This window comes from Camellia sinensis, chromosome 6 (genome assembly GCF_055761805.1).
Source record: "Camellia sinensis isolate YWXY chromosome 6, ASM5576180v1, whole genome shotgun sequence".
Classification (NCBI taxonomy): domain Eukaryota; kingdom Viridiplantae; phylum Streptophyta; class Magnoliopsida; order Ericales; family Theaceae; genus Camellia; species Camellia sinensis.
The window spans coordinates 157,158,176-157,230,264 of NC_138966.1; the positions used below are offsets into that span (position 1 = coordinate 157,158,176).

Sequence of the window (72,089 nt, forward strand, 5' to 3'; positions counted from 1 at the left end):
TCGGAAAAAAAAAAAGTTTTTTTATTTATTATAAAAAGACATATAAAAATAGAAAGGTAACGTGACTCAAATAAGTCAATAAGAGTATTTTTTTTGCACTTTCCAAAACAGACCTTAGAGGATAGCTTCTTTTTTTTTTCTTTTTGTTTTGAGCGGATTATACTAACGGTTCTTGTAGTTTGGGGTAGGGGTGCAACTCGGGCGGGCTCAACCCGAGCAACCCGAGCCCAGCCCGAGTTTTTTTAGGGCTTGGGCAACTATATCTTGCAATCTGGACGGGCTTGGGCAAAATTTTGATGCCCGAATTGCAATTCGGGCCGGGCTTGGGCAGAACCAATGGCCAACCCGAGCAACCCGAACCCGAATTGAATTTAATATATTATATAATATATATAAATTAAGTAAAAGAGTTAGTCTTAATTTTTATTTTTTATTTATTTTTTGTTAGTCTTCTACCATTAGATTAGCATCTTTTATGTCTACCCTTAGATCTACCTACAGGTTTCTGGACTCGGGCAATTCGGGCAATTCGGGCTAACCCGAGCTCAAAATACAAAGCTCGGGCCGGGCTTGGGCAGCAATGCTCGGGTTCATGGTCGGGCTTGGGCGGGCTTGGGCACTGCCAAATACAATTCGGGTCGGGCTTGGGCAGACCCCCAACCCGACCGAACCCGCCCGAGTTGCACCCCTAGTTTGGGGTTGGTGTCACCTTGGTCTCTCACCTTTCAGTTGTGATATATTTGATTCTAAATTTTGACTTTTGTTCCAAATAATGACAATTGAAGATACTATTGTTCCATTTCAAAAGCAAAGTCGTCAATTTGATAAAATATAAACTAGTTTGATAAAAATAAATATCAAAATTATTTTTGAATTTTTAAAAATTATTTCTATCCACCAAAGATAAAATTATATAAAAATGATAAATCTTTTACATTTTTATATTTTTATCAAATTAATTTTTAGTATGTATTTAGATGATGATTATGTAATGGGTAGTTATTTTTGTTGATGTTTTTCATGATTATCATGTAATAGATGGTTGTATTGTTATTAACATGTATTTTTTGATGATTATCATATAATAAATGGTTATTAAGTTTTTAATATGTAATTGATATGTTTAATATATGAAATAACTTTAGCTTTAGATTTTTTTGATTTAATAGATTGGTTTAATAATAACATCAAAGTTATAACCATGTTTGACTTTTGAAAAAATTAAAAATAATTTAACAAAAATAAATATCCAAAAAATATTTTAACTAAGAAAATTTCAACATTATTCATTAAAAATAGGCCATTACATTTCAAATAACATACAGGTTAACTAACACAAAATAAATTGTATGACAACTTTGCCCCTAAAATGGACTGTTTAACAAAAATAAAAAATAAAAAAAAATTTGATTGTCCTTATTTGGAATAAGATTCAAAATTCATGATTAAATATATTATAATTAAAAAGTCAAAGACCAAAATGGCACAGTCTCAAATCATAAGGACGGTTAGTGTAATTTTTTTTATTTTTTTTTAATGTTTGAAGGAAATATTGAAAATTTATAGAAATTTGAAAAGGAAAATTATAAATTGATAAAAAGAAAAGAGCATGTTGGAATTATGGTTTTTATAGATTTATTTTGGGTCAACTTTGAGCCCAAATTTGAGTGAGTCCCATACGTTTTTTGGGGTGGATCCAAAGAGATGATGTGTTCCTTATCGCATGGCAAGTCACACGGTGAAAACGGTTCGTCAAAATCATTTATAAGTGAATGAGAAGTTGACGTCGTTTTCGAGTTCGTGGAATGGATAATTAAAGAAGTAAAATGTAGGTTTCCTTAAAATGAATTGTCCTACATTGAAACTTGAAGAGAGCTTATGTGAGTATATAAGCTCTAGGTAGACAAACTTGGGTTGGGCCCTAGTAGGAATGACAACTGGGCGGAGCGGGGTCGGGGATCACCCTTCCCGTCCCCGATCCCCGACGGTGAAAATGTCCCCGGCCCCGGCCCCGATCCCGATCCCCGACGGGGAACTTATGACTGTCCTCATCCCCGGCCCCAACGCGGATCAGGTTTTCCCGACCCCGAAACTTCCCCGATCCAAATCTATTTCAATATTCAAAACACAAAACACACACAGATACACAAAACACATACAAATCTATAGTATTTTCTTATTTTCTACAATAGATAGAAATTATAAATGAAATTTACATGTATACAGATCTATAGAAATTATAAATGAAATCAGATCTATAGATAATTACCCAGATCTATAGTATAATCACAGATCTGAGATCTCTGTGTAACGGCGACAACGGTGACTCGACGGACAGGAAGAGAGAGGGCAGCGACGGAGGTAGAAGGGACGGCGGAGTCGATGAAGGTGGACAGCGACGCCGGCTTCGCGGGCAGTGGCGGTTGTGCTGCGGAGACGAAGAGAGAGTAGAGGGTAGAGAGAGAGTGAGAGAGAGGGGGGTTCGAGACCAGCGACGGTGGTGATGTCGCCGTCGATGAAAGAGAGGGGGGGTCGAGGCCAAAGAGAACAATGAGAGAGAGAGAGAGAGAGTTGAAACGAGAGAGTGAGAGAGTTGAAATGTGTAATACACAATTTGGTTTATTTTTATATATATATATATATAAGGGGTATAAAAGTAATTATACTTCGGGGAAATTCAGGGACGGGACCGGGGACGGGGACGGGGACGGGGCCGGGGATCGGGCCGGGCCGGGGCTTAAACACTGATCACCGTCCCCGGCCTGAAATAGATCGAGAATTGATTTTCAGATAACGTCTTCTCCCCATCAGGGGTATTTTTCGGGGAAAAACCGCTTAAATCAGGGTCGGGATCGGGGATCCCCGTCGGGCCGGTTTCAAATTGCCATCCCTAGGCCCTAGGGGCACCCTAAGTTTGTAGAAGGAAGGTGTTATAGACAAAGTGGGCTTTGGCTCAAACCACCACACGCACGCGCACGTCACCATCGGTTGGGCGCAATTGTGAGTCGGATCGATTCTACTATTAATTTTTTTTCCAAAAATTCTTGCGGGAAAATTATTTTTTCTGAACGAAATTAATTCAAATTTTGCGCCAAATTTGAATTTGATTTTCCTACCCAAACAGTGCCCCTTCTGAGTCCATTTTCCAACAGGTTTAAACAGTTCTTTCAACCTATTTAAACAGATTTGCACCAGACAATTTTATTTCTTCCCAGACACTATACATGTTCAGTTTGAATTTTGCACCTGTTCACTTTAATTTGTACCTGTTCGGCCCTTTCCTAAAGGTCGCCATTTAGGCTATAAGCAGTACAACTTTTCCAGCAGTTTGGGCATCCGAAATTTTCTTATTTTCTTCCATTTTGCTCTCTTGCATACATATATTCTTCATACTAGTTTTTTAGAGAAAATTATGAGAGTATAGAACACAGGTTCTAGTTCGCCATACAGATTGTTTAGAGTGCTACTACAATCTGTGTAGATCATTATATCTTGGGAAATAGACACTATTTATCCGTAAGCACCGGAGCGGGACGAATCTATCTTAAGGACAAAGTGTCACACATTCGACTTGATCAATTTTGTATTTATTTATTTTGGTAAATAAATTCTGTAAGTAATTTATTTTTTATTTGTTTGATTTGGTTTCATGTTATTTATTTTACACAAAAGATTGTTCCAACAAAGTCTTGGGTTATAAATTTAATTTTAATCAAGTACAATAGGGCTTACTCAGTTTTTAATTAAAAAAACAAGAAGGCCAAATATAAATTTGTTATCACATTTTCATGGTCAATAATTTTATGGGTAATTAAAAGATTTGCTTAAAATATGAATCGTTTATGTGGTTTTGAAATTACATTCCATCCCTTAATATTTTTAATTTCATAACAAATCGCTCATTTTATTAATAAATTATCAAGTCAATTAATAATTTTTGATGATGTTATAAATATTTTCAATTAATAATTCAGGTAATTTTATTATTGTATAGGAGAGCAGTTATAAATTTTATTTTTTTAATTAATTTTGTTAAATAAAAAATTCTGATAATGGAGTATTTATAATTTTTCAAATCACAAGAGACAATTTATATTTTAAGTAAATCTCAGAAAATGTATTTGTAATTTACTCTAATTTTATCCAAACTTACATGAGGAAGAGAAACATTTTTAATAGAGCTTAATAAATCATCAAGTCAATTAATAATTTTTAATGATATTAGAAAAAATTTTAATTAATAATTCAGATAATTTTATTATTGTATAAAAGAGTAGTTGTGATTTTTTTTTATTTAATTCTATTAAATAAAATTTTTTACAAGGGAATATTTGTAATTTTCCAAATTATAAGAGTAATTTGTATTTTAACGGAGCCTTGAAATTAATAAGCGGGCAAACCTGTCGTGGCCCTAAGGTTTGGGATGTAGATTGACGTTTGTGAGATTTGATTCTTGAATGATAAACTTTTTGGTTGTTTTCTCCTTCCACTAAGCTAAATCCATAAATTGCATATTTTATATTTTTTATTTTTGGTTGAACATTACAAATCAAGTATGATCATAACAGTATTAAACACTTTAACTTTTTTCACTTTATATTTTAATAAAAAAAAAAATTAAAAAAAAAACACTGATATTTCTCAAAGTAACCCTAAATGTATGAATTTGTAATGGTACAAGTGTAAACCAATTTTATACCCTCTTCCATTCCTTTCTATCCTCTTTTCTCTCTAACCAAACAATCATCCAATCTGGTTCCAAGACACACTTATCCTTCATGCTAAACATTGCGTAAACATGTGCACACTAGTTATGTATTCGAAGCAAAAATGTCTTTCAAATCAAACACATCAATGGACCTTAAAAAGAACCTCTCTTTTCTTTTTCTTTTTCGTGCTTTTACTTTTTACCTTTTTGTTTGTTTGTTTATTTGTTTTTTTGGCCAAAGGCTAAGTGACTTTGACAATAGGGCTACCCGCACCACAAACCAAATAGATTTTCTTTTATTCACCTTTATCATTTTCCTCCTCTTCTCTTGATCCATTTGTGAGCCTTTTTTATTTTTATTTTTCTTTTTACTTTTCAACATCAAAACGTTACATTTTAGGGATTATATTTATTGACAGAGATTTTTCTTAAGATATATTTTTACTTTTAAAAGGAAGAAAAGTGTATAAAAAACCTACAATTTTTTTTTAAGTAAAAAACATATTGGGAACCATTAGTGCAAAACAACATAATCTTATTTTTTATACACATTCATATACATCATGTGCAATTCCTTTAATTATGACGCAACATAATAATTTTATTATGACGTAACATTGTATCGTTATTTTGATATATAATTCATTCAATTATTGAAATCATAGCATAATATGATCATACTATGACTTTAAATACATCACATTGGAAGTTAAAATATTTCATGTCATATCCAAAGAGAGTGCACGCTACAAATTTTTCACAAATAGAAATAAGTATAAGGCCCCGTTTGGGGACTTATCTTTTTAGTCAAAAAGTCAAAAAGTTACTCTTTTAGCCAAAAAGCCAACAACTCATACCAAAAAGTCAAATATTCTCTTTTCTCTCTACTTTTTGCACATCTTTTCGTAATTAGCCAAAAAGTCATCCCAAACATATAAGTTTTTTTACCTACTTTTTTAACCAAATAGCCAAAAAGTTACTAAATTAACCTGTTCCCAAACGAGGCTATCTAAAAATTAATTATCATGTTTGTCACGACTCAAACCCGCCTCTATAGATTTAATATCATGACCGACCAGTAATCATGAGATTACCGAAAGTCTCTTAAACAGATGCATAATATTAGGGGCTAGCGGAAGCAAAATACAAACATGTATCGTCCATTGAGCTGTGCAGACTTATATGAGACAGAAAAAATTTAAACCTTTTATATACATATATTATCACATCATTCCTGCGTCATCATATATACAGATGAGACAAAAGGGATTTAGCCCAGAATAAACAAAAATTTAAACTTTAATCACTTAGCCTTGACCACTTGACATATTTGGAACCTCCATAAGAGGCGCATAGGTTGGTTGACAAAAACATATTCCAGGCAAACACCTCTAACCTTGATCACGCACTTGATCACCTACATAAATATACATATACAGTGAGCTAGAGCCCAGTGAATAACAACAGTGTAAAGGGGTGATAAATGATGTCCTTTCAGTAATTTAAAACAATCAATTTCATCAGTGAATCAATTTCTCAAATCAATATCTCATAACATGTCAAATCATATTGAAATCGTAACAGTCATATGTGATACATCCATCAGCAGAACAGTTCAGTAGGTCTTAGAAAACCGGAACAGTCATATATGATGGCCATCAATACAGTAAACAAAAGTTTCACAAAGTGGAACTAACAGAAATCTCTGTAACAGTAACAGTAACAGTAAACAGTAGCAGCAACAGATGCTATAGATACCACGAATATATTTCACAAATAGGACAATCATTCATTTAATTACAAAATAGCATTTTAAAAAACAGATCATATCATATCGTTCAAAAAATACTTAAAGTTAAACATAACTTTACAGAGTTGTTACTCACAGTTGGCTCTCTGAATCCCTTGGCTAGGGTGAGACATCTGACCTACAAAAACACATTCAAGCACATTCTCTTATTACACATGCAATTCAATCAGTTAGTCTTTAACCCTATTCGGTTCATTCACTACTTGTTCATTTGGTTAGTTCGATTCGTTCTCTAATGCCCTTTGTATTCATGAAATGCATACGCATGTGAAATACATGTGAAAATCATGCAAACGGAGGTCCGGAAGGTAGATAAACAAAAAGAAAACAAAATCGAAAACTGCTCTAAACACCGCATGTGCAGTGCGGAACCTCCACCGCACGTGCAATTAAAGTAGAAGCAAACTGAAACAGGGAAGGGTTTGGTCGCACATGCGGGACCTCCCACCGCACATGCGGTTTGGGTTGAGTTTCAATCCGAAAATCTGCTCTACATTTGGAACTCAAGTTTTCCAAAATTTAAGTTCAATTGCCTGTATTCCAAGGCCCAAAACCCTTTATAACACCTTGTTCTCCATATTCCCAACCCCAATCAAAGATTATAGTTTCATGTCAAACCCAATTCAAACTCATAAATTCTTTAACATGAATTAAACTTTCAAAATATGATTCCAAAACTTGGGTTCATACGTGGCTTATCTAAAAATATGCAAACTCTTAAATAATTAAGAAAACATGATCAATTTTAACTATTTATATCAAAACTCCTTTAATTGAAAAATTAAGCTCATTGCTCATAAACTAAAAATTAGTGGTAACCCATACTATGCACGGCATGTAAAAAAATTAATAATATATTTTTATACCAAATAATATAAATTATTAATTTTTATATGCAAGTTATGAAAACAAAGAAGATTGAAATTTACAATTTAAGTCCCATAATTTTTACAATAATTTTTATCACAATTCATTTATTGTTTTTTAATTTGTCACAAAATTTAATCATATAACTTTCAAAATTGTAAACTTAGGTGAACTCAATCCAAGCAACTTGAGTCAAGTTTAAATTTTTTTAAAGATTGAACAACATGATTTTTAATTAAGTCATGATCTATGTAGAAATTTAAAATTTCTAATTAAATTTGAGTGAACTTGGGCAGAAGCAACAAATAACATGAGCAACCAAAACAAAATTATATATATATATATATATATAAATATATAAATTATTTTCTAATTTATTTTTTAAAATAATAAATAAAATTAATTAAAAATATAATATTGATGAAAAAAAGAAAAAGTAATATACTTAAGATTTCTAATAGAATTTTTCTTGAAAATATTTTTAAAATACACCTTTTAGAAAGGGATCATCGAATAAAGGGTTGTTTGGAAAGTGCGATATTAGCTCCTTTTTTTTTAATATTTTTAATCTTTTTTAGGTCACATCATATGTCTACTTTTCCACACATCTTTTCGTAAAAAGTAAAAAAATATACTATTATCTTTTTTGAGACACATCACATCTCTATTTTTCTATACATATTTTCATAAAAAGTAAAAAAGTATGCTTATTTAGCACTTCCCAAATTACCACTAAGTTGATATTAAAAAAATTTACTTTTTATAATGGCATAAACAATTTAAATATAATTTTTTAGAAATTCTTTTTACTTTAAAAATTACAATAAAATATTACAAAAGAAAATATAAAATAAAATTTCTTACAAAATAAAAGTATTTGAATAAAAAAAGATAAGAAGAAAATTTAATATGGTATTTTCATTTAATATGAAAATAATTCTAGATTAACAATAAATTATCACCTATAACCCTATCTTTTTTTAAATAATTTTTTTTAACGAACTATCACTTTTAATAAAAAATAATTAACGTTTTTTTCTAATTTATTTTAACAAAAATAACTTTTTAACAATTTGAGCCAAAGATATCTTTATTCTTTATTTTAATTTCCTTAATTGACAATTGAGATAATAAAAAAATAAAAAAATAAAAAATTATTAAAAAAAAATCTAACAAAATCCACCATGTCTGATGAGTACTAAAAAAAAGTTATATTTTGTTCTTTTGTCAAGAAAAAAAATTATATTAAAAAATATTATTGTTCAAGTCCTTATAGTTTAGAAAGATATAATTATTTTTATAAAATTTAAAACAAAAAAAAAGAAAAAAAATTAATACCGATTAATAATTTGAACACATGCATTTAAAATAAATTATATTTAGACCAATAATATAATGGTACATTATTATGACACATGTGAATGTTGATCTCATTCTAATTATAATAATATAATTTAAGAAGAATTTAAATTTGAAATTTGAAATTTTATTTTATGATTTAATAAAGGATGCAAAATTTAAGGAATGCATATTGATCTCATTCCAATTATAGTAACATAATTTAAGTAAGAATCCAAATTTGAAATTTTATTTTAAGAATATAAAATTAATTTATAAACCAATTATATTATAACACGTATTAACAAAAAATTAAACAAAATTTAAAAAAAAAATGAGAAAAAAGAATTATAGCTTTCAACCTTACTGAAATGACAATATTTTACAATTATAATAGTATATAGATATATAGATAAATCATGAAATAGATCATTATTTAAAACTTATATATTACGGGATAAATCATTATAATTGTAAATTTAAATTAATGGAATGTTTTTCATATTTAGTGCCCCTCAAATTTGAATTTTGAAATAAATTAGTATACTTTATATTTTCTATTTTATATATTTGATATACTTTTTCATTTGAAAGTCATAAATCCAGAGATATTGATTATTTATTTATTTATTTTGCTTGAATGAGAGCTATAAAGGATTTTTTTAATTATTTAAAATCAAAAAATTAGAAATTTTAGTTTGAGATATTGAAACTCCCACAAAATTTGTAGTTAGAAATCCTTTATTACTTATATAATATATAGATATATAGATTTAATATGAATTTATATTTATTTTAAATATTTTTTTAATATACAAATTATTTTTTTAGGTTTTTTATAAAAATAATTTAACAATCACATTACTAACCATATTATTATATGAAAGAAGTTGAAAATGGTGTAGTAGTAGATATGGGGAAGTCAAAAATGCTTGTGGGTTAAGATAAGTCAATAAATGCTGAGGGTTTTTTTTTTTTTTTTAAATCAAAAAATTAAAAAATTAAGATTGAGATATTAAGGTAGCGTTTGGTAGAGTTTTGTAAATGTGATTTGAGAGTATGAGTTATATTTTGAGTTTGTGTGTTGTGGAATTATGATTTGAGTGTAGAAAATTTATTTGGTAAAGAGTTTTGAAAATAGTTTTGGAAAAGAGGTTTGATTTGAGTGGGGAATTATTGATGTGACATTTGATATGTGATACAAAAATTTACAACTCATAACTAAATATACAATTCAAAATTATTTTAAAGCACATAAAAAATTTAAAAATTTTCAGAAAATATTTGTCCCGATTATGTAAATCAATTGCAAAAAAAAAAAAAAAAAAAAAAAAAAAATCTGGAAATCAGCCGGACATCCGGGTGGACATCCGGGTGGTCTACCGGGTGGTCATCCGGTGGACAGAAAACACGCCTGTGTGCGCAGAGTTCTCTGCAGAGAGTGTAGAAAATTGATTTGAAAACGTAACCAAACATGATGCTCCAAAACACACGTAGAAAATTGATTTGGGAATACAAACAAACAGAGCCTAAAACTCCCACAAGACTTGTGGGTTAAAAATCCCCTTTTCCTTATATAATATATAGATAGATATAAATATAGATAGATTTCCCAAAATATGAAATTAAAGTTGTAAACTCCTTAAAAAGTTATTTGCATGTATCAAAGTCCAACCAATTCTTCATTATCAAGCTAAAATCATAATTTGACTTCTTGATTTATATCAAAACTTAATCCCAAACTCATAAACTTTAAAATATGAATTAAAATTCTTAAATTACATTACAGGCATGGTTTAAGGATTAACATCCAACCATTTCTTAGTTTTCAAAACAAATCAAAAACCCTATTTAACTTCAAAATTAATTCTAGATCCCCATGAACTTTAATGTTTATAAAATTTTTCATTTTTATCTTCAAAATATGAAATTGATTAACTCAAATTTTTCAAAATTCATTATGTATGTAAATATTAAAACCCAATTACATCAAGGTTTTCAAAATCAAACTCAATTTAATGAAATCTTAAAATTATTTTTCATGTTTATTAATCTAGTTCATACCCTTCAATTTAGTCTTAATTTCTTCCAATTACATGATGTTGATTTCAAATCCATCTTTAATTTCAAGTATAATGTGAAGATTCTACACAAATTAAACAAAAATTCCATACCTTAAGTTTTAATTGGTTGAAATTCTTAAGTTTCCTTTCCTTCCTTTGCTATTCTATCTTGAGTTCTTCAATTTTTTCTTCCCGTTTTTTCGTTGTCCAGCAGCCAGCTCTCTCTCTCTCTCTCGGTCCTCTCTTTCCTTCAGATTCCTTTTCTTCTTTTAATTCTTCTCCAGCACACATAAATACACATATGTACTTGTTGCCTCCAAGGTTCTAGAGGATTCCAACACTCCACTTGTATTATAATTTGATTAGGAATAACTTATATTAATTACATTTTAATTTAATCAAATATCATTTAATCTTACTTAATCTCTTGATTAGCACATAATTAAATTAATTATAACCAATCACAGATCGTACATAATTTGATTAGTCTAATTTGAATTTCATTAGAACCCAATCAATTCTATTTAAATTTATTAATCTGAATCAAATTTTTAATCCCACTTTCAAGAGGCTCCAAATATGAAATTAAACTTATTACCATTATTAATTTTAGTTTCCCAAATCTTGAAGGCCTTCAATTTCAAATCAAACTCAAAATCTTTATCAATAATTTACATATTTAAATTGAACAACTCATAGGTAAATTTAATTCATAATAGTTACAATTCATAACCTTCATAATCACATCAGCTTAATTAATTCCAATTTGGACCCAATTAAACTGAATTGAAACCGAATTGAATATTTAATTAAACTCTCATGTGGTCCAATTCTTGAAATTAAATTGATTCAACTCATCAATTTCGCATCCTTAAGCTATTTGAACGTTCAATTTCTAATTCCAAAATAAATCTTTAATAACATTTACGAATCAGACTCAATAATTTTCATAAATCTCAAATTAAATTAGAACAATAAACAATTCAAATTCAAACTTCCTTAATTAATCAAATATTAATTATTATATGTAGTTGCATCGTCACAATGTTATATTGAAAATGAGTGAACACTATTAAATTTGCACCCAGACATGAGTACATCAGAATCTAAAAATCATGTAGTGTCATTTTGCTTTTAAAAAAGGGGTGTCAGCCATAAAGTGTCTATGCCTCTCTATTTATTTAATTTAATTTGGACATTCAAAAATGCTTATCGTGCCTTTTCCTTTTCATTTATTTATCAAAATAAGCTCCCCCTTTTTTTAGATGGGTAAAATAGTATTATAAAAGCAAATTGGCATCAGCCATACAACCAAAGAAACCAAGGAGGGTGGAACATCCTCCATCAAAATAAGCCTTTAAAACAGACAAAAGTTGAACCTAATAATGATATACTGTTACAAAAATATGGAGGTGTTTTCAAAGCATTAACTTTGTTTCTTCTTCTTGCAATCCACATTCCATAAGCCATGTCATTTTCTTACCTATAACAAGTAAAACATGCAATGCAAATGCATAAATGAATTTGTAACCATCTCCATCTTCACCTCACCCTTCATAATTTTTATTTTTTTCCTTTTACATGTTTTTACAGAGAAAAGTAATACAAGAGGGAAAAAAATAAAGACAGAAGACAGCAAAAAAGCTAAAGCAGATTTGAGAAAGAAAGATACACAATAATTATTTGCGAGGAAAAACAGTAAACACAGTTTGTGTAAAAGTGAGTAGTAGTAGTACCAAAGCAGCCAGAATCGAAATAAATGCCCATGGGCTATTTAAATAGTTCCGGTTCAACATCGCCATCCACCGATTCCTACGTTTGCCGCAATGTATGTTCACCCGGTTGACAATATCAGCATACTGGAAATGGCTGGTAGGCCCTGTTACTGCGTCACTGAACTTGTTAAATATCGTGGAAACCACTTCATCGTCGCCTAACCAATTATCAATGATTCCACGGCGAGATAGTATTTCAACATCTTTTGGAGAGTCGATGAGGCAATCCATGAATCCCACATAATCGGTAATATAAGTGAGTTGATTATCTGGACAATATTGCTCGTACGCAGTGAGGTTTCTGAAGAATGACTCAGTCCTGTCTTCAATGGTTAAAGGTGGAATCTTCATTACCCCATATTCGAATTTGATATCAAATAAGCTAGCTCCTTCAATCTTCACTAGTTTGACTCCAGCTTCTTGAAGCTCTACGGTATTAGGAATGAAACGCCAATTTCCTTTTTTATTTGAGCCATCTCCGTTGGGAACAATCCCTGCAAATGAAGGAAGCCAATTATTGTGAATCAACCCAAGTAAATGCCTGATATTGAAGTGTGAGTTTCCATCAATACGTTCTCTATAACCGGGGCCAGGTAAAAGATCACGAAAAAAACACAAGGCAAGATAAATGAGCCTGTTATGTTGGTTTGGAACCTCGATCATGTCAAATAACTTGCGGAGTATAAAAAATGGTAACTGGTTTTCAAATAGCATTAAATCGCGCTGCAAGCTACTAACAATCCAATCCATTTGAAAAATAGAATCATTCTTGTCTCTCAAGTATGCCATCTCAAACTTCCGCATCAATTCAATGATAAAGCAACCGTCCAATAGCATCATTTCAATCATGTCATTTGCACTGAGGCTTATCGGTTCAGCATAACATCTACGTGCTTCTTGTTCTAGCGATGTAATAGCAGTGACGTATTTTTCTGCACTACTCTCATTTTTTCTTTTAAGAAGTAATTTCAAATAGCGCAACTTATGCTCCTCCATCATCTGTAGGCTATGTTTACCACGGTGGTAAGGACCTATTGCAACAGTCTCTGGATCATAGGCCTTCTCATTTACCCCACGTAGTTGTTTATGTACTCTAAATATACAACACTCCGATGGTGAAGGTGAGATTTGAGTGAGCTTTTCATCAATACCAATTGTAATAGAAACAGAATTTGCTTCAACACCAGGTTGCATGTTTACTTAAAAAGCAATAGCAATACCCTGTTCCAAACAAATCACAAAGAACTCGTTCAAATTGAATTCCAATGCCCAAAAATAAAATACAATTATATGATGCCTGCTTAAGGTGGTCAATGTCCCCACCAACTCTTAGATTCCTATGAATCAAGAATTAGATATTTGATGCATAACTGAACTTTAGCTCATCTAAAATTGAAATGGGCAAACACCTAAAGGACCATTTCATCAGCAACATTACTTTCATTAATGCTAAATGAGGCCTTAGGAAAATAGAAAAACTGAGAGAGAGAGAGAGAAGAAAAGAGACTTCTTTCTTATAAATGTCATACTTTTTAGGTAATAGTATTATGAATGTAAAACAAAACAAAAGAAACTTTTAGTCATTTGGTTCCATGATCTATCATGATTTCCATTAGTTGTGGAGAACTCTTTCAACTTTGGATAATAACATTTGGGAATGAAGATAATTGTCAATGAAGCTATTAATGTGATTATTCCAACTATATTGAGTATCAAACATGTAATGATCAATCAAATTCGCGGATGTTCCTATGAAGAAACATTTGAACTCATGCCTTATCAAGCATGTTATCCCATATTTAAACAATGCTAGTTACAATATGGGTTCCAATGAAACAAAAACTTTTCGATGGAATGTTCATATTATATATAATATCTTCACTCTCAATAGTTACATACAAAACATAGAAAAGCAAGAATGTTTCTTTTCATCATTCTTCTTAAAATGTAATGACTTTGGTAGAATAATCAAAGTTTGAGACTTTTTTACGTTCAACAATTTAAACTTTCCATTTAAAAAACCATGCTAATTTAATTACTCACCATTTCAGTATAGAACAATTAAAGTCCATATTCAAGTTACTTGTCGTACATTGTTCGTGAAATCTCACAATATTCTACAACATCTTCTTTCTATTAGAACAAGAGATATCTGAGTGAGTAAAATTATTGCCATTCTCAAGAATGTTTATGAGACAACCCATCATTCAATTCTCGATCCGTTAGCATTGAAGTGGGAAAGGTTGTTAAAATCGAGATCTTACGTTAGATCGTTGGAAGTGTTTATAGGATCGGATCGTAGAATCGGATCGAGGATCGTATGATTCTACTGAAGAAGGCAAATTATGTAATAATTTAATTTAAATAAACATTTCTTAAAAAGTATATACAAAACAAGAGTATATTCTACTAAAAAGAAGTGAAGATATTGTGAAAAATATAATTCTCCATGTAAAATGTAAATATAATATTATATAATAGAAAACTTGAAAGTAAAAGTTTTGCATTTGATTAAAAAAGAAGGTGAAGAAGAAGAATTATAAAACATAATACTTTGTAATCTACAATATTGCATAAAAAGTGAAAAAACAATATTTAACATAGTTGGATATGAAAATAGATTGAGAAGTCAAATCAGTGGCTTAACCGAATGATAAGGTTTGTCATTAACATTCCTAGTGGAGCGGGTTCAAGTCACGAAAATTGTCTCTCCAAAAATTGGGATAAAATTGCAATCATGTTATCCTTCTTATAGACCCCACTAAAGCTAAGTTTGCTTTTCTGACTACTTAGTTTTCTTAAATTGGTATTATATTAAATGTTTGTTTCCTAGTTTGTTTATTTGATTCAATACTATTTTTTTTATATGTTCATTTGGACCACAAAAATTGATATTTAGACAACAAACATAAAATTTACAATAAAATATATTATACAACACAAAACAAGGCTTACAAATTGGATCGGATTCAGATTGGGATTCCACGATCTTATAAGATCCCATTACCAAGATTGAATGGTCCTACCTATAGGGGATTTTTTACACGATTTGGATTGGGATTCTGATAAACATACTTAGAATCATAGGGTTATCCTTTTTTAGACTCTTCAAAATTGTTCAATGAAAACAATACTAGCTGAACCAAGTAATGGCTGCTCAAGCTTGATTAGAAAAATTGGTGAGATATAAAATGAAGATTGAGGTTTACTAGTTTATTGCATGAATGATCTCAAGCAAGATTCTACTCGAGCCCATAAAAAAACAAGCTCTAATAGCTTGATTTCTTGGTTAGTCTGATGCAATTATCGACCTCTCAAATCAAGTTTAAGCTGAGTTAAATAAAACAAGCATCAAAATGAAGATTGAGGTTTACAATTTCTCTCACACAATCAGATTTAAAGGACAATCTACCGTGGTTCACAAATTCAAGAATTGAAGTCAAGTTACTCCTCCATATATTTATTTCCCATCAAAGTTGAGAGACAGACTAGATAACACTTTCAGATACAAGACATGTGTAAATTCAGGAATTTTTCCAAAAGTTATCTACTACTTTCACCCTGAGTTGTTGCATTCACAAGAGAAAAAATTGATGAGAAAGACTCCTAGAATAAAAGGGATAACTAGAATTTTGAATATAAATCTTATGATAATTCCACATCTTCATAACTTTTTTTATACATACAGACATTTGATTCAAAACCAACCACTACTAATAATTTCCTCTCTTGCAGTTTATTACAATAGAATTCAACACTGTTAATTTATTACTTTAAAAAAGAAAAAGAAAAAAAGAGTGAGTTTACAAGTCAGCTTGAGTGAGAGAGGATGATAACTTACTAGATAGAATAGAAGGTCCTTAATTGCGTATCAGTAGGATCGCTCCAGGAAAAATTAAAAATAAAAAATCCAAACCCTGTCTTTGATCGGAGAAATGAGAAGTCATTGCAGGTCAAGAATAATGAATAGAAACATTCCTTGGATATGATATGAATGAGGAAAGAGCTGGGAAGTACATAGTCAAGTCAGGGAAAGCAGATGAAGAAAACGCTGTGAAATTGCGACCCATTTTCTAGGAACCCCCCTTTCTTTTCTTTTCTTTTCTTTTTTTTTTTTTTTCAATTGTCCCAATTAAGAAATATACTTATATATATATACATATATTTTAAGAGAACTTTTTTTAACAGCACTTATAAAATAAAGAATATATAATATTTTTAAAATAATTAAGATTACTTAACATTTTTATAGAGAAAATTCGACTTAGAAAAATTTTATCCGATTGAAAGAAATTTTGTCCCCAACACTTTCGAAATTTCTTTGGTACGATAACAGAGAAATTTTATCAAAGGACCTTACCTAATAAAAAAAATACGTCCAATCTCTCTTACTATTCAAAATTAGAGAGATATTTTACTATTTTTTTCTATATTTTAACTAGCAGAAAAATAAAGACTATGTTCAACTTGTTTTGTGCCAATTTTCTCAATTGAATTTTTTAAAAATTAGGTTTTTTTATTTTTTGTATTTTTTTCACTTTATTTTTTTAATATATATATATATATATATTTAGTTTTTAGATACACTTGCTATAAATACAATTAAGAAGTATAATATTTGTGAAAAAAATATTTTAAAAATTCACTAAATATAAAAAATATAAGTACATTTTTATATTCTTGTGTATTTATTAATTTTTTAAAATATTTTTTTATAAATATTTTACTTTTTAGGTACATCTAGATTAGATGCATCTAAAAAGTTAAAAATAAATAAATTAAAATATTAAATAAATTCACTAAAAAAAATACAAAAAATAAAAACTTAATTTTCAGAAGCATGGAAACTTTCATAAAGTATAATTTCATACTTTCTGAATTACAATTAAAAAAAAAAATTCATAACCAATACCACATGAGACATAACTCAAGACATCATGAGTCATAACTAAAAGAGAAAATGACATAACTAGCGAGGACGAATTTAGGATTATCACTTTAGAGGTGCAAAAATATGTTTGGAGTACAAATTCTTACAATTTTAAATTGTTTTAAATTTTTTAATATAATATTTGATATTTTTCAAATTTTTTGAAAGTGCGGTCGCCCCACCGACACCCCCATAGATCCATCATTGATAAATGGCGCATCCCTTGAATGGGGTGTGTATAATAGCATTTTCCTACATATTAGATATTTTTTGAAAAATATTATATAATTTTTTAATAAAGTTACATTAATTTGTAATTCAGAATAAAATTAATGTTAGATATTTTGTGATTCAAAAATATTTTAATAAAAAAATATGTAATATCATCACAAAAAAATAAAAAAAAAACATTTTCATATAATTTTATTTTTGAATCACAAATTATAGTTACTCTACTTCAAGATTAAAGTTTATTTTGAGAAATAGGTTAAAAGTTGATTTTTTCTAATTTTTTTTTTTAAATATGTAAAAAAAGATGGAGAAGTGATGTGACAAAAAAAATCAAAAAACCAAAAATTAGCTTTTAGCCGAATTTCCACAATGGACCTAAGTAACATTCTTGTAAACGTACTTATCGTTTTGAGTGTCTTGTTATAAATTGAGCAAGATCATTTTATATGAAAATTTTATATAAATTTGTTGTATATATATAATTTTCGGATTATTTTTTGTCATTTTCTTGTCATATGTGCGCAAATTCTACAATGTAAGAGAGTGGACTACCATGGTATTACTCCTTTTGTCTCAATAGTTCGCCTTTTTTTCAATATTCGTGTTCTTTAACTATATTAATAACTACTACATTTTTTATTAAAAGAATTCTTTTTTTTTTCTATAAATTAAAAAATCTGAACTAGTTTTTGTAGATAAAATTTCAAAATCGTTAAAAAATTAATTAAAGATATAGATAATTTTTTAGAATATCTGTAATAATGAAAATGCATAAACAATTTGGGACCAATTACAGTTTTTTTTTTTTTTTTTTTTATAAATAAAAAGGGTTTTAAATAATAATTAGGGTTTGAGATAGGAAAGGGGGTCACTGCTATGCTAAAAACATAGCAGTGACTATGGTGCCTCTATTTGAGATGTATTATGACCTTATTTTTATAATTCAAACCGTCATTTTGTAATGTTTGTTGAGTATTTCATGCCTACCAAAAATCATATTAATCAGATATTAAAAACTATATGATCGATGACTAAAAAAATAAATAATAAGTTTTTCTTTTGCGAAATAGCATAAACAATATGCAATTCGATCATATAGTTATTGATATCCGATTAATATGATTTTTGATAGGTATGAAGTACTCAACAAACCCTACAAAATGAATGGTTTGAATTATAAAAATAAGATCATAATACATCGTAAATGAAAGTACTACAATCACTGCTGTGCTAAAAGCAGTGACCCCTTATCCTAAGTGTAAGTATTTAATAAATATATATAGAGAAAATTTTATGGAAAATATCATTTAAGTGGACTATAGAAAAAATAATAGCATATTAATTAAAAAATTTAGAACATTAAAAAATAATTTTATAAGTTTATTCATGAAATTGTTTTTTTTTTTTTACAAGTTAGCCCTAACATGTTATTTTTCCAAAATTCTATGGTACACGGTTCTTTAGAGTGTGTATAATATGCATTTTTACAAACGATCTTTTTGACATTTAGTTATAACTCATTAGATTGTGTTTTTTTTTTTGGTGAATAACTATGATTGATTGTGATGTTGGCACCTATTAGAGAGTTAGTTATGACATTATTTTGTTATGATTCAAAAGTTCAAATACTTTATGATATTTGGTCATAACTCATTTTTTTAATTATAACTTTTACATGATTGAGTTATGATATTTGTAATGATCAATTTAAAAAATGACATAGCTTGTATCCGGTACACACCTTTTTTTAAGGTTTGCAAGACTGAGTGATTAAATTTTAATTAGGTAAATTATACTGGGATTTTGATAAAGGACAGTCAACCCCAGAATTTTAGCAATATTACACTTACATCCCTTCCAATAAACACTCACATCCCTTCCAACAATAGATATATTAACGGTATTAAGTTGATAATTCAATTATTATTTTACCCGTAGATTTTTATTTTTTAAAAGTGCGCTTTGTGTCAAAATCAATTAAATTGATTAAAAAATCTCTCAAAAACAGGTTTGGGGTAAACAAATTGGGAGAAATTGCAAATCAATGGAATAATAATAGAATATTTGCAATTTATGGTGATGCAAATATCTTGTGTGCTTGGTGTAAGTCCTTGTATTTGGTGTAATTATTTCTTGTGTGTCAGAGTTACACCCAAAGAAATTTCATCTATAGTACAATAATTTTCCCACTATCCCACTGATTTCAAATTTTCCCAACAAATTATTTTTATCTCATCCTTTGACTCGTTTTTTTAACTTCAAATTTGTTCAATATAATTAGTATAATGGCAAAATTGGAATTTTATAAAATAAAATAGTAGTTCTGTTAAAAATTGATAGTCTTCTAATAGAGTAGAATAAAGGAAAAATTAGTGAAACACTTCTCTAACTTTTGGTAATATAAGAGGTCTAATATATTTTTTCTTATTAGTTAAGGTCCCTCAATAATATAAAATTTCTTTTTGAAGAGTTAAAATTCCTCTGTGAAGACAAATTTTTCTGTGAAAATGTAAAAAGATCACAAGTACTATAAAAAATATTGCATGCCCTTTATCATATATCTTAATATCAAGACTTTAAACTAAAAATCTCTAGAATAAAATGTTATGTAATTTAAAATTTAAATGAAATTGATATAATTATATAAAAATTATAGGACATATTATAATTAATTGAGTAATGTTCTAGCGTGCAATTTACATCGTATGCAATCCTATCACAAAATTACGTAATTTTTCACGAACTTATAAAGAATTTCACAAAAATGTATAAATTGAATACAAATTCGATTAAGTTTATTTTTATAAATAAACTGGCACATATTTAACTTACACAATTTTGTGATGGTGTTATACGGAATTTTTTTTCTTCTAATTATATAATTATAATTTCTTCAACAACCCCGCTTGTTTTTCCTTCAGCATGATCTCCCTTCTATCTTTTTGTCTTTTCAGTTGGGCCAGTGATGTTAACATCCAATTATCATAAACTTTGGTGAAGTTTCTTTTTATTTTCCTTGGAAGGGAAAAAATTAAAAAAGAAAAATGTGTTATTTCTCACCTAATGTCTGTCTTTCATACCCACTATTAAATTTTTCAATAAAATATGACAATGATTATATTTCTATATCATAAAATGTTTAGTATCTCTTATGTCTTATGTCATTATAATTTGAGTTTTTAATTTGTATATTTTTTTGTTTTTAATAATTTTTTAAATATTTTAATTAATTTTTTAAAATTTTATATTTTTAAATATATTTAGATTAAATGGATTTAACAAATAAAAAAAATTAAAAAATTAATTAAAAAATACGAATTAAAACTCAAAAAATTGTTTTTAAAAATTCCCAATGAAATGATTTTTTTTTTTTTTTTTTTTTTTTTCAAGGGGCCAAGTTCTGTTAAAGTCCACTTAGGTCAAGATTTATACTAAGAGGAAATGCATATTAAAATTTTTTTCCCCACCCACAATTCTTTTGAGGAGCCAAAAGTGTTGTTAACCTCAATTCTTAGAATAGTTGTGATTGGAAGCTTTAAAAGACCTGTTCCAACAGCAACTGTGTGGATAAAAAAAAATAAAACAATAAAAAAAAAAGCATACATCACATCAACAGTAGGTGGAACCAGTGTCAACTCTTTAAAACTGACTTTAGAGTTCAAGAATTAAAGTTGTAAACAATTTTTTTTCTTAGAAACTTCAGTGAAATTTCTCACTACTTTCCTTCCAATGAAAAAGCACACTCTTCCTTACCTACAAATACCCTCTTTTTCATCCCACAATTATGGAAACCAGCTCCTCCTACCAAGTGGTTTCTCAAAGCCAGATTTTTTCCCATTGCCATTTTTGTTTTATTGATCTCTTTAGAATTTTAAAAGAAAAGAAGGGAAAGCATGGAAGACAACACTACAGTTATAGCAGTAAGTAAATGTTTTAGGAGAATTCTGTAATATACCCCTCTTATCACATTCATCTTTAATTATATTATTTTTTTCTTTAGTTATGGTCAGATTTTTTTTTTTTAATTTTGACATTATTTTAAGATGTTTGGTTATATTTCATTTAGTGATTGATGATGACTTTTTTTCAAATTTTCAGTTAAGATTCAAAAAAATATAAAATTATATTATTTTCTTACTTAATTATAAGATACCTATCAACTTTTCAAATATTTTAGGATTATTGATACATATACATACACAGAATTAAATTATAAAAAAAAAAGGAATTTACAAATTAGTGTGTATCAGAGAAATTATGTACAAAAAATATATATATATATATATATTATAAATAATTATAATCATAAATTTTTGGTTTCGCCCGTTGGGATTGCCTGAGGTGTAGACTCCTGCAGTACACAAGAGAAGCAAATCCGAACGGCAGAAACTCCGGCGGATGAAAATCTTCTCTCTCCCACTCATCCCGCCTTCCCAATCTCATTCAATATAGATAGAAAAAGAGATAAGGGGTCCATAGAAAACAAAACAAAAAAATTGATACAGACAGTCAACAGAGAGTGAGAATGAGGCATGTGGAAGAGGAGGTCCTGCAATGGATAGCCCAGAAACCAGATCACCACTTCAGTTTCCCATTTCGAGGTGATTTTGGTCCCCCCCCCCCCCCCCCCCCACAAGTCTGCATTTAAATTTTTTTTTTGCTATCTCAATCCAGTGGGTCTTGCTTTTTTTGCTTTGTTTGATATTGATTTCTGTTTGGTGAATCTGAAAGTTTTTGGTACAGGGTTTCATTCATTTTGGTGAAAAATTGTTGTATTTTGTTGATTAATTGCCCTCCTAAAGCCTGCAATTTTTTACTTTGCGAGAGCTCTGGTGACGGTGGCTTTCCCCTCCACTGACGTCGTCGTCGTCTTATCTCTTTCCCTTCGTCTTCATTTTCATGGAATACTCATCGTCGCTCTCTCTCTTTCTCTCTCGCCTTTTTTTTTCTTTTCGAAAACACTGTGGGACAGGGAAATAAAATTTATAATTTTAAGAACAATTTACCGATAATTTTACCTTGAGGAATGGTTATCCGTTTACTTTCACGAATTTATTTTATAGGACAATTAATCTCATTGTTTTAAAAAATATAAATTTAATATATTATTTAAAAATTAAATTTATGTTTATCTTTTTTTTCCTTTTCTTTTGGCTAGAAAGGTAATACATAATTTATGCGAATTAAATTTGAATCAATTTTAATGTGAGAATCTTTTTTTTATTTAGAATGATTTGAAATGTGAGATTTTTTAAAGATTTTAAAAGAAATACAAAAATAATTTAAAATATGAAATTTTTTAAATACTCCAAAAAAATGTGCGATTCTTCAAACATTTCAAAAGTACTAAAATTCCTTAATAAGCTTTTGACAAATGTATAATATCAAACTGTAACACCCTAATATAACATTCAAAGGTAATATTCTAAAAAAACTCTTTAATATACTTTTCCAAATGTAACACTCCAATGTAACACTTCAAAAAACTTTTTAGTGTACTTTCCTAAACGTAACACTTCAATATAACACTTTAAAAAAATTCTTTAGTGTAACACTATAATGTAACACATAAAAATTCTTTAATGTACTTTTTTCAAACGTAATATTAAAAAAAAGGGCAAATTACATATACCTCTCTCGAGGTTTAGCTAAATTATAGATACCCCTGAGGTTTCAGAAATTACATCCTGCCCCCTGAGGTTTGTATTTTCATAACAATTTGCCCCCTGAGGTTTATATTTCATAACAAATTACCCCATAATTTCTTATGCAAATATAGCATTCAGGGGAAAATTCGTAATTTTTCAAACCTCAGGGGGTATCTGTAATTTAGACAAACCTCGAGGAGGGTATATGTAATTTGCCCTAAAAAAAAAAAAGTTGTGAGATTTTTCAAACCATTCAAAAAAAAGTACAAAAATTATTTAATAAGTTTTGAACAAATATACAATTTCAAATTATGCATGTTACGTTTGGAAAAAATATACTAAGGAGCTTTTTAGTATTTCTATATGTTACATTAGAATATTACGTCTGAAATTACATTAATTGAAATGTTACATTTGAGAAAAGTACACTAAAAGATTTTTTGGAGTGTTACGCTGTTACATTTGAAAAAAGTATACTAAGTGCCATTTTGGGAGCAAAATAAAATGCCACGTTTTTTGACAAAATATGAAAAAACGCAAGTGCAAAAAACACAAGTGTAAAATTACAAATTAGAATCTATGAAAATAAATAAATAAATAAATTTCTTATGTTGGGTAAGGATATTTTGGTCATTTTAATTTGATTTGACACCATAAATAAATATTAAACTAAAAACCAAAAAGTCAATTTTTTACCAACTTCCCAAATCACTTTTCAAAAAGCTAAAAAGCTTGGTAAAAAGTCAAAAGCTAGCTTTTTACCAACTTCCCAAGACATCCCTAAATAGTTTTTTAGTATATTGCATTAGAGTGTTAAGTTTTTATTCGTAATGTGAGATTTGTTCTAGAAGAATGAAAAATCTAAAATCACTATAGTGTGAATTGTCTAAATGTATAATTTCACATTTGGAGAAACTTTTTATTCATCAAAAACTAAGTCTAAACATGTAATGATGTAAGTGACTACCTTTTATATAATTTATATTTTAATGAAATATTTGGATTTATAAAAAATAAATAGAGAATTAAACAGTTCATAAGATCACATTATAAAATTTATTAATGCCTTATCCTAATTTTAATTATAATATTTATATATTTATTTGCAATTAAAATCTGTGGTGTAGTTTTTTCCCTTCTTTTTTTTTTTTTTTTTTTTTGGGCCTGCATTTCACAAAACTTCGTCGTTTTGTGAGCTGCACAGATACTCCAGGTTTCTCACCGCAGAGAATCCGAACACATTTTTCCCACCCACGGCACCAAGGGGGAAATCCTATGAAGTCATCAAATGGTGAAAGTGTAATTTACTCATGAAATCAATAGTCAAAATGGTTAATTTTTTTTATTGACTATTTTATTATTAATTTTTGTCTAATTTCTTAATAGTGTTATGGAATATTTACAAAAAAATCCTATCTCACAAACTATTATATTAATCAGTTCCAACTTTATACTTTTGTTCCGATAAGTCTTATTGATGGGGAGATTTGTTGCTTTGTAATCCTATTTTTCATGTTTGGCATCACAGAGTGGACTATTATATCATTTTTTAATTGGAAACGTATTTTACGGGATTACGGTTGTGTGTACATACTGTGGAGATCACATTTGGTAATTTGAATGTTACACTTACATATGTTTTAGCCATTACATTTAGGGTTTTCTGTCATTTGATTGTGGGGTTCTGAGACGTCTGTGTCGCGGACTGAAAAAATTGCAATACCAACGGCGGAACACCTAGACGACACACAACAAACCAGAACAACATTACTGACTTTAACACTTACAACACCCACACCGAAAACAACTTTACTCACAACAAACAACTACCCTCGCCACATGTGCAACACAACCACAACACACCCTACATTCCAAAAAAAAAAAACTAGACAAAACCCCATTAACCCAACCCCACCACCCAAAACTGTCTTCCACTACTATGGCCCCAAAATTTATTTTGTCCCATATGCAACACATTTCTCACGAACATAGCACATACACAAGCAACCAAATTAACATTACAGATTACCATATTCATAACCCCCCCTCCCCCCCGCACACACAAACCACATGTGCTACCGGCACACACACACATACATCTCAATGCGAAAACAAAATCAACATATACAACCTCACAAAAGACACATTACACAACATCACACAACCACCTTCCAGCCACGAGACCCACACATTCAAACACAATGTCAAACAGTCACAACACACAACACATCAATTGACAAACAGAACGACTGCAACAGGGTTAACAAAAATGAAAACCCAAATAAGTATTAACTACGCTGTCACACACGCAACACAACAACACACTACGAAACACACCATTTTCGGCCATATTTTAACACCACCGACGACGATGACGGAAGAGGAAAACTAGGGTTTTGTCGTCTTCCATGATCTCCCCTGTCACAAATACGATCGGCCAACGTACCACAGCAACACCTAACATGTTGCAGACAATCTATATTATTGATCACCACCTCCCCCGAATCATGTAACAGGATTTATGGTAAAATCAAAATTTTCAAATTTTTGGGCAACCCAAAATTAGGGTTTCTTAACTTAGTCAATTTTCGCTTGCAATGACCGTAGGTAGATGGATGTTCACATCGGGTCTTCAACTAACGGGTATGGGTTTACAAGTTGTGTGTCACATGACAAACACAAACAACACAAGTACAACAAAAGCTCTTAGTGTGCTTTATTGATTTGTAACACCCAGTTACGTAACATGTGCCCCACCACATATGCCTCACTTGAATTTGCACACTGTGTGACAGATGCGCATACACCATCTTTCTCAAAACAGACAGCTGTACCGCTTATAATACACTACGAGTACGTTTGTTTTGAGGGATAAAGGTGTGAGATTGGACTATTAGTCCCACCGAACTAATAGTCCATTGTTTGTTTGTAAAATTTTGCTCCGGACTAATAGTCCCCCCGGACTATTAGTCCCACAAATATGGGACTATTCTATCCCATGGGGGGTGTGGGATAGAAACCATGAGATTGGCATCCCATGGGATTATTTGGTGAAATGTCCATTTTACCCTCCATGCTATTACTTAGTAAACAATTAGAAAGGGTAAAATAGTCTTTTGAACATTTATAAATTATTTTTTTAGTGTTGTTAATTTAAAATTATATATTAAATAAAAAAATTAAATTATAAATTATAAATTAAATTTAATTAAAAATAATAAATTAAAAATTATGGCCTTATAAATTAATTTTTTTTAGTGTTGTTAAAAAATTAAATTTACATATTTCTCTAAAATTATTTTTTTAGTGTTGTTAATTTAAAATTATATATTAAATAAAAATTATAAATTATAAATTAAATTTATTTAAAAATAATAAATAATAAATTATGGCCTTATAAATTAAAATTTTTTAGTGTTGTTGAAAATTTAATTTATATATTAAATAAAATTATTTTTTTATTGTCGTTAATTTAAAATTATATATTAAATAAAAAATATAAATTATAAATTTAATTTAATTTAATTGAAAATAATAAATTAAAAATTATGGCCTTATAAATTAAATTTTTTTAGTGTTGTTAAATTATAAATTATAGATTACAAATTTAAAATTATATATTAAATAAAAATTATAAATTACAATGATAAAATAGTCTTTTGAACATTTATCCTTATCCAGTCCGTCTAACCAAACATTGGATTCATTAAAAATAGTCCAATCCAGACATCTAATCCCATGACTAAACAAACATAGGATACAAATTTAGTCCAACCAAATAATCCAGGGAAAATGTATCCCGGGACTAACAGTCCGATGGATTACACTCCCCCTTTATCCAGTCCGTCCAAACAAACGCACCCTACGTTGATAGCATTTCCATCCTTTCACAACGTTACGGTCTAAATGGATCAATAGAAAACATATGGGACCAATTGATTTATAAGATCAACAAATGGGATTTATTAGTAAATCTCTCTAGTGTTATTAAATTAGACTAAATTAATAATTTTAAAAAATTAAAAGTTAAAATTAATACAATTAAAATTACATAAATCAAATTAATACAAGAAATAAATTACTTATATGTATAATTTTATTTTATCTTATCTTTTGTTTCTAACTTCAAAACAAATAAAAAAAAAACAATGATAGAGACCACTAAAAGTGGTGCTCTAAAGCAACCACTAATGATGTGACATTCACTTTTTTTTTTTTTTTAAAAAGAAAGTAGACACAACAATATTGTAACTGTGAGTAAGACTCATTATCACATTATTAGTGGTGGCACTAATTAGTGCTTCCTATCATTTTCCATAAAAAAACTTGTCTACCATTTTTGGTTTTGTGTGCAGGAACCTCAAACATACGAACCTCCTCGTAGCGCCCTATCATTTTCCAGAAGAAGAGCTAGACATAGTACACCTCATGAAATGATTAAATGCGTAAGTTCCACACATACATACGTATATATATACATATACATATATATATATATATATATATATATACTAGGTAGAAAAAAAAGTCCGCTGCAAGACACGGGTCAAATATTAAAATAAAAAATTTATACAGAAAAATATAAATTATTAGATTATTTAAGTTGATTACTTATATACTATCTTTTATTAAAAAGACATAGAATACTTAACTTTTATATAAGTTTTAGAAATTCAAATTTAAATGAAACGTTTTTATTTATTTTATACATCTTAATAAAACTTGTTTTCTGATTTGTATACAATATTATTCACTTTGTTTGATTCTTGAATTTTGAATCTAATTTTTTGAAAATTGAATTTTTTTTTGTGATGAATTTTTTTAATATTTTAGGTAAATTTTTTTACTTTTTAGGCGTACCTAACTTAGATGTATCTAAAAAATAAAATATCTACAAAAAATTAATATATACACAAAAATACAAAAATATATTATTTTTTATTTTTATATTTTTGATATTTAGTTAATTTTTTTAGATTCTTTTTAAAAATATTATACTTATTTATGTTAGGTATATATAAAAATTTAAAAAAATTACTTAAAATATTAAAAAAATTTAGCAAAAACAAAAAATACAAAAAAGAAAAAACTCAATTTTTAAAAAGTAGATTCAAAATTCCAGAACCAAACAAGGTGATTATTTTTTTTGTTGTAAATACCATGGTCATATAACAAATGATCTATTTTGTTAATAAATAAATTATTAAGTTAATTAACTTTTAATTACATGGGAAATAGCTTTTAATGAATGATTTTAATAATTTTATTGTTACATAGAAAAGTAGTTAGATTTTTTTTTTTGAATTATACTGTTTAATTAAAAACTTTAATTAGCGGTAGTTGTAATTTCTAGTATTATAAGGACGATTCATATTTTAAACAAATTTCAGGGGTGCATTTGTAATTTAATTAAAAACAAAATATTTATGTTTCATAACAAAAAAATTTGTGAGATTTTTCAAATCATTCAAAAAGAAGTACAAAAATTCTTTAGTAAGTTTTGGGCAAATATACAATTTCAAATGGTGCATGTTACGTTTGGGAAAAATATACTAAGGAATTTTTTAGTATTTCTATATGTTACATTAGAATATTACGTTTGAAATTACATTAATTGCAATGCTACATTTGAGAAAAGTACACTAAAAGGTTTTTTTGGAGTGTTACGTTGTTATATTTAGAAAAAGTATACTAAATAATTTTTTAGTATGTTACATTGGAGTGTTAAGTTCTTATTCGTAATGCGAGATTTGTTCCAGAAGAATGGAAAATCTAAAATCTAGTGTGAATTGTCCAAATGTGTAATTTCACATTTGGAAAAACTTAATTTTATTCATCAAAAATTAAATATAAATATGTAAGTGACTACACTTTTATATAATTTCCATTTTAATGAACTATTTGGATTCATAAAAAAATAAATAGAGAATTAAACAATTCTGACGCTTCATCCTAATTTTAATTATAATATTTATATATATATTTGCAATTAAAATTTAGGACAAATTACATATGCCTCCTTCGAAGTTTAGCTAAATTACAGATACCCTCCTGAGGTTTTGAAAATTATAGATTCTCCCCCGAGGTTTATATTTTCATAACAAATTGTCCCCTGAGGTTTATATTTTCATAACAATTTGTCCTCTAATTTGTTATGCAAATAGTACCTTCGGGAGAGTATCTGTAATTTCTCAAACTTTAGAGGAGTATTTGTAATTTTACTAAATCTCGAGGGATATATGTAATTTGTCCTAAAATATACTCACGCCACTCAGTGGTGCAGTTTTTTCCTTTTTTTTTTTTTTTGCCTGCATTTCACAAAACCTCGTCGTTTTGTGAGCTGCACAGATACTCCAGGTTTCTCACCCCAAAGAATCCGAACACATTTTTCCCGCCCACAGCACCAAGTGGGGAAATTCCGCGAAGTCATCAAATGGTGAAAGTGTAATTTATTCATGAAATCGATAGTCAAAATGGTTCATTTTTTTAATTGACTATTTTATTATTAATTTTTGTCTAATTTCTTAATAGTGTTATTAAATTACACTAAATTGCTAATTTTAAAAAATCAAAAGATAAAATTAATACAATTAAAATTACATAAATCAAATTAATACAAGAAATAAATTACTTATATGTATAATTTTATTTTATCTTATCTTTTGTTTCTAACTTCAAAACAAATATAAAAAATTGTCTACCATTTTGGGTTTTGTGTGCAGGAACCTCAAACATACGAACCTCGTCGTGGCGCCCTATCATTTTCCAGAAGAAGAGCTAGACAGAGGACACCTCATGAAATGATTAAACTCCAGGTAAGCTATACACACACACACACACACACACACACACACACACACACACACACACACACACACACGTACTGGGTATAAAAAAAAGACCCGTGCAACGCTAGGGTCAAACATTAAAATAAAAAATTTATACATTGGGGCTCTTTTGGCTCAATGAGTCACAAAAGACAAAATAAGTTATTTGAGTCACAACAGACAAAACATCACATTCAATCCATAATTATTACACTATTTTCTCACAAAAAAAGTCAAAAAAATTAAAAAGTCAAAAAGTCATTCCCAAACCAAGCTTTTGAGTCCAGACTCAAATAGCCAAAAAAGTCAAAAAGCAAACCCACTTCCTAAACGGAGGCTTAAGTTGATTACTTATATACTATTTTTTATTAAAGGCATAAAATACTTAACTTTTTTTTTGTAAGTTTTAGAAATTCAAATTTAAATGAAACATTTTTATTTATTTTATATGTCTTAATAAAACTTGTTTTCTGATTTGTATACAATATTATTCACTTTGTTTGGTTCCAGAATTTTGAATCAAATTTTTTGAAAATTGATTTTTTTTTCTTTTTTTTTTTGTGGTGAATTTTTTTGAATATTTTAGGTAATTTTCTTTTAAAACTTTTTAGACGTACCTAACTTAGATGTATCTAAAAAATAAAATATATAAAAAAAATTAATATATAAACAAAGATACGAAAATATATTATTTTTTATTTTTGTATTTTTGATATTTAGTGAATTTTTTAAAGATTTTTTTTAAAAATATTATACTTATTTATGTTAGGTATATATAAAAATTTAAAAAAATTGCTTAAAATATTAAAAAAATTCAGCGAAAACAAAAAAATACAAAAAAGAAAAAACTCAATTTTTAAAAAGTGGATTCAAAATTTTAGAACCAAACAAGGTGATTATTTTTTTTTGTTGTAAATACCATGGTCATATAACAAATGTCTAGTTTGTTAATAAACAAATCATTAAGTTAATTAAATTTTAATTATATGGGAAATAGCTTTTAATGAATGATTTTGATAATTTTATTGTTACATAGAAATAGAAAAGTAGTTAGATTTTTTTTTAATTATTCTGTTTAATTAAAAACTTTAATAAATGGTAGTTGTAATTTCTAGTATTATAAGAGCGATTCATATTTTAAACAAATTTTAGGAGTGTATTTTGTAATTTAATTAAAAATAAAATATTTATGTTTCATAACTGACTAAGATTTTTTTTTTGTATAATTATGATAAAACTTTCATCTAAATTACAACCACCAATAGTGGTAATATTACCAAACAAAGGGCAAAGTGGGAAAATTAAAATACAAGCTACCATGAGTAAGGGAGCTTCTATTTACACATCCCCAATCCCCTCTTTACACACATTTAATAAAAATTATTTTTATTATAATTTTATTTTCAAGTGAAATTATTATTATGGACATTAAATAAACTCATTCGGAAGTTGAATGTCGAAAAAATAAAAAAAATTCGGAACTCTACTTCCGAACCAATCGTTTATTTTTGAAAATCTACTTCCAAACTAATTATTTATTGAAAAAGATGTGTAAAGAGGGGAATGAGTGTGTGTAAATAAAAGCTCCCCTTGAGTAAATAATATAAAGTGAAAAGGCAAATGTGGAGACTGAAAAAACCCACGCTAAACATATTTTGCCTCTTATTAGTATAGAGTATTTGAGATTATTATTAAAATAGTATAATATGCACCGTTATTTATAAAAAAAATCGCAATACAGTTGTGCTTTCATAAAATTATTACATACTCATGTAAAAGTTTATAACATTATTTATCAAAGTTAATAAAGTTTACCATCCATCTAAAATTTCAATAAAACAAATAATCATGATAAAGACCACAAGAGAAAGACAAAATAAACCACGACACAGGGGCAACAATGGTCCTGTTTGGTGTACCTGTTAAAACAGATTATAAATTATAACTTAACAGATTATAGATTATAACTTTAATTAGAAGCTGTTAATCTGTTTGGTGTAACTGTTGGATTATAAATTTAAGTTGCTGAGTAGTGTTTGTTAAATAAGCTGTGAAATAACTTTTTCAATTAACTTTTATTTTTTGGTATTCACTATTTGTCTACATTTCTCATAAAAAATAACAATAATATTTTATCGTCCATTTGGGTCTTTTTTTATTTTTAAAAAAATAAAAAATAAAAAAATTTAAGAGTATAACCGTGAATTAACAAGTCCACAGTAGAAGCTAATAATCAGAAATAAGGGATGAGTAACTTATCAAAATCAACTTTTTTGACTTAAAATAAGTTGTTAGAATCAGAAACTGTTTGAAATAAATTTAACTAAACAGTCCAAAACAACTTTTCAAAAATCAAAAGTTAGAAGTTGCCTCAAAAAAATCCAAACAAACACTCCCAATCAAGGTTCTGAAAAGCGGTTGCGGTCGCCGTAACGGTGGCGGTGACGCGGTTGCAGTTGCGGGGTGTAAAGGCCGTAGTGTAACGGTTGCGGTAACCGGAACCGTGAATTTTTTTATTTTTTGCACAATTTGAAAAAAACTTACCGATACGCATATTTTTTTTCCATGATCATATTTATTGGATTAAAAATAAATATTGATCAATTTTTATAAATTTTTAAGTATGATGCAATATATTTCATATTTTTAAATCACTATAAACTGAGTTTTTTACATTTTATTTTAATAATTAATGACTTTATATTATACAAAAAATCAATCACTAACTATTATACATAAGATAAACAATGACAAAAGTAAGAGAATAAATAAGAGGCTAAATATATATATATATATACATATTTTAACCAAGCCAAATAGATAATGACCACACTTATTATTATTATTATTATTATTATTATTATTATTATTATTTTCAAACAATATATAGATAGACACACACAAACAAAATGGTTTAGTGATAGCAGCTGAATAGAATAGTATAGGTCTTACAGTTTCAACAAATTAATAACATGTTCTTCATCTTCCCTCTTATCTCTCTCTATCTCTTGCTCCTCCATTTTCTCTCTTTATCTTCTCTCTTCTCTCTATCCCTCTTCCCCCATTTTTAGCTTTTTTTTTTGTGTGTTTTTTCGGAAGAAACAGTTTGGAACCGTTACGTAACGGTGCGTAACAGGCCGTTACGGCTGTTACAGCACCGTTATGACCGCTACGGCAGCCGCTACGGCAGCCGCTACGGCCGACACACCTGTGAATCTCAATCACACTGCAAAAGCGGCCGTAACGGGTGGCGGTAACCGCCAAAACCGTTACGTAACGGCGTTACGTAACGGTTGCGGCCGCTTTTTAAAACCTTGCTCCCAATAGATGAAAGTGGTAAAAAAACAGAATCGGGATCCTCTTCTTGCAGCCTCCGTCCTTGCAGGCCTTCGGGTCTACTTTTAGACCCAATTTTGATAATCCGAATCGTTCATATTTTATGATTTATTCAGTATATCATACCTGTAAAAAATTAAGTTGATCGGATATCAGAAAGTATGTGTTCGAAAAATTAAACTAAAAATTATTTTTTAAATAATTTAATAAACAATTTTCCGAACACATACAAGGACGGGCGCAAGAACGAGGATGCAAGAAGAGACTCTTGAGTCAAAAAAAACAACCCATGGCACAGTTTTTGAAACCAAAGCGTTTTTATTATTATTATTATATAAATGTTATAATATAAATAAAATGGTAAAAATGTAATTATTCTAAAAAAATTGAGGCAAAATGAAATAGAAAAGGTCGCCCAACTTTTTAACTGGTAAAGTTACGTAACAGCCTAATATATAGACGTCGGACAATCACTCAGGCACTCAGGCACTCAGGCGAATGAAATGAGATGGTCAAAAAAAATAAGCCTAACAAAGCCAACCCATAGTAAAACCAAAGGGCTTCTTTCATTTGAAAAAAAAGAAAAAGAAAAAAAAAGGGCTTCTTTTATATATATAGATATTAAAAAAAAATCTGTGCAAGGCAGGGGTTAATAAAATAAAAAGATTTGTATGAGAATATGTAAATTAATTAGATTATTTAACTTGATTATTTATGTACTATCTTTTATGAGAGGTATACATGACTCAATTTTTTTATAAATTTTATACATCTTAATGTTTTAATTTAAAACTTGTTTTTATCGCTTTGTGTGCAATACTAATAATTAAATTTTTTGGCATTCAAGTTTGTTAATATATTATTTTGATTTTTTCTTCTAAAATAAATAATAAAATTACACAAGGATAAATAAATGCAACATCTAGGGTAACTTACAATTTATTCCGATCAACTATTGCTCTGTATTACCTTACCCTGTTAACTAAAAATTGTAATATTTCACCTCCATCATTTATGATTTTTTTTCAATTTAAACCTTTATGACACAAATACCATTTCTACAATACAATAATTTACACCTTACCTCCTTGAACTAATTACCTAATATCACTTTACCTTCCCTGCTAAAAAATACTCGTATTTTTTTTCACATTAAACTATTAATTTGTATCAATGTAAACATTCTATTAAGAACGTGGTCTATAAATAAATGAAAACTTGACATGTGAGTTACACATGACATCCCAAGTGGAATACTTAAAATGATATTATCAATTTATTTGATTTAATTTTTAAAAACTATTTTTGAGTTTTTTAGGCTTTTTTTTTTAAATCTTTAGTGAACGTTTTTCATAATGAAAAAAAAAAAAACTTTGTGAGATACTTTTTTCATTAAGATTCAAATTGATAGAAATTAATAGATGAGAGAGTTGAGTATTATAATTTTTTAGTTAAAGTAATATGGAACAATCTTTGAGAGGGTTAAAATTTAATTTGCCCTTGTTTATATTAAATGGATAAATGCATGGGTAAATTACAATCATACCCCTTGAGATTTGTTTAAAATATGAATTATTTCATATAGTTCTGAAAATTACATATCTCTTTTTCCAATTTCAAATCACATAGCAAATTACTCATTTTATTTATAAATCATTAAGTCAATTAATAGTTTTAATAATGTCACAAATATTTTTTAATTAATAATTTTATTGTTGAATAGTAGACATCAATTAAAAAATATGACAAGGGAAATATTTATATAATTTCTAGAATTATAGAGAATAATTTGTATTTTAAACAAATTTCATGGAGTGTATTTGTAATTTATCCTAAATACATTAGATAGAGATAAAAAACAAAGAATTATAAATAATATTAGAAGAAAGGGAAAAATAGAAAAATAAAAATACAACCCTCAACCTCTCTTGTAAATAATACCAAAAGAAAGGGTAAAATAAGCAAAGGAAAAAAAGAAAAAGAAAAAAAAGAGCAATAGAAATGCTAGAGATTCTTATATACGTAAAAGTTAAATTAATAGTTAAATAATTAAACTTGAATAGTTAAAATGCTGATAAAAATTACAATTAAAACATTTTTTTTATACGTATTAGTTATGAGTTTGGATTCTCTAAAGTAATTTTGATTTTTTTTGTATGACCGGTATTTAATTGTACAAAAATAATAGATATAGTAGTGAAAAGTTGAAATTATAACAATTATACAAATAATCACTCTAACATCACTTTTTTAAAATAAATAAAGTCAAAAAAATCTTCATTTTGAACTATTAGGCTATTAACAATGAACCAAAATTCTTATATAATTTCCAAAAGCCCACCACCCCAATTATTTCACCAACAAAGCTAACGGGTAAAATAGAAAATTCAAAAATAAGCTAAGGGCAAAATAGGCAACTCAAGACAAACCTTCTCAACCAAAGCAATCAAAATTTCTTACATAATTTCCAAAAGGCCACTACCCAAATTGTTTCACCAAGCTAAAGGGCAAAATAACAAATTTCAAAACAAGCTAAGGGCAAAATTGGAAGTAAAAAAAACAATCCCAAGCAGGAAAGTGATTAATTTCCAAAAGGCCACTATCCAAATTGTTTCACCAAGCTAAAGGGCAAAATAACAAATCAACTAAGGGCAAAATAAGAATAAAAAAAACAGCCCACAAGCAGGAAAGTGATTCTTATATATATATATATAGATATATATTAAGGTAAACTATAATTTTAACTTCCGAAATTTAACTCAAATTTTACTTTAATTTTTATTATTTCAAATTAAATAATCTGGTCTTTATTTTTTAAGTCAAGTTTTAGTTTAGTCATTTCATTAAAATTAAAGATTGAAATTAATTATTTTAGAACGCTAGTCAATCTCGTAAGGTGTACACGTAGAAAGATATAATAGAAATTTAGACGGAATGATTAAATTGAAACGAAACTTAAAGTGTAGAGATTAAATTGTTCACAATGAAATAATAGAAATCAAAATGAAATTAAGTCAAATCATAAAGGTGAAAAGTGTAATTTACCTTTTCTTTTAATATTATTCACATGCCTTAATTACATTTAATATCTTATTATTTTATTGAAATTTTATTTTATTCCTTCCATTTTACTCGTAGCACATCCTTTACACAGTTAAGTCAAGGTAAAATATTACTGTTCTATGCATTTAATGTTGATGAGGATGATGAAAATTAACATGCACATGCAACATTTTTCAAGAAAAATAAAAATGAAAGTAGAGTAATAATATACAATCAAAAATTCTTACAAAATTTTTATACGTAATAAATAATAATATGGCTCAATATAAACCATTCACTTTACTAAAATGATATTGTGTTTTTTATATGAATTTTATGTATGCATAACATTTTCCTTGAAAGCATAGTAATTGGTTGCACTTAAACTTGTGACAATCAGGTTGTGAACGCTTGAAAAAAAAAAATAAATAAAAAGAAAAAGAGAGAAGGCTCTATGCATGCTTGAAAAAAACTACCAAAAAAGCAAATTGAAGTGTAAATGATAGAAGAAATGAATCTAAATTTTTACTTTTCCTTTATTATTTTTTTAGGTTGGGCCTATGATTACAAGCCAATCTGTGCCTGGCCAAAACATTGTCCTTGTAAGACCAAGAACTTTAGGTCAAACAAATCCTAAAGGTACATGCTATACACATATCATCTAATATTTCAATTTCTTACTCGTTTTGCTCCTTAAAGTTTAAACCATTTACTTTCTCTTAATACTAATTGTATTTTTTTTTTTGGACACCAGCTCTGTATAGGATTGTGAATAAACCATAATTAGATTGCTTGGATAAATTGTTGAACTTACATTTATATTTGATGTTCTTGTAATAGGCATACGTGAGTTTCAGTTTTACTTTCCATATAACTTTTAAGTCATTTTTTGCAAATTAGAACACAATGGTCTAGTTCCAATGGAAGGTGATGAGGAGATTTTTGAAGAAGAGGCAGCTTGCAAATTTTGTTTTGTCGTTTTGAAAAAAGAAAATATACTCAAGACGGAATGTAAATGCAGTAACGCCCTCATCCATGAAGAATGTGCAGCTAAATGGTCAAGAACAAGAGGTAACAACAATTGTGATTCTTGTGGACAAGTGGTTCAGACTTTTCCTGTTACTTTGGTTAGAGGGCTGAGTAGTTCTACTCAAGTGGTTGATAGAGAAGAGAGCAATAAATGGAGCTTGTTTTCATGGTTGATGAGGTAAATCCAATTTTGCAAGTTATCATCATATATGTAGATCAATTTGACAATAAAAGTGATACAAAGTGCAGTAGAAGTAGTAGGAGTTGAGGTTGATAAATTGATTATGACATATAATTTAACTTCTTTTTAGGTTGGGTTGGGATCATAGATTTGGATAGGGATTTCACCCATGTCATGATTTGTTGCAAACTACACCTCATAGTTTGAACTTTGTTTGTGTGCGTGCCTTGTATTATGTGGGACTATACAGTTATTGCTTTTCTCTATCGCTGTATTTGGTTAAGAGATTTGGAAAGTGATTTGAAAAAAAAAAGAGAAAAAGTGTGTGAAACTATGTGAAATATAAGTATATTTTATTTACATTTTACCTACTTTTTTCTTTTCTCTTTCCAAATCCTTTCCTAAATTCCCCAACCAAACACAGCATATATATATTTGGATTAGGTTGTGGAATTCGGAATGGGTTTTGTCTTCTAACAATTGAGTAAGACCAGAATTCATTGGTTGGTTGATAAATAGCAACTTTGGGAAATTATCTCTTACGGTACACAGCAAGTGCAAAATCATTTAAATCTGTGTGCATTTTTCTCCATGGTGTGTGGAGTTGTGCTTCCATTCACATTCGTGGAGTGGGATGTAAAAATCCCAACACTTCTTGTCTATGTCAAAGTCGTATCAACGTGAGTCATAGGCCTCAATTTGTAAGGGCCAACTTCAAATCACTCTGTTCTAATAGTTGTTTGTAGATTTACATTCCTTTATTTCCTTCCATGATTCCTTGTATCAAGTTTTTGTTACATATTCTGACATATATATATTTTTGCATTCTTGGTAGGATTTGGAAGGCTTGAATATCTCAATATTGTTTGTCTTCTCAGAGAAATTTCTGCAGTAGCGTCTCCTAATATAAAAGGAGCAACTGATGAAGGGCATAATATGATTTCTATCTTTAATTTGATGAGTTTTAATCAGTATCTTATCTTTTATGCAATGTAGCTATTTTGGTAGTATCAACTAGGGCCTTTGGCCTAGTGATTTTATGGTGTGAGATTGTTGGTTCATTTCTTATGGAGAGGAGTTTGATATATTTTATGGAGTTTATTTTTCTCGCATTGTGATATTTGTAAGTTTAAGCTATTTCTTATGGTGGTTGTTAGACTTGATGATTATTTGCTTTTTTAGTTATTGTTGAACTTTAACTTCCAATTTAATGTAATGCTTGTATTTGTAATTAATATATATATATATATATATATATATTGGGAGTATTGATTTCTCTGATTTGGCCAATAATTTTAAGAATTTTATGATTTCCCATTTTATTTTTCGAAACATGTAATATTATTGGCAAGCACACCACCAACAGTATGTTGGAAAAACTAGATGATTATAGAAAGAAAAGGGACATGGGTGTTGAGAAACAATAATTTTATGATAATTTGTTAATACAATATTAATGTAATGGATTTCATGATTCATGTATATTTTAAATATTATGCTGACAATATTTTTTGATATGTCATATGATAAGATAAAATCGTAGAAATAAGTGGTCACTGCACCATTACATAGTATTCTCAATCAATAGAACATGATAACAAACCCTTTATCTCCTACCTGTTTAATAAAGATGAATTAATATGTTTTACCGATAAAATTTCCGCTACATAATTGGTTTAGAACACTAAGTAAAAAATATGTTAGGATAAATTATCAATAAGTCTTAATAGTTGGATTTAATTTTTATCAACTCTTATTAAAAATAAGTAATAGTAAAATTGTTGCTAAAAATAATTTTTTGTAACGATTTTTTGTATGTCTCTAAAAATTAACAATTAATAACTTTTTTTGGTCACAGTTTTTATAAATTGTTACTAAAACTTACAGTTAGTAACATTTTTTTGTGACGAATTTTTCAAATTGTCGCTGAAAGTTGAAAATTAATGACGTTTTTTTAAAATTGTCGCTAAAAATTAAAATTAGTGACATTTTTTGTGATAATTTTTAAATGGTCATTGAAAATGAACAATTAATGACGTTTTTTTAATAATGTTTGATAAAAAAAAATACCATTAATTATCATAAGATTTATTAAACAATAAAAATTCATTTATTAAGATCAACACAAGTTCTCAAAATGTTGTACTCCATGGTACTCCCAATAATTACCCTTAAAATGATAGGATATGTTAGAGTGGTTGGAGAAGCCTTGTAATAAAATAAATCCTTAATTTTTACTTTTATCATTTCAAACTTTAATATTTTGATTTATTTTCAATCTAAATTATTCTTATTTTCATTAAGTAAAATTGATAATAAAAAAAAAAAGTATATTAGTAATTAAACATATTATAGGTGTACGAAAAATGTCTAAAATACCCATTTTCAATTAATTTAGTGATTAAAATATATATTTTCAATAGTGATACTTAACAAAATAACCAAATAGTTTAGATTAAAAACTGATCAAAATATTAAATTTTAAATTGATAAAATTAAAAATTCATTTCTTACGAGATTTAAATCTTGAGTTACCACATCATAATTGAAAGGACAGAATTATTAAGGAAAGATTGTATTTCAGCGGAGCAGTGGGAAAAAAAATTACATTTTTATGGTGGTGTAATTCTACTATGTGCATGGAACAAATACATTCATATATTTAGTGCAACTTTTCCTTTGTATCAGAATTATACGCAAAAAAAATCTATTTGTGATGCAATTTTTTTTTTCCACCGCTGCGTGTATTTCTGAGTTCCCTAATTATTAATTGGAGACAGTTGTCCAATGTGGCCCTCTGCATGAATTCAATTTTGTTAGATTCTATTCATTTTTAAATTATTCATAAAAAAATTATATTAATCCAATAATTATAATTAGGGCAAATTACATATACACCCCTTGAGGTTTGGCTAAATTACAGATGTCCCCTGAGGTTTGAGAAATTACGAATTCCCCCCTGAATGCTATATTTGCATAAGAAATTAGGGGGTAATTTGTTATGAAATATAAACCTCAGGGGGCAAATTGTTATGAAAATACAAACCTCAAGGGGCGGGATGTAATTTCTGAAACCTCAGGGGTATCTGTAATTTAGCCAAACCTCGAGGGGTGTATATGTAATTTGCCCTTATAATTACATAGTTTTGTTATATTTATCCTTAGAAAAATTAATTAATTATTTTTAAAATTATGTTTGTCTATTATTTGAAAACAAGTTTATAAAAGGGAGATTGACTTAGGCCTAGTTTGGGAAGATTGAAAAAAGATAAAAAGTCAAAAAGTCACTATCTTATTTAAGTCACATCATCTTATTTAAGTCACATCACCTCTCTAATACATGACTTCAAACCCAACCCAAACTCAACCCATATTTCATAAAGAGTAAAAAAGTGCACTTATTTAGTCTTCCCAAACTAGGCCTAAGTTCCATATTTTGAACTTGTAATCTATCGTTCCATTTTTTTTTTGGTGATCTATTTAGTCTTTTTGGATGTGTAATAGCTCATTTGCCCGCCACATTAAAGTGTCACATTTGAAAAAAAATACACTAAAGAGTTTTTTAGTATCACATCACACCCGTCACATTAAAGTGTCACATTTGGAAAAACTATACTAAAAAGTTTTTTATTTTCATAGAGTGTTACATCATATCCGTCACGTTGGAGTATCACATGGCATGTTTTAAAAAAGTACACGAAGGAGTTTTTAATTTTTTTAGCGTCACATCATCCTCGTCACGTTTGAGAAAAGTACACTAAGGAGTTTTTATTTTTTATTTTTAAAGTATCACATCATACCCGTCACGTTGTCACATTAGGAAAAAGTACACTAAAGAGTTTTTATTATTTTTGAAGTGTCACATCATACTCACTACATTGTCACATTTGAGAAAAGTATACTAAGGAGTTTTTATTTTTTTTAAAGTGTCACATCATACCCACTACGTTGTCACATTAGAGAAAAGTACACTAAAGAGTTATTATTTTTTTTTTGGAGTAAAACCACGTTGTCACGTTTCAGAAAAGTATACTAAGAAGTTTTTTTTTTTGAAGTGTTACATCATATCAGTCACGTTGTTACATTAGAGAAAAGTACACTAAAGAGTTTTTATTTATTTTGAAGTGTCACATCATACCCATCACATTTAAGTTTTTATTTTTTTTGAAGTGTCACATCATATCTGTCACATTGTCACATTAGGAAAAAGTATACTAAAATTTTTTTATTTTGTTTGAAGTAAAAGTTTTATATCATACTCGCCACATTGTCACATTTAGAAAAAGTATACTAAGGATTTTTTAATTTTTTTGGAGTGTCATATCGTTGGAGTGTCACATTAATACTTGTCACATTAGAGTATTGAAAAATCTAGAAATCCTCTAGATATTGATTTGTGATTATGTATCAATTTTAAGCTGTAAATAACAATCTTAATCAAACAATCAAGACAAATCGACACAACGATTTTATGTAGAAAAATCACAATTGGAGTGCCTCCAATTGTGATAAAAAAAAACATGGGCAAAAGCCACAAAATAATCCACTAAGAAGACAAAAGAAATTATATAAGTGTACTTTCAATTACTTAGTGAATTCACGCCTGAATTGAACCGACCCCTATATGCCTCTTCCACCACAGTCTTCACCTTAGAATCATCTTGCCCAACGTTGAATCTATAATGTCGAAGTCGAATCCACGACAATGAGCCATTCCAGAATCCACCAAAGCTTCAAGCCCAAATTCCACGGAATCTACCAAAGAACAACACTCTCTTTTGTATTGAATGAAATAAACAATCCTTTGATGTATACTTTGCAAACCAGATTTAAACTCAAACAAACATAAAAAAAAACTAGCAAAGAAGCTCCAGATATAAACCCTAATATCCAAGAAGAAGATTTGGAAGCTGTAACCCTAAAAGCGGATAAAATCACATATTTATAGAAAACTGATCCGCGATCTTCGCTCGAGCGCAAGAATGGCCACTCGAGCAGACCTCGCTCGTTTGCAGGAAAGTTCGCTCGAGCGTAAAATCCCAACTTCTAGTACTTTTGCAGATAGGTCAAACTTCTGGAATCAAACGTTCTCCGCTCGACATAGTCAACGAAGTGGCAAACATGAAAAAATAGACATCACAAACTTTTCTGCAAGGTACAATTCGGGTTGGATTCGTATCTAAAATTCATTGCCTCACTGAAATAAAAGAACGAATAAAATTACAACTTGAAAGGAGTTTTGTCAAATAGTATTGCCAAGAATAAAAATTTAACAAGTATCATATATCATACCTGTCACATTAATAAAAGGGTATAGTTGTTTACCAAAACACTATCAAAATAAAAAATATGACCACACGGAAAGAAACTCTCTACTAATAGAACTTAATAGATCAATAGAAAAGAACTCGAGACTAATTGGAGTACTTGTTTGTGAGATGGAATTTATTGGTAAATATTCCTTTGTAAAACTACGTGTTAGACTTATTTATTTTGATGATTTATTTAATTATGTTTTAATTTATTTGAAAGAGAAAAATAGAATCCAAAATTTATTTTGATGATTTATTTAATTATATTTTAATTTATTTGAAAGAGAAAAATAGAATCAAAATGTATTTTGTCCCATTATTGCTCACCTAAACCTTTATCTTAAATGTTGTTAGAATGTATTTAATAATTGATTAAATCAGGAGTTCAAACAGCCCAAAATAAAGGTTCAAACAGCCCAGCATAGTAGCAGGCCAAAAGGTTCAAAAGGTTCAAGTGGAAGATATTCAAATTTGTAATGATGGAGAGGAAGAAATTTAAATTAGTAATGATGGAGTACAACGGCTATAAATTCAAATGACTACAACGGCTATAAACGGCTATAATTTTCATTATATATAGCAAAGCCTCTAATGTAAACAAGTTACAAAAAAATCAGAAAATATTTTTTGATCTATAATCACTCACATCTATTCTCTGAAAAATTCTCTGAGGAGTGTTTTTCAATTTTTGTTTACATCCTCTCTCAGAAATTATACACTGAGCCTTATAGCTTTAAGCCTATCTTTCCTGTGTAAGGTTTACAGAAAAACCAGAACTTCATTTTTATATCTATCTTTGAGAGATAATTCTTGTAGCTTTCTGTGAAAGCAAAAACACCTTCTTTTCAACCCTATAAGAGTGTAGTACACTCAGTATTCTTGACTTAGAAAGTCAGTGTAAAATCTGTGAAAGATTGCTCTATCTATGAAAAGGTTGCTAACACCCAGTGAGGCTAGAGTATAGTGAAAAATCTCAAGTGAAGCTTGAGGAGTGGACATAGGCCGAGTTGAAACCGAACCACTATAAATTTGTTTGCCTCTCTCTCCCTTATCTCTTTATTTTATTTTGAATTGCCATAACTATATTTCATATTTTTACTATGCTAAAATCATTAACTAACATAGTTGTTAAGACACTTGTTTTAATTATTTTTATTTCATTAATTATATTTATTTATTGTGCTAGTCATAATTTTTATTAGGGTATTATTAATTTTGATTATAAAAACCTAATTCACCCCATTTTTAGGTTGTCTTTTGGGTAACAATTGGTATCAGAGCCTAGACTCTTGGTTTAGATTTAACTATCTAAGAGTTTCGATCCATGGCAACCTTAGCTAGCACTAGCACTACTGAAGGACAAGCTACCAATAGGCCACCATTATTTGACGGAAACAACTATAGTCATTGGAAAGATAAGATGACCATAGACCTACAAGCCACTAATTATGCTATGTGGATTATTGTCACCAAATGTCTAAAAATTCCTACCAAATTAGTAGACAATATTAGTGTACCTAACTGAAGATGAATATGATGAGAAGGAACACAAATTATTGCAAGCCAATGCTAAAGCCAAACTCATCCTTGTTTGTGGATTAGACTCTAAGGAGTATAATAGAATTTCAAGTTGTGATTCGGCAAAAGAAATTTGAGACAAACTTGAAGTAACTTATGAAAGTACAAACCAAGTAAAGGAATCTCGTATTGATATGCTTGTTCATGTTATGAATTGTTTAAAATGAACTCTGATGAATATATTTCAAGTATGTTTACTAGATTTACTGAAATTGTAAACTCTTTGAAATCTCTTGGCAAAAATTATACTAACAGTGAATTGGTAAGAAAAATTCTTAGGTGTTTACCAAAGAATTGGGAAGCAAAGGTCACCGCCATTATAGAAGCCAAAGATCTCTCCACACTTGGATTGGATGAGCTTATGGGTTCCCTTATGACTCATGAGATCACCATGAAAGGACATGAGGATGTTGAAAACAAAAAAAAAAAAGTGGAATTGCATTCAAAGCCTCATCAAATGAAAAAGAACATGAAAACTCCAGTAAGGATGAAAGCTATGCCATGTTTAGTAGAAATCTCAAAAAGTACTTCAAGAAAAACAATTATAAAGGAAGAAGACCTTTCAAGAAAGAGTATAACAAAGATAACAAGAAAGAACCTATTATTTTCTATGAGTGCAAAAATCTTGGACATATGAAGATGGATTGTCCAAAATTGAAGAATCATAGAAAAGACTACAAAAGAAACAAAAAGGCCATGGTAGTAGCTTGGGAAGAAAGTAAAGATGAAAGCTCAAGTGATGAAATTGAAAATGAAGTAACCAACTTATGTCTCATGGCTCTTGAAGATGAAGACTTTACTCAAGATGAGGTAACTACTCTTTATGAAGAACTTGAAAATGCATTCCATGAACTATCAAATGAATTCAGAAAAGCTTGTGCCAAAAATAATGTGTTGAAGAAATCTGTTGCACCTTTATCTATTAATGTAGAAGAATTAAAGAAAGAAAAAATTATTTTTAAAAATGATTTTGATACTACTTTAAAAAACACTGTTGATGATTTAACAAAAACACTTGAAAATTTTGTAAAAGGTAGAGATAATCTCAACATGCTTCTTGGAAATTAAAGATGTGTTTTTGATAAAGCGGGTATTGGATATGACCCTATTAAGAAACAAAAGAATCTCAATACAATTTTTAAAAAGGCACCTCTCATGACACACCCTCATATTACTTGCCATTATTGTAGAAAAAAAGACCATTATATATCTTATTGTCCATTCAAAAAGAATATGAACATGAGAATTAAAAAGATTTGGATTATTAAGGGATCTTACAAAACTAACTAAGAAGGACCCAAAAAACTATGGGTACCAAAAACCAACACTTGATTGTCATCTTGTAGGTTTGCATTAAGTCCAAAGCTAAAGAAGAGAAGTGATACCTTGATAATGGATGTTCCAGACACATGACCGAAGATAAATTATTCTTTACAAAACTATCATCGAAAGATGGAGGATTTGTTACTTTTGGAGACAACAAGAAAGGAAAAATCATCGGTATTGGTAGTATCGATATTTCTCCTAATCCCTCTATTGAAAATGTTTTACTTGTTGATGAACTTAAGCATAACCTACTTAGTATTAGTCAATTATGTGATAAAGGTAATCGAGTTATTTTTTATAAATCACATTGCATAATTGAAAGTACAAATGATCATAAAGCTTTATTCGTTGGTAATCGCCATGATAACGTTTATGTTTTTCATCTTAATGATCTCTATGCCAGTGATGTTAAATGTTTATATGTTAATAATGAAAATAGTTGGTTATGGCATAGAAGACTTGGTCATGCTCATATGGATTTAATTGCTAAACTTTTGAGAAATGATTTGGTCATTGGACTTCCAAAAATTAAATTTGAAAAAAATCATCTTTGTAGTGCTTGTTAACAAGGAAAACAAACTAAAACATCATTTAAATCAAAATCTCATTTTTTCACAACTAGACCTTTACAACTATTGCATATGGATTTATTTGGTTCCTCAAGGAAATCTAGTCTAGGTGGTGAACATTATTGTCTTGTTATTGTTGATGATTATTTAAGATTTACATAGGTTATGTTTGTAGCACACAAAGATGAAACATTTTCTTCTTTCACAAAACTCTGTCGTAGAATTCGAAATGAAAAAGGCTTTCTTATTTCTAATATTCGAACCGACCATGGTAGAGAACTTAAAATTGAGAAATTTGAATTGTTTTGTGATGAGCATGGTATTGGACATAATTTTTCAGCACCTAGAACCCCTCAACAAAATGGTGTAGTAGAAAGGAAGAATAGAACTTTAGAAGAGATGAGTAGAACAATGCTTTGTGAAAATAATCTTCCTAAATATTTTTGGACCGAAGCCGTTCACACTGCATGCTATATTTTAAATCATGCATTAATTAGACCTATTCTTAAAAAGACTCTTTATGAACTCTGGCATGATAGAAAGCCCAACATTCGTCACTTGCATATTTTTGGTTGTAAATGTTTTGTGCATAATAATAGTAAGGATAACTTAGGTAAATTTGATTCAAAATCTGATGAAGCAATTTTTCTTGGCTATTCCTTAACTAGCAAAGCTTATCGTGTTTTTAATAAAAGAACTTGTGTGAGTCGATTTCTGATCACACTGCCAAATTGGAACTCAGCTGGAGAAATACTGGCAGAATAGATTAAGCCTGAACGACCTGTCACAAAAAGAAGGTAGTGGTTCATCCACCCAGGGGCACTCCGACAATCAAGTTAGTTATCTCTCAAAGATAGCAAAAGTGCTTAATTCACTATTCAGGATACAAAAAGCGTACCTTAGACCCATGGGTGTGCCTCTCTTTTATAGCCAACACTAACCTAATCCCAATAGAAGCCTAGCTTCAATGGACTCTGCTTGTAGACACCCCATTTTTGACCGTCCTCAAGACTTGGACGTCACCGTTTGAACACTCAGTGATTATCCATATTTGTGTTCGTTTGGAGTTCCCGGAGGTCTCGGCTCACGCGCCTTGCCTCAGGATCCCCGAACTTGACCGTTTAGTGTCTGGTTTTGCACCAAACACTTGCATCTTGCCTTGGAGGGGCAGAGTGGGGCTTGTAGACCATCCCCACCCATCACCGGCAGTGGCTAGATGCCACCGGCTGGTTTTTGCTGCCACCGGCAATATAGTTTGCCGGCCGGCACTCTTTGTTGCCGGTCAGCACTATTTTGTGCCGGTCGGCACTATTTTTGGCCAAGATGGCATTTTTGGCCGGCCGATTGCTGTTCATCTGCTTTTGCAGATATTTTTAGACAGCTGTATTGCTTTTGCTCCCCTCCATACACGTGTATGGAGGGATCTCCCTCTTGCAAAGCTTGTCTTGTAAGCTTTACAAGAGGCATATAGAGAGAGGCTCTCTCTAAGGTAAGAAGGAGGCTTTAGACATTTTTGGGAGAGGAAAAATACAGAGGAGAGCTCTGGTTTTCTAGGGTTAGGGTTAGACATACACAACCTATCTCTCTTTCCCTCTCATTTTGCACACTAGGTGTTTTGTGTCTCACTATTGCACACAAACACCTAGTGTTTCACCTTCCTCTTGGAGCTGAGGTTCTAAAGAGTGTGTTTTGAAGTTTTGGTGTTGGATTCAAGCTCAAGGAGACCATTGGAGCACCATTTGTGAAGGGGTCTTCAAGGGTGAGATTCTAGTCCCTTTTTCCCCCTTTTTTGCATTGATTTTCTACTAGTCTTAGAGCTGTTTTTGTGCTTATTGTATAACATAAAAAAGTTCTATTTTTAGGCCCTCTTTATTGTTTATTAAGAGTGTTTTGTTGTTTGAGGGTTGTTGATCACCCTTAGGCCTTGAAAGGCCTCTTTTTGGACCATTTTGTGTTAGCTCCGGGATTTTGGTGTTGAGGTCTCTTCACCACTGAAATCTTGAGGGATTTCAGTGGTGAAGATGATGCTTTTAAGTCCCAAGAAGGAGAGGGCCACCCCCTCTCCTTGTTGTCCTTGAAAAGGACATATTTTGGCCTCTTAAGGAAGCCTATGCTTGAATGTGTGTTGAGCATATTTGGTTTGTTTTTCATGCTTATATATCCATGATATAACATGATTTCAAGTTGGTTTTGGAACTTCATGCATGTTTAGCATAGTTGCCATGTAATGCCTTATTTGTGCCTTAACATGTTCTAGGTTGTTAGCCTTTGTTGGAGCATGTTTTAGGCTTGCATTTGTGAAGATTATGTGCTTATTTTGCCATGTTTTAGTTCTGTCCATAATCGTTTGGGTTGATCATTGCATGCATTATATAGCTCCTTTGTATTTAGGCTTGTTGGCCTTAAATATATGCATGTGTAGCATGCCATCTTCGCATTGTTTTGATGATTTGGAATCATCCTACATGTCATTTCAGTCCCATTTCCATGCTTGTTTGATTGCCTTGCATGTCTCTTTAATGCTTTGAAAGCATGTGTTGCAATGCTCCATGTTTTGGCCATGGTGTATGCCTTTGTATTTGGGCCATTTAGATGCCATCTAAGTAGTCCTTTAGCTTTGTTTTAACATGCTAAACCTCTGATTTTGGTCCCACTTTGCATGCCTTGTTTGGTCTTGTTAAGTGTAGTTCAATGCCTCATTGATTTGCTTTGAACACTTAGGCCATTTGGTGCATGCTTGGCTTGATTTGTTGCTTGGTTTGGCACCATGTATTAGCATGATTTTAGAGCTTATAATGCATGCTAATTGCTCTTGTTTATCCCTTTCAAGTGTGCTTGAATGTTGCTTGATTTATGCTTAAGTGTTGGTCCTTATGTGCATGTGTGTGTGCATGTCATTTAGCCTTCATTTTATAGCACTTTGGCCACTGTTTTAGGCCTTATTAGAGTTGCCTAATTCGTGTATAAGTCCATCTTGCCATCCATTTGCATTGCCATATGTATGCTTGCATGATTGCATAAGTGCTTTGCCATGTCATGTTGCATCCTTAGCTTGTATGCCTAGGTTGCATTACATCTTGCATGCATTCATTGTCCCTTGACTTGGGTGATAGGGATTGGGAGTTTGTTTGATTGGTTTGCATTGCATTTGAAACCAAAGTTGCATACTTGGTTCTTTGGGCCATCATGCATGGAAATGCGTGATTGGTGGTCCGAGAATCGGGGCACATCCTCCTTTGAGTCATTAACATGATAAGGAATGTGATTGGTGTATAAATTGTTTGAATTGCATTGCCATGCAAGATTTTTCCCTCTGCTGCTGTGAGTTGCAGGTTCTGCAGGAATTTATTGCCGGCCGGCAGTATTTAGTGCCGACCGGCAGTCAATCGATGGCCGGTGGATCTATTTTGTGCCGGTGACTAAATGCTACTGCCGGTGGAAATTATGCTCAGCCGATGATATCCCCCAGTGTCCTGAGAGGTATCCCTGAGACTTTGGCAGTTTTCAGAGGAGCAGAGCAGGGAAAACAGAGGCAAACTATGCATGGCAGTGCGATTCCGAGCCAGTCCCGAGCATGTGTTGCATCTGGCCCTCGCCCCGAGGCGGTTTACTGTTTTTATTTAGTTTAGTTAATTTGTTAATTAATTAAGCAATTTGTAATATTTAATTAGCTTGCGTAGTTAATTAATTTGTATTATTATTTTGGTCCCTCCGAGCGAGGGCAAACTTGTAATAAGTGTGGGTGCGTGTGTGCATGTCTTCCAACCTCCACTTCTTTCTTCCCTTTTATTTACCTGCTTATGATGGTAGATTAGGGCATATTTATTTTAGCATACCTTATGCTATGCATGCGTGCATTCATGCATTTGTTGACATGCACCGGGCTCGGTACATCATACAAACTACATTGTACTTTTCAATTCCAAATTGAATACATGTTACCTGTAGCATTTCATATGCCATTTTAGGGTTAGCCGAGCCTGTTTAGATTGCATCTTTGCATGTGATGCATTAGCCACTTTTAACATGAACTAGGACATGCATGTTTGCTAACTAGTTTACTGTTTTGGCACGGAGTACAATGTAAGTATTTTTGCTTTAGCATCCAGCATGCGTGTGAATGTTGCCATAATAGTATGCTTGCCATGCGGCTAAGTGCTTACATGAGATAAACTGCTTGAATGCCTGTGGGTGGAGGTCAAATTGCTTAAATTGGGATGATGCGTTAAAACTGTGAATTTTAAGCCCGCTAGATAGTGGCGAAACCATCTTTTCCAAAAGCCCACTTGAGGGTGGCAAAATCTGTATTTTAGCCTACTTGCGAGTAGCAAACCATTTTCAAAACAAACATGAAATGTTTTGTTCCAATTTGGGCGATTTGGTCTATACTTGTTTGCTGCGCGCATAACATAGTAATTCTAGGCTAACAATTGGTTTAAGAACACATAAAGTTTTCAAAAACGGATATCACGGTTAGTAGAGGCCGGTCTTCGGACCGGGCGAAAGGGGGTGCTCATAGCTGACCTTCCCCGATCGTACCCAAGCTCCCGAGCCGAGACAACTCCGGTGATGACGGACATGTGGCCTTCGGCACCGAGTCAGGGTTTCCTAAATTCTCCCATAAAAAATATTTAGGTGGCGACTCTGTATCTGGCAAAGCAGTCCATGTTTGGCACTACTTTTTCAAAAATCTGTTTCTCAAAACGATTTGCCAGATTTGGACTCTTTGGTTCAGATTAAGAACCGTGACACAAAATCGCGAGTCCGAACTGTAGCATGAGGCCCGCGGGCGCCGTCTACAGTTTCTGGCGACTCCGCTGGGGACTTTTAGAGAGTTTGACTCGAACTCGTGATATCCTGTTTTGATCTCATTTATGTGTTTCTTTGCATTGCATGTGCATTGGTGCGCCTAGGAACACAGTGTTTGCCATCTGCCATTCCTGAACGGTTTGCCGGAGGCTTGTCTTGTCAAGGCATGTCCATAAGGCTGACCGGCTATGGGCTCTGACAGTATGGGAACACAAACGCCGGTTTACCGGGGCACCCTTTTGACCATTCGACCTAGTGCATATTCGGATCCATAGTGACCATTCCAAGCTAGGACAGGTTGCTACCCGATGCTAAGTTGTTTGAAACCGCTGTGTGCGTAGTGAAACCCTAGCTCCTGACAAAATAGGACAGGAAAACCTTACCCCAACATAGGGGTGTTTTGTTCTCTTTACTTGCTATGTGCTTTTAGAGTGTATCTCTACAGGAACGCATATACCAGTTTGCGAGTTTGAGTATCGGGCCCGAGGGCACCAGAATCAGTATTGTTGAGAATCAGTTATCAGGAATCAGTTATCCGCGGGTATCAGATTCAGTATTTTGGGAGCAGTGATTTCTGGGAACAGTGATCAGCAGTAGGGTACAGTTGTTTGGCTACACCCGTGTTCGATCAGTTTGGGCTGAAATGCTGTCTGTTTTTCTTTCAGTTCAGAGAGTTGCAGAGTTGATACAGAACAGCCAGTGTCCCCCCTTTGCTAAGGCAGGATTCATGGCGGCACAAAGTTCAGAAGAAATTGTGGTTATGACGGCTGCATCGGAACAGGGAACCACTCCGCAGAATGAGGCCGGCATCAGTATGTCATATCCGCCCAGGTCGCCCGTTGTGCACCCGGTCTGGGCTCCCCAGTTATACCAGGCTCGTGAGCCCACCACCTTCGAATTGATGGGGATGATAGGCGATCTCCAAAGGTCTGTGGCGGACCTCGCCTATGGAATGTCGGCTTCACCGCCAGCAGCGCCGTATGCCGGGAATTTTGTACCACAGGAGCCCCCGCTACTGGGGCGGATTGTGATAGAGCTCAGCCAGCCAGAGGTGGCTTCCGGCCATAGCCACGACATGCCAACGTCAACCCCGACCCTTGATCAGGCTGAGGCCAAAGGAAAAGACAAGGCAAAGATAGACGCCGACCCCATTGAGCAACTGCTGTGGGCAGTCGAGGCTCTGAAGGCCAGAGGAATGAGCAAGCAACAAACATCTGCAATAGCGACCAAAGCTGTGGATTATTCTTTCCCCACTCCGATCAAAGGCAGTTCAAGCCAGGCAGAAAACTGGGATGGGCCCCGTCACGCCCAGACAGTTCCTGTAGCTCCCAACCCTGCATCGGGGAAGGTTCAAAAAGCCAAGGCAGCCCCAGCCGATCCTTTCGCCAGCGCATCTGGCAAGAATCCTCAAACTGCAAAGTACCTGCCCCGAGGGCGCAGGGTTTTTCATGACCTCCACATGCCTTTGTCTAGGGCATTGTTAATATTGGCGAAGAATGGGCATCTTAAACCTTTGGAGCCCCGGCCACTCCCGAAGAATCTCCCCGCCACTCATGATGCCACCTTGTACTACGCGTACCATCAACAGTCCGGTCACAGTACCGATGGATGTTCCCGCCTTCGTCATGAAGTGCAGGATTTGATTGATAACAAGGTTATCCTACCACCTACCCCAGGCAAGCCCGTCACCACTCAGTTGTTGGATTTCGAGAGCTCAGATACTGCAAGTATGTGAAGTGAACCGCCTGCGGGCAACATTTGGTGTATTTTTGGATGAAGCGTCTGGCACGCATTTTTGAGCATCGGTGAAACTGAGTTTTGTAAATCCTGACTTGGATATCGAGTCAGTCTTTTGTTTTGAGTCTGTCTCTTTGTCTTGAGTCAGTCTTTTGCTTAAGGGTCTGTCTTGTTGTATCGAGTCAGTCCCCGTTGTATATAATACCTGGTGATTCTGGGGTTGTTGTCCCGAACACCGTTTTGTTTTGTAATTATCTGTTTTTGTTTTGAGTCTGTTTCTGCCGAGGGGCCAGTTGCACCAACAAATCCGAGCGAAACAGCTGTTGTTATCTCAAACTTCATGATTGCTTTCAGCATAAGTGCCAGAGAATTTGATCGGGCTGACAGAACATCTCGCCTGCTCTCCTGTGTGCCAAACTCATTGCATTAACCTAAGTTTTTCAAAAAACAAAAACTTTTGAACACTGCGGTGATAAAAACGAAGAGGAAGGAATTCCTCGGGTTTTGTAAACTTTTGATCATTTTGAGAGAAAGAGAGGCGTGCTAAGCCTTTTTATGAATAAAGCCATGCTTGTCGGCGTGAGTACTGAGAAGGATCCTGGCCTGATCCAGATTGGTTCCGCACTATCTTCGGCGTGAGCGATTCGTCGCCTTCTTAAAAACTTTCAAAAGCAAATGTTTTACGCGGCCCTGCGAAGACCTGTGTGGAATCGCTCTTGAGGTCGCGCAGCCTAGGATCGCTCTCAGCCTCAAGATCTAACCTGTTTGTTTTCCAACTTTGAACCCGTTCAGAATGTTCAGAAAGTTCAACAGACAAACGCCATGAAAGGCCCGTGTGGCCAGTTTTGAGGTAGCCTTCGATCAAGAAGCATCAAGGCCGAATCGGAAGGAGTAGATCTCGCCGGAAGAAGCTCGTAGAGTAACCCTGATGGATTCTCCGCAAATCAGTGCAACAGCCGTTCTCCTAGACACAGAGAGGCTTCAATTTCAAAAAACCATTTGGCATGGACTTGCTACACTTTTACCCTTTGAGAGGCTCGCTGGGCCGAAAACCCGGAAGGGCGGTCCAGGCAAAAGTTAGAGCAAGAGAAAAATACAAAAGAAAGAATGAAAAAAAAGGAAAAAGCAAGAAAGAAAAAAAAAAGAAGAAAAAGAAACGAACAAAAGAAAATGAAAAGAAGCTCGCAAGGTCGAAAACCCGCATTGGGCGCCTTGGCAAAAGTGAGAGCCAAACAAAGTGAAGGTTAAAATACCCGAGTGGACCTTAGCCGGAACTACGTAAGGCTTGATTCCCATGTTTGGGATACGTAGGCAACTTCATCATGAAGTCCAGCCCCCAACGCTTTCATAAGCGTCTCAGTCCATGCAATGGTTTCGATTTCATCCCCAAAGTCCAGTGGCCAACACCCTTCAAGGTGACTGTGTCCATATATGTGTTATGACCGTCTTCGTCATCGCTGTGTCCAAGAGATCGACCACCGCCAATGAAGACTGTCTGCAGACTGCTGCGGCACCATCCAAACAAGGGGCAACTTTCCGTTGCCACGAGCCGCCGTGCGCCACCTTTCAAACTAGGGGCAACTTTCCGTTGCCTCCCACCCCCCTTCAAACCAGGGGAAATTTTCCATTGCCTCCGATCCGAGGTTGCGCATCTCAAAAGGGTAAGCTCCATGCTTGTCGAGCATCAGCTGTTTGAAAAATAGTTTTTGAAAATTTTTACTGAGGTTGACTATTTTCTCGAAAACTATTTCATTTTCCAAAACCGGACCATTGTCTTGGACCCAAAAAGGAAAATTTTCAGTGCTTGCTGCCTGACTTGCATGCTTTTCAAATCAAAAATTGAACAAGTACGTTAATCCGACTCTCGTTTTGATCAAAACCGTTTTAGTAGAAAGCAAAAACGAAAAATGGTTAAAATGATGAACTAGGGGCACAGTTGAGCCAGGCGTTCTGTCTTTCCCCCGTCATCGACGTACTTGCCAGAAGGGCGCTCTGCCCGCCGGAAGAAATAGCTGTGAGCTAACGGCATCGGGCGTGAACCCACACCTTTCTATTTATCTATCAATCACCCCGGGGAGGGATGAAAAATGAGAGATTGAAGAATAGAGAGGTGTAAGTTGAGAGAAAAGTGAGGAAAAGGGTTTCGAGAGAAAATCCGAGCTTGAGAGTTGAGTGATGTGAGAATCACAAATCAGAAAGGGTGGGAAACAATACCCAGATTGAACTGGCTCCTCGTGGTCCGAGGTCTCCCATCTTCGTTCAGCGCGTCTGTATGTCGTGTCTTTGGTTTTGTTTGCCTCAACCTTTGTTTCAGGTCTTTTCCGAGCGTGTCTCGTTGTGTTTAGGTCGTGTACCTTCATATTTGAGTCCCCCCCTCTGTGTTCAGTTGTAGGCTCGATACCCTGGTCTGAAAAACCCTCATTCGATTTCAAAAACCGTTTATGCTCAGAATGCTGTGCCATTCTCTACATTTAAACGCATTTCGACTCCAACCGGTTCCATCTTTGAGGTCCGTCCTGTTAGATTGGGCTGTTTGTTTGAGAATTGCCGTGTGCAGAATGAATCGAATGCTGTGTTATGGGCTGTGTGCAGATTAATCCCCAGTAGAGCAAGGGCTGTGTGTCCAGAATCAGGCAGTGGGTTGCTTGGGTTATTTTGCTGTCGGCTGTTTTAAGTTATCTGATTATTACAGTGCAAGTGTTTAACTTTCAAACAACCAATCAATTCCATTTACATTGAGGTGTGACATGATGAGATGCGATGCAATGCATGAAATGTGTAAATGTAAACACTTTTTCAGATAAAAAGTCCGTTTCATTTCATAATCTTTTTCAAGTACAAAGATTTGAAGAAAACAAAATCTGCCTGCGGCAGTACAAGGTAATCTATCTACCAACAAAAAGAAAAGTACAAAGAAAGAAAGAAAAGATAGCAAAAATCTGCATCTATGTCCAGCGACTCCAAGGGCTGTCAGTCCGTCCTGGTCCTCTTCCTGGACGAAGGTCCAGGAGCATCATCAGCGTCGTCGTCAGAGCCCGAGCTAGAACCGTCTCCGGTCTCCTCCTCCGATGACCCTGCCTCCGCCTCTGACTCCTCGTCGTCGTCGTCGTCCGGGACTGGAGCTCGCGAGCTACTCCCGACGTGAGTACGCCCTCCCCTGGTACGGGGAAATATCCTGCCCTCCTCATCTCTCCCCCGAGCAGGGACAGAAGGTCCGGCCGAAGCACCTCCTGCCATGGGAATCTGGAAAGGAGGCTGAAAAAGTACACAAAAAGGGAAATGCATCAGTACACTGTGAACAGTTTAAAGGTGCAGAATGCAGTGTATGAATACAGTGTGTGAATGCCGTGAGCAGTTTAGCAGTGCAGAATGCAGTGTGTGAGTACAGTGTATGAATGCCGTGAGCAGTTTAACAGTGCAGAATGCAGAATATGAGTACAGGGTAAGAATGCCGTGAGCAGTTTGTCAGTGTAGGGTACGGTGCAGAATGCAGTGTATGCAGTGTTCAGATGCTGTGAGATCAGTGTATCAGGTGTTGTGCCATGCATCAGATTATGTGAATCAGTGTATGAATGGTTTGAGGCCAGTGTCAGAAGGACATACCGGTATGCTGTAGACGGCTAGGAGGTCAAATGTCCGCTGGAGCATCCCCATCATCGAGGCATTCATCGCCAACGACTGACGGGTGTACTCAGAAGAAGCTTGCAAAAGTATCAGATGCATCAATATTCTGTGGAATATCAAGTAAACTGAATTGAATAACTGTACAAAATGCAGTAGTACATACCGGAGGTAAGTCGGGGACGTCAACGAACTCGTGCCCAGCCGGTGGAGGGGCGAAGGGGATCTGATAGGTCGACCCACCCTGCCCCTGGAAAGTCAGTACAGCGGGCAGGGCAGGCCAGCCAGCTCCCCGTCCTCCCTGCACTCCGCCCCTGCCACGGACCCGGGCCCTCCTCGCAGCCCCTACTCCAACTCCCGCTCCGGCCCTAGCCGCCGATGCTACAGGCCTGGCCCCCTCTGCTCGACGACCGCTCAGGGGGCGCATCAGGTACGTCCGCACGTACTCCTGATAGTCGCCGGTGCCTCGGAAGCCGGCCTCCTCCCAGCCGATGGAGTAATCATCCAGCTGCTCAGCGGTCAGCCCCTCGGTCTCCCTCATCTCTGCAGGAGGGTGAACTGGGACTATCTGCTCAGGTAACCCGCGGGTCTGGCGTAGAAAACGCTCCCCCAGGTACCAAGCCCGACAGACCGGGCCCTCTAGCAAGATCCGGAAACGCGAGGTCTCCTCAGCACCAGGGAACCGACCCCGCATCGCCGACGGTAGCGAAGCCCATGGCCGCCATGTGATCTGAAAGTAACAGACAGTTTGTTATCTACTGTTATTGAAACATGCAGTGGGAAAGCGAAGCTAAACGAACTGAAAGTAAAGCATACCTCTGTGGGGGTGATGGTGTCGAAATATCGGCGGAAGAAGCCGAACGTCTCCCGTGGTCGCCGGGTGCATCTCCCGTCGAAGCGACTCGAGAACGGGACAGCCGGAGGAGGCTCCGCAACTGGTACGGGTGCAAGCCTAGGAAAGTAGGCGTAAACCCACAACTGCAAAACAGATGTCAGTATGACCATCAGATAAAGTAGGATATACAGAATAAAGCAGAAATGGCAGAGCCGTGTGTTGTGCAGTGTATTGTGTGCAGTGTACAGTGTGAGCAGTGTACAGTCAGTGTAAAGCAGAATGTATGTGTGTGCCGTGTGTCCAGTATACAGTAAGTGTAAAGCAGACCACAGTGTGTGCAGTGTACAGAGTACAGAGAATATCGGACAGAAATGAAAAAGTGGATAATAAATGTACCTCCTAAGCCCGCCAGTAACCTCCAAGCAGCTGGCCGCTGCCACGAGAAGCCGAGCTCATATAGCCGTAAAGGGTGGCCAGAGCAGCGCCGCCCCAATCATAGTGCAAGATGTCCCGGACGTCCACTAGTGCGCTGAAAAGGCAGAGAGGCACGGTGTTCGCCCGGTCGGCGAAGATGGTAGTCCCAAACAAGAACATGAGGAAGCCGCGAGCATACCTCTCCTCGTCCTCTGGGGTCATCTGCACCTCCTCCAAAACGGGCTGAACCCTGAACTGTGTCTCGAACCAGGAGTATTGCACGAAGCTTGGACGAGCTAGTGGTGGGGCCTCCCCCAGTAGATGGACCTGAGCGGCGGTCCACTCATCCATGTCTGTGTCGAAAGGGATCGGATCCCCCCCTACCCCGATGCCTGTGAGCATCGAGAAGTCATAAGGGGTCATCGTCATGTCCCCTGCAGCAGAAAAATGGAAAGAATCGGTGGTGTCCCACCACCTCTCCGCCAAAGCGGCGAGAAGAGGCCTGCATGTGGAGAGCCTAGAGAGCCCTCGGCAGAAGGTGCCGAAGCCCGCTCGGTCCACGATGCGCCGGACCGCATCAGGGAGCTCATCATACCACTCCCGCGCACCAGTATTCCCATACCCGCGAATGGTATGGGAACCCTCCTGCAAACAGAAAATGGCAATTGCAAGACAACATTCAAAATGCAGTTTTGAAAGGACAGATATGGCATGTATGCAAGTTTGTCAGATTCAGGCAAATACCGGGTGCCGGTGTGCTTACAGTAAAATACGTGTGCTGTGTCAGCGTGTTTGGGTGTTTCAGAACAGATGTGGCATGTGTGCAAATTTGACAGATTCAGACAAATACTGGATGCCAGTGTATGCAGTGAAATACAGTGTGTGCTGTGTGTTTGGGTGATTCAGGGCTAGTGCAGTGTGTGTGCATGTGTCAGTCTCAAACAGATATCAGTTGTATGTATGTTTACAGTCAACTACGGTCTACGACATATCAGATTTTAGCAATTAGAGAATACAGCTAACTATGGCAGTTTTGTATCCTACATTGCAGAAAATAAAGCAGAAGATGAAGAGTTACCTCGGAAGTGCCGAATGAAAGGTGGGAGGTAGGCTCGCGTAGTAGTAGCTCAGGCGCCGCGTACCTCTCAAAGCTCCGGAACTGACGCAGGCCGTCTGGGGGCAGAACGTGGATCGTCGGCCGGTAGGTCGCCGGGTCGAACGGGCGCTCGCTCAGTGGTAAGAGCTCGACCCCGGGATCCATCTCGTGGTCCGGGGGAGTCCCGCCACGTGGAATGTCGTCCGCCATGTAGAGAATGGTGCGAAAATGGCCGAAAAAGGGAAAACCGAGCCGGAATGCGAAGAGTCAACTGAAAAGTCAACTCCCGAGAGGGTCGGAAATGGCCGGGAAGGCCGGAATGGGAAGAGGCACGGAAATGAAGAGGAAAGTGAGGGGAACAAACCCCGAAAAGGCGAGAACGCCAAACGAGGCACCGAAACGAGAATGTGATCGGTGGAAAATGTCCGAAACGCGAAGAGGATCGCGAATCCGACGATGAAACGAGCGTAGAACGCGAAGAAACGGGCGAAAAATGAGAGAGAAATACTCTAGAGAGAGAGAACAAGGGATTTCGGCGGTGGAGAAGTGAGGAAATAGGGCTTGAAGCCCTATTTTATAACACCCAAGGTGAAAAGACAAAACTGCCCCGCACCAGCAACTGTTTGCCGGTCGGCAATGTTTTGTGCCGGCCGGCACTTTTTTGTGCCGATGGAATTGTTTTTGTGCCGATGGCCAGCCGGTGGCCTCATCTTTCGGCCGGTGGGGTTCCCACAGCCTTGTTTAGGCCATTTGAGTTGTTTTGGGTCTTCATAGCTCAAGAAAGTGCAGGAAAGTGCATCCCCGACGCTCAACCGGCCTCCGTTTTGACCGCGGGCCGTGTCTCCAATGCGTGGCACTCAAATTCGTGCAAGGTGTATCCTTTTTGTATCCTTTTAAATTCAAAAGTTGCCCCATGTGTGTTGCACAAGTTCATCACACTATTTCGATGCATTACATCGCGCTGTCGTGCGTCACACATTTGCATTGTTATGCACGTGTTACATGCGTTGCAACACGCACCCCTTTGCATTGTCGTGCACATTTCTCATGCATCATCATTGCATTTCCATTCCATGCATTGTCATGCATTCTGGAATACGTGCGTTGTTGCGCATTTAAGCCCGTTTACATTCCGTGTGGCATGCGTGTCACACTTGTCGTTGCACTGTTTTGTGCATTTCGAAATTGTTCGCGCTGTTCTGCGCATCGCACTGTTTTGTGCATTTCAAACCTCGCGCTGTTCTGCGCATTGCACTGTTTTGTGCATTTCGAAATTGTTCGCGCTGTTCTGCGCATCGCACTGTTTTGTGCATTTCAAACCTCGCGCTGTTCTGCGCATTGCACTGTTTTGTGCATTTCGAAATTGTTCGCGCTGTTCTGCGCATCGCACTGTTTTGTGCATTTCTGCGCATCGCACTGTTTTGTGCATTTCAAATCTCGCGCTGTTCTGCGCATCGCACTGTTTTGTGCATTTCAAATTTCGCGCTAATTTTGCGCATCTCATTGCATTTTGCATGCATTCCATCGCACTGTCTTGTGCACTCGCGTTGCCTAACGCATTGCGCTATTTTGCGCATCATACCATCGTGCAATACGACGGTCTGGCGAGACCTTAAACACGCATAGTCTGGCGAGACCTTAAACACGTACGGTCTAGGAGACCTTAAATCCTTGGGAGGTGCGAAACCTCCGGTGCATTGATGTGCACGTTTTTTTTTCTTATATTGGCATATAAGTCCATTTGCATCAACTTACATTCCATACGGCATGCGTGCCTCATTCTTGCATTGTCATGCATATTGCTAACAATATTGTACCTGTTAAGTTTGTTTTCTTTTCAGGAACGATATTGTATGTACGGTTCATTTGAGGCTGGAGCGACCAGACGAACCGGACAGGTATTTTCCGGTCTGGCGAGACCTTAAACACGCACGGTCTAGGAGACCTTAAATCCTCTAAAGGTGCAATTCCTTTGGTGTTTGTCGTGCCCGAACGACTTCCGGTGGTCTGGTAAAGCCACCTATCTGTGTTTGCGATGAGTTCCTAGAAGACCAACTGGGACGGTGGAAACTAGAGTTCGAACGGCTTATGCCTAGAACGCAAAGGTTCGGGAGTTCCGAGACTAAAGTCTGGTTTAAATACCCAGAGGTTTACCCTCGGCTTGAAATCTGTATGGAAGCCCCATAGGTTGAGGCGGCATGTCTACGCCTCAGTTCTGGATACTGAACCAACCTAGTATATCACCCTGTTGGTAAGATAAGGAAAGTTGCGATCATAGTCATTGCATCATAGTGCATTGTCATGCATTTCCATTGTAGCTCGCATGCATCCATTGCATTTTCCCCAGTAGGTCGCATTGCATTGCATTGTCATGCATATTTGTAAATATCCACTCCATTGCATATTTGTAAATATTGCATTGTAGATTGCATGCATTCATTGCATCATCTTCCACCTATGGCTTGCGCCTTTCCAGGTTGAGTTTGGTCTGGTATGTGCCCTTACTTTTCATGTTAAAACACAGTTCTGCATGTGTATCGCGCCGATTCCACGCTGATATGTTGGTTGAGGGTTGCGGCACCTTTTCTGTGTTACACATGGCTCGTACGTGTACATGCCTTTCCTAGGCAAAATTTGGTTTGGCCTGCGTGCCATATCCATTGTATCCATATCCACTCCATTGCATATTTGTAGATATTGCATTGTAGATTGCATGCATTCATTGCATCACCTTCCATCTATGGCTTGCGCCTTTCCATGTTGAGCTTGGTCTGGTATGTGCCCTTACTTTTCATGTTAAAACACAGTTCTGCATGTGTATCGCGCCGATTCCACGCTGATATGTTGGTTGAGGGTTGCGGCACCTTTTCTGTGTTACACATGGTTTGTATGTGTACATGCCTTTCCTAGGCAAGATTTGGTTTGGCCTGCGTGCCATATTCATTCATATTACATTGTAGTGTAATTTTTGCATCCGGTATTAGGATCATAGTCCTTTCTCCAGCGGGTCGTTTCCCCACTTATGTCAATTCCACCCAATACTTGTTCTTGCGTCTGTCTACAATACTCATAGTTCAGTTGACCGTTCTATGGTAGACAGACTTGTCACCTCCATCAATCTATTTGACATAGGTGTGGTTTCGAACCGCTCGTGATTGGATCACGATTCAAATGCTTTGCAATTAGCTTGCATTGTTTCAATTACATTGCATCTTCATTTGCATTGTTTATACATTGTTTTGTATATATTGCATTTCGTTTTGCATCCATTTTGCATTGTCATGCATGTTGCTAACAATATTGTACCTGTTAAGTTTGTTTTCTTTTCAGGCACGATATTGTATGTACGGTTCATTTGAAGCTGGTGCAACCAGACGAGCCGCACAGGTATTGTATCTCCCGAGTGAGACGTATTGAGAATTCCATAATTCTCTTACATCCTTTCTGCATTGTAGTGTAGTTTGGTATGTTAGCTTAAAATTGTCGCATGTTTGCTTCATTACAGCTTTCTTTGCATGATCATAAGTTATGCTCGGCTCTGTGCATTGTCTTGCATTTTGCCCCTGCCTCCGGGCGCATACCTTATTTGTCTTGTATGTTTGTCTGAGTCTTCGGCCTTGTCAAAAATGGGTCGTCTCTGGGCTTTGACATTCACTCCCGTCATTGTTATGACTTTCGAGCTCTGTCAAAGAGGGGCAACTGTAGACACCCCATTTTTGACCGTCCTCAAGACTTGGACGTCACCGTTTGAACACTCGGTGATTATCCATGTTTGTGTTCGTTTGGAGTTCCCGGAGGTCTCGGCTCACGCGCCTTGCCTCAGGATCCCCGAACTTGACCGTTTAGTGTCTGGTTTTGCACCAAACACTTGCATCTTGCCTTGGAGGGGCAGAGTGGGGCTTGTAGACCATCCCCACCCATCACCGGCAGTGGCTAGATGCCACCGGCTGGTTTTTGCTGCCACCGGCAATATAGTTTGCCGGCCGGCACTCTTTGTTGCCGGTCAGCACTATTTTGTGCCGGTCGGCACTATTTTTGGCCAAGATGGCATTTTTGGCCGGCCGATTACTGTTCATCTGCTTTTGCAGATATTTTTAGACAGCTGTATTGCTTTTGCTCCCCTCCATACACGTGTATGGAGGGATCTCCCTCTTGCAAAGCTTGTCTTGTAAGCTTTACAAGAGGCATATAGAGAGAGGCTCTCTCTAAGGTAAGAAGGAGGCTTTAGACATTTTTGGGAGAGGAAAAATACAGAGGAGAGCTCTGGTTTTCTAGGGTTAGGGTTAGACATACACAACCTATCTCTCTTTCCCTCTCATTTTGCACACTAGGTGTTTTGTGTCTCACTATTGCACACAAACACCTAGTGTTTCACCTTCCTCTTGGAGCTGAGGTTCTAAAGAGTGTGTTTTGAAGTTTTGGTGTTGGATTCAAGCTCAAGGAGACCATTGGAGCACCATTTGTGAAGGGGTCTTCAAGGGTGAGATTCTAGTCCCTTTTTCCCCCTTTTTTGCATTGATTTTTTACTAGTCTTAGAGTTGTTTTTGTGCTTATTGTATAACATAAAAAAGTTCTATTTTTAGGCCCTCTTTATTGTTTATTAAGAGTGTTTTGTTGTTTGAGGGTTGTTGATCACCCTTAGGCCTTGAAAGGCCTCTTTTTGGACCATTTTGTGTTAGCTCCGGGATTTTGGTGTTGAGGTCTCTTCACCACTGAAATCTTGAGGGATTTCAGTGGTGAAGATGATGCTTTGAAGTCCCAAGAAGGAGAGGGCCACCCCCTCTCCTTGTTGTCCTTGAAAAGGACATATTTTGGCCTCTTAAGGAAGCCTATGCTTGAATGTGTGTTGAGCATATTTGGTTTGTTTTTCATGCTTATATATCCATGATATAACATGATTTCAAGTTGGTTTTGGAACTTCATGCATGTTTAGCATAGTTGCCATGTAATGCCTTATTTGTGCCTTAACATGTTCTAGGTTGTTAGCCTTTGTTGGAGCATGTTTTAGGCTTGCATTTGTGAAGATTATGTGCTTATTTTGCCATGTTTTAGCTCTGTCCATAATCGTTTGGGTTGATCATTGCATGCATTATATAGCTCCTTTGTATTTAGGCTTGTTGGCCTTGAATATATGCATGTGTAGCATGCCATCTTCGCATTGTTTTGATGATTTGGAATCATCCTACATGTCATTTCAGTCCCATTTCCATGCTTGTTTGATTGCCTTGCATGTCTCTTTAATGCTTTGAAAGCATGTGTTGCAATGCTCCATGTTTTGGCCATGGTGTATGCCTTTGTATTTGGGCCATTTAGATGCCATCTAAGTAGTCCTTTAGCTTTGTTTTAACATGCTAAACCTCTGATTTTGGTCCCACTTTGCATGCCTTGTTTGGTCTTGTTAAGTGTAGTTCAATGCCTCATTGATTTGCTTTGAACACTTAGGCCATTTGGTGCATGCTTGGCTTGATTTGTTGCTTGGTTTGGCACCATGTATTAGCATGATTTTAGAGCTTATAATGCATGCTAATTGCTCTTGTTTATCCCTTTCAAGTGTGCTTGAATGTTGCTTGATTTATGCTTAAGTGTTGGTCCTTATGTGCATGTGTGTGTGCATGTCATTTAGCCTTCATTTTATAGCACTTTGGCCACTGTTTTAGGCCTTATTAGAGTTGCCTAATTCGTGTATAAGTCCATCTTGCCATCCATTTGCATTGCCATATGTATGCTTGCATGATTGCATAAGTGCTTTGCCATGTCATGTTGCATCCTTAGCTTGTATGCCTAGGTTGCATTACATCTTGCATGCATTCATTGTCCCTTGACTTGGGTGATAGGGATTGGGAGTTTGTTTGATTGGTTTGCATTGCATTTGAAACCAAAGTTGCATACTTGGTTCTTTGGGCCATCATGCATGGAAATGCGTGATTGGTGGTCCGAGAATCGGGGCACATCCTCCTTTGAGTCATTAACATGATAAGGAATGTGATTGGTGCATAAATTGTTTGAATTGCATTGCCATGCAAGATTTTGCCCTCTGCTGCTGTGAGTTGCAGGTTCTGCAGGAATTTATTGCCGGCCGGTAGTATTTAGTGCCGACCGGCAGTCAATCGATGGCCGGTGGATCTATTTTGTGCCGGTGACTAAATGCTACTGCCGGTGGAAATTATGCTCAGCCGATGATATCCCCCAGTGTCCTGAGAGGCATCCCTGAGACTTTGGCAGTTTTCAGAGGAGCAGAGCAGGGAAAACAGAGGCAAACTATGCATGGCAGTGCGATTCCGAGCCAGTCCCGAGCATGTGTTGCATCTGGCCCTCGCCCCGAGGCGGTTTACTGTTTTTATTTAGTTTAGTTAATTTGTTAATTAATTAAGCAATTTGTAATATTTAATTAGCTTGCGTAGTTAATTAATTTGTATTATTATTTTGGTCCCTCCGAGCGAGGGCAAACTTGTAATAAGTGTGGGTGCGTGTGTGCATGTCTTCCAACCTCCACTTCTTTCTTCCCTTTTATTTACCTGCTTATGATGGTAGATTAGGGCATATTTATTTTAGCATACCTTATGCTATGCATGCGTGCATTCATGCATTTGTTGACATGCACCGGGCTCGGTACATCATACAAACTACATTGTACTTTTCAATTCCAAATTGAATACATGTTACCTGTAGCATTTCATATGCCATTTTAGGGTTAGCCGAGCCTGTTTAGATTGCATCTTTGCATGTGATGCATTAGCCACTTTTAACATGAACTAGGACATGCATGTTTGCTAACTAGTTTACTGTTTTGGCACGGAGTACAATGTAAGTATTTTTGCTTTAGCATCCAGCATGCGTGTGAATGTTGCCATAATAGTATGCTTGCCATGCGGCTAAGTGCTTACATGAGATAAACTGCTTGAATGCCTGTGGGTGGAGGTCAAATTGCTTAAATTGGGATGATGCGTTAAAACTGTGAATTTTAAGCCCGCTAGATAGTGGCGAAACCATCTTTTCCAAAAGCCCACTTGAGGGTGGCAAAATCTGTATTTTAGCCTACTTGCGAGTAGCAAACCATTTTCAAAACAAACATGAAATGTTTTGTTCCAATTTGGGCGATTTGGTCTATACTTGTTTGCTGCGCGCATAACATAGTAATTCTAGGCTAACAATTGGTTTAAGAACACATAAAGTTTTCAAAAACGGATATCACGGTTAGTAGAGGCCGGTCTTCGGACCGGGCGAAAGGGGGTGCTCATAGCTGACCTTCCCCGATCGTACCCAAGCTCCCGAGCCGAGACAACTCCGGTGATGACGGACATGTGGCCTTCGGCACCGAGTCAGGGTTTCCTAAATTCTCCCATAAAAAATATTTAGGTGGCGACTCTGTATCTGGCAAAGCAGTCCATGTTTGGCACTACTTTTTCAAAAATCTGTTTCTCAAAACGATTTGCCAGATTTGGACTCTTTGGTTCAGATTAAGAACCGTGACACAAAATCGCGAGTCCGAACTGTAGCATGAGGCCCGCGGGCGCCGTCTACAGTTTCTGGCGACTCCGCTGGGGACTTTTAGAGAGTTTGACTCGAACTCGTGATATCCTGTTTTGATCTCATTTATGTGTTTCTTTGCATTGCATGTGCATTGGTGCGCCTAGGAACACAGTGTTTGCCATCTGCCATTCCTGAACGGTTTGCCGGAGGCTTGTCTTGTCAAGGCATGTCCATAAGGCTGACCGGCTATGGGCTCTGACAGTATGGGAACACAAACGCCGGTTTACCGGGGCACCCTTTTGACCATTCGACCTAGTGCATATTCGGATCCATAGTGACCATTCCAAGCTAGGACAGGTTGCTACCCGATGCTAAGTTGTTTGAAACCGCTGTGTGCGTAGTGAAACCCTAGCTCCTGACAAAATAGGACAGGAAAACCTTACCCCAACATAGGGGTGTTTTGTTCTCTTTACTTGCTATGTGCTTTTAGAGTGTATCTCTACAGGAACGCATATACCAGTTTGCGAGTTTGAGTATCGGGCCCGAGGGCACCAGAATCAGTATTGTTGAGAATCAGTTATCAGGAATCAGTTATCCGCGGGTATCAGATTCAGTATTTTGGGAGCAGTGATTTCTGGGAACAGTGATCAGCAGTAGGGTACAGTTGTTTGGCTACACCCGTGTTCGATCAGTTTGGGCTGAAATGCTGTCTGTTTTTCTTTCAGTTCAGAGAGTTGCAGAGTTGATACAGAACAGCCAGTGTCCCCCCTTTGCTAAGGCAGGATTCATGGCGGCACAAAGTTCAGAAGAAATTGTGGTTATGACGGCTGCATCGGAACAGGGAACCACTCCGCAGAATGAGGCCGGCATCAGTATGTCATATCCGCCCAGGTCGCCCGTTGTGCACCCGGTCTGGGCTCCCCAGTTATACCAGGCTCGTGAGCCCACCACCTTCGAATTGATGGGGATGATAGGCGATCTCCAAAGGTCTGTGGCGGACCTCGCCTATGGAATGTCGGCTTCACCGCCAGCAGCGCCGTATGCCGGGAATTTTGTACCACAGGAGCCCCCGCTACTGGGGCGGATTGTGATAGAGCTCAGCCAGCCAGAGGTGGCTTCCGGCCATAGCCACGACATGCCAACGTCAACCCCGACCCTTGATCAGGCTGAGGCCAAAGGAAAAGACAAGGCAAAGATAGACGCCGACCCCATTGAGCAACTGCTGTGGGCAGTCGAGGCTCTGAAGGCCAGAGGAATGAGCAAGCAACAAACATCTGCAATAGCGACCAAAGCTGTGGATTATTCTTTCCCCACTCCGATCAAAGGCAGTTCAAGCCAGGCAGAAAATCGGGATGGGCCCCGTCACGCCCAGACAGTTCCTGTAGCTCCCAACCCTGCATCGGGGAAGGTTCAAAAAGCCAAGGCAGCCCCAGCCGATCCTTTCGCCAGCGCATCTGGCAAGAATCCTCAAACTGCAAAGTACCTGCCCCGAGGGCGCAGGGTTTTTCATGACCTCCACATGCCTTTGTCTAGGGCATTGTTAATATTGGCGAAGAATGGGCATCTTAAGCCTTTGGAGCCCCGGCCACTCCCGAAGAATCTCCCCGCCACTCATGATGCCACCTTGTACTGCGCGTACCATCAACAGTCCGGTCACAGTACCGATGGATGTTCCCGCCTTCGTCATGAAGTGCAGGATTTGATTGATAACAAGGTTATCCTACCACCTACCCCAGGCAAGCCCGTCACCACTCAGTTGTTGGATTTCGAGAGCTCAGATACTGCAAGTATGTGAAGTGAACCGCCTGCGGGCAACATTTGGTGTATTTTTGGATGAAGCGTCTGGCACGCATTTTTGAGCATCGGTGAAACCGAGTTTTGTAAATCCTGACTTGGATATCGAGTCAGTCTTTTGTTTTGAGTCTGTCTCTTTGTCTTGAGTCAGTCTTTTGCTTAAGGGTCTTTCTTGTTGTATCGAGTCAGTCCCCGTTGTATATAATACCTGGTGATTCTGGGGTTGTTGTCCCGAACACCGTTTTGTTTTGTAATTATCTGTTTTTGTTTTGAGTCTGTTTCTGCCGAGGGGCCAGTTGCACCAACAAATCCGAGCGAAACAGCTGTTGTTATCTCAAACTTCATGATTGCTTTCAGCATAAGTGCCAGAGAATTTGATCGGGCTGACAGAACATCTCGCCTGCTCTCCTGTGTGCCAAACTCATTGCATTAACCTAAGTTTTTCAAAAAACAAAAACTTTTGAACACTGCGGTGATAAAAACGAAGAGGAAGGAATTCCTCGGGTTTTGTAAACTTTTGATCATTTTGAGAGAAAGAGAGGCGTGCTAAGCCTTTTTATGAATAAAGCCATGCTTGTCGGCGTGAGTACTGAGAAGGATCCTGGCCTGATCCAGATTGGTTCCGCACTATCTTCGGCGCGAGCGATTCGTCGTCTTCTTAAAAACTTTCAAAAGCAAATGTTTTACGCGGCCCTGCGAAGACCTGTGTGGAATCGCTCTTGAGGTCGCGCAGCCTAGGATCGCTCTCAGCCTCAAGATCCAACCTGTTTGTTTTCCGACTTTGAACCCGTTCAGAATGTTCAGAAAGTTCAACAGACAAACGCCATGAAAGGCCCGTGTGGCCAGTTTTGAGGTAGCCTTCGATCAAGAAGCATCAAGGCCGAATCAGAAGGAGTAGATCTCGTCGGAAGAAGCTCGTAGAGTAACCCTGATGGATTCTCCGCAAATCAGTGCAACAGCCGTTCTCCTAGACACAGAGAGGCTTCAATTTCAAAAAACCATTTGGCATGGACTTGCTACACTTTTACCCTTTGAGAGGCTCGCTGGGCCGAAAACCCGGAAGGGCGGTCCAGGCAAAAGTTAGAGCAAGAGAAAAATACAAAAGAAAGAATGAAAAAAAAGGAAAAAGCAAGAAAGAAAAAAAAAAGAAGAAAAAGAAACGAACAAAAGAAAATGAAAAGAAGCTCGCAAGGTCGAAAACCCGCATTGGGCGCCTTGGCAAAAGTGAGAGCCAAACAAAGTGAAGGTTAAAATACCCGAGTGGACCTTAGCCGGAACTACGTAAGGCTTGATTCCCATGTTTGGGATACGTAGGCAACTTCATCATGAAGTCCAGCCCCCAACGCTTTCATAAGCGTCTCAGTCCATGCAATGGTTTCGATTTCATCCCCAAAGTCCAGTGGCCAACACCCTTCAAGGTGACTGTGTCCATATATGTGTTATGACCGTCTTCGTCATCGCTGTGTCCAAGAGATCGACCACTGCCAATGAAGACTGTCTGCAGACTGCTGCGGCACCATCCAAACAAGGGGCAACTTTCCGTTGCCACGAGCCGCCGTGCGCCGCCTTTCAAGGGCCGACTTGTGAATCTATGAACTTATGAGGCAAAGGGCCGACTTGTGAATCTATGAACTTATGAGGCCAAGGGCCGACTTGTGAATCTATGAACTTATGAGGCAAAGGGCCGACTTGTGAATCTATGAACTTATGAGGCCGAGGGCCAACTTGTGAATTTGTGAACTTATGAGGCCGAGGGCCAACTTGTGAATTTGTGAACTTATGAGGCCGAGGACCAACTTGTGAAAATATGAATCTATGAGGCCGAGGGCCAACGTGTGAAACTATGAATTCAAAGGGCCAAGGGCCAAGTTGTGAAGTTATGAATCTCAATTATGAATCTATAAAGCCAAAGGCTAATTGTGAATATGTGAACCCACCAGGCCAAGGGCCAGTCTGTGAATTTGTGAACCAACAAGACCGTTCTGACATTAGTATGGAATCAGATTAACTACCTGTCTTTTATATTATATAAACTCTGATTTGCATTATAATTCAAGTTGAACATGGAGTTATTCACGTACTATTATTCACTGAGGTTATCTCACTATGTATTTTGTCTGATTCCGTAGGTCCTGCGTTTGGAGGTCAGCCTCAACTTTTAATGCTCGTCTTCTTTTGTTAGCCTCTGTGTGTCGAAGCATTTGGGTGAAGCCTACCCGTTTGGTGAAGTTTTGGCTTAGATTCTGATTGTCTATAATATGTTGTAACTTCTAATGTTTTTTTTATTATACGCCCAAACACGGGCGGGGTTGTATATGTGTATGTAACTATTATTATCTGTCTATTTGTGATCCTGGCATGATAGTGGTCGCTCAATGAATGTAGCTCTTTCCTTGCATGTTATTATATAAACTTTATGCTTCCACTCAGGCCCCATATGTTATATATAACAGGTTAAGTGTCCGTTTTTGAAGTGGTCATGCCCAAACTTCTAGGGGCGGGTTTGGGGCGTGACAGTTCTATTACCTCGACATCCTGAGGTGATGGAACCTATATCATTCTTTCCATTTAGCACGTCGGCTAAGTTCGTTTTATCCTTTATTACCGAGGTCATCATTCTCTGGCTCAAACATGACCAAGACTTAGTCTGTTTTCAACAATCCCTTAGAACCATTAACCAAGTTTATTCAAGTTTCTCAGCCGAGATCGTTCCCCTAGCCGAGGTCCTCCACCATTAAATCAAGAACTCCAAGAGTTTCAACACGCGTATGAGCTGTCACGCACGGTATTTCAACTATTTCTGCCACGCGTCTTTCCCCCACTGAGCCGTGCCTGACACGCGCCATTATGTCACATTGTATTTGCGTGCGCAGTCTGACAAGCACGTAGTCCTAAGCACCATAATTGCCATTTTGCCGCCATTTCATATGTTTGATCAAAATCATCTCTCTCTCTCCGTTTTTTCACTTTTGCATCATCATTTTCATGCAAAAACTCTCTCTACTCTCCCAAATCCGCCATTGTTTCAAGCTCTTAAGCTCTGCAACCACCTCCATTCTTCCCCTTCAGCGAAGCTTTTGTTGATCTGTTTCGATTGCTATCATCATCTGACTCCGGCGTACTCAACACCGACCTCATTTTTCTTCGGTGAGTCACTATTTCCTCCTTTATCAGTCTGTGTTTTTCTTCAAAAAACTTTACTGTATTACTCGTTGCCATTGCCATTTTGTTCACGTTCTTGATTATAAATCTGTGCGTATGAATTTAATCATGTATCTGAGCACTTTTATTTTACGATTTCGCTTTTGCCCAATCCGTTTCTTAAATACACTCACTGTTCACCCATTTGTTCATTTTTCCACTGTTCTTGGCCTCACTATTCTTGATTCTGAATCTTTGTTCCTGTTTTTGTTTTTTGTGTTTTCTCCAAATTCCTTACTTCAATTCTTGTCTCCATAGTCTTTGGTTTGGGATTTGTTGTAGAACCCACGAACTTTTAAGAAAAACTGAAACAAACTTCACTTAGATCTTCAAAATTTCTTGCCCCAACATTCTTCTAGGTTTTGCCGAGGTCCCTCTAACCCTTACAAAACACACCATTCTGAAATCCAACACCTTCTCCCCAAGCCGACATTATGGGTATGTGAAGGCATAGGGTAGACACCCTAACTAAGTTAGAATACTTTAGGCATGAGTTTTCCATCCCAGCCGATGTTGACTTTAGGCTGGCTGGGGAGAACGAT

General features: G+C 34.8%; 2 protein-coding genes and 1 long non-coding RNA gene across 4 annotated transcripts; 1 reads left to right on the forward strand and 2 right to left on the reverse strand.

Moving 5' to 3' along the window:
- Positions 1-5,891: 5,891 nt before the first annotated feature.
- Positions 5,892-11,110, reverse strand: LOC114288768 (uncharacterized). The gene is made up of 3 exons (XR_003638395.2): positions 10,898-11,110; positions 6,595-6,636; positions 5,892-6,125 (listed from the first exon to the last, which is right to left on the reverse strand). It is a non-coding gene; the product is annotated as an uncharacterized LOC114288768 (long non-coding RNA).
- Positions 11,111-12,305: 1,195 nt separating this feature from the next.
- Positions 12,306-16,679, reverse strand: LOC114268255 (UPF0481 protein At3g47200). Its single transcript, XM_082872822.1, has 2 exons — positions 16,403-16,679; positions 12,306-13,782 (listed from the first exon to the last, which is right to left on the reverse strand). The coding sequence occupies exon 2, from the start codon at positions 13,753-13,755 to the stop codon at positions 12,466-12,468; it is 1,290 nt and encodes a 429-aa protein (XP_082728948.1). The 5' UTR covers positions 13,756-13,782; positions 16,403-16,679; the 3' UTR covers positions 12,306-12,465.
- Positions 16,680-21,489: 4,810 nt separating this feature from the next.
- Positions 21,490-38,978, forward strand: LOC145792156 (uncharacterized). 2 transcript variants are annotated; one of them, XM_082872824.1, is made up of 7 exons: positions 21,507-21,642; positions 22,070-22,323; positions 27,726-27,815; positions 30,093-30,185; positions 37,127-37,214; positions 37,476-37,782; positions 38,621-38,978. In XM_082872824.1, the coding sequence occupies exons 3-7, from the start codon at positions 27,804-27,806 to the stop codon at positions 38,634-38,636; spliced, it is 516 nt and encodes a 171-aa protein (XP_082728950.1). In that variant the 5' UTR covers positions 21,507-21,642; positions 22,070-22,323; positions 27,726-27,803; the 3' UTR covers positions 38,637-38,978. The 2 variants fall into 2 exon arrangements, with proteins under 2 accessions (XP_082728949.1, XP_082728950.1); XM_082872823.1 differs by lacking the exon at positions 22,070-22,323 and having other exon boundaries at positions 21,490-21,642.
- The last annotated feature ends 33,111 nt before the right edge of the window (positions 38,979-72,089 follow it).

Coding starts and splice junctions, on each gene's coding strand:
- LOC114268255 (XM_082872822.1), bottom strand. CDS start 13,755: ATGCAACCTGGTGTTGAAGCAAATTCTGTTTCTATTACAATTGGTATT.
- LOC145792156 (XM_082872823.1), top strand. CDS start 21,616: ATGGAAGACAACACTACAGTTATAGCA. Junction 21,643..27,725: donor ACAACACTACAGTTATAGCA/GTAAGTAAATGT, acceptor TTTTGTGTGCAG/GAACCTCAAACATACGAACC. Junction 27,816..30,092: donor CTCATGAAATGATTAAATGC/GTAAGTTCCACA, acceptor TTTTGTGTGCAG/GAACCTCAAACATACGAACC.